The sequence below is a fragment of the Balearica regulorum genome, chromosome Z (genome assembly GCF_011004875.1).
Source record: "Balearica regulorum gibbericeps isolate bBalReg1 chromosome Z, bBalReg1.pri, whole genome shotgun sequence".
In the NCBI taxonomy this organism is placed as follows: Eukaryota; Metazoa; Chordata; class Aves; order Gruiformes; family Gruidae; genus Balearica; species Balearica regulorum.
Window position 1 is genome coordinate 2243847 of NC_046220.1, and position 72089 is coordinate 2315935.

Sequence of the window (72089 nt, forward strand, 5' to 3'; positions counted from 1 at the left end):
CTTTACAAGGTCGAGGGTTTTACCCAAAGCACATTTCTGGCAGTAGTTACTTGACCCAGCAGCTCATGCTGGAGCTGCCTGATTCTCAAAATCTGCTATCCGACATTGAAGGATACAGCAGAAGGAGCTGCAGCATACGGAGTAGTGCAGAGACAGTGTACTGGTAACTGACCAAGCTGTGGACTGGCCAAAAATTATCCTACAGGACAGATTCCAAAGAAAATGCGGATTTGGCAGAAAAGTGTTTCAGAGGAATATATCAATTTCATCAGCTCTTTAAACAGGCGAGCATCAAAATGCTTTGCTAGAGCAGTCCTGAAATATTATCCATCACTTCATATTAATAAGAGAAGCAAGACAAAGATGAAAGCGGCTGTTTTAAAACAGAATCTTTCAGTCAGGTTAAAACAAGGTTTTTTTTGACTGCGTTTATTAGTGGTTGCTGACAAATTGTGAGGGTCTTGGACTTTGCTCTTAGCTGCTGCAGCACGGAAATCCTGCAGTTCTGGAAGATGCAAATATTGGCTTTGGTCAGCCCAAATTGACAGGTATAGGGAAAAACAAAGCCTTGGGGAAGAGAAACAAAGCAGTCTCCTCTGACGGGCACAACGGGGATTTGTATCTTGCTAAGCCTGGATCCATCTCTTTATATATTTTGTATAAGACCAAAACTAGGCCCTGAGCCCAACTTCTGGATAGTATTAAAGGGGAGATCCTGACTGAAAAGGTAAACATTCAGTCAGACCTCTGACACAATTTATTTTTAGTGTGTTCAGCAGCAGGGAGTAGCTTTTTTTTTTGTTACTGAGGGCCACGCATTCATAGCTGTATGTGTGGGTAGGCAGAGAGCTGGTGGATACGTGAACGCTGGAGGCAAGGGGCTGGGGGGGCATCAGTCCTGGTGCTCTCAGCTCACCTCTAAGTCATTTAGCTCAAATAGCCAGATGAGAAGTTAGAAAAAAATTTTTATGCCAAGATACCCAAAACCTGGGCACCACCATCTCTCCGGAAATGTCTTCTCCTGGCAAATATTTTGATTTTTCCATCGAGGCAGACAAGGATAAACAACAGCTGGCATGTTGCGGGTGTCTTGAAAGTCCACTGAGGGTTTAATTGCAACTTTCCCAGAAATGTATTTGTTTTTAATTCACCTAGAAATCTGAGGTTGCTTAACGTATGAAATGGCATTAAAGTGGTTAACACTCATGCACTTCTGCACAGTATTTGGAAAGGAAGTACGGTCTCTTGCCCACCCATTAACCTCTGCTATTATGAGGCTTTTATACCAGCAGCAGTAAAATTCACCTCCCTGCTGTATGTGTTGCTGTATCGAAGATCAAAGTTCTGTAGTTCTGCAAAAACATGGAAAGTATAGCATAATTAAATCTATTTGTTTAGTTAGAACTCAGTGTTTAATGAATAACAAATTTCTACTTGTCCACAAATGGCATGAATGAAAACACCAAATGAATGAGCAGGGATTTCTTGCATCAGATTTTACAGCCATCGTTATATTGATACTTCATTTTTTTCAAGTGATCAAAAAGTTAAAAGTACGTGGCTTACCACGCTAGTGCCTCATTACTATGATCACAGGCAGGGTATTAAAAATGGTGGGATCCTGCATAGTTCCAGTGCTCTACATAGCTATGAAAATTAGCTGCACCAGTAACTTCTTTCAATTTACACTATGTTAAACAGCATTAAAGAAATGCAGTTCTGGCTCTAAGCAGCTTTTCAGCTTTTCTATATTCCAGCATAACAACACGACCATCACTAGTAAACCATACATGCGTGTTGGTGGAGATCATGGTGGAAGGGAAGTATGGCAGTTTCATCCCCAAATCCACTGATTTTTAACACAACCATAAGACATCTGTGTGAACTCATGACTGGAAAATGTTCCCTGTTGGACATCCTTTTCTAGAGAGCTCAAGAGGAATTTTGTCCCAAGTGCTGTGGGCCCCCTTCAGCCAGAGACACGGACAGGGACTTTAGTTGGGAAAAGTACCGGACATACACCGGGTCAATACAGCATACTGGACTAATGCTACATTTTGACCTGCTGTATTTTATTTTCTGTGCCTTCTAAGCCATTTCTTTGAAGTGACATTTGCAGGTAGAAATAGCATTAAAATTAACTGTGATACTTCTCCATTAAAGCTGTGTTTTATCTTCTGAGTAATGTTTTTGGGATTTTCACTAGCATTTGAATAGTAAAGACAAAAGTATTTCAGTATTTTTTTATACTTTTTGTCATTTTTCTCAGCTTCGTTAACACAGACAAAGTTGCATTGTTGGTTTGGCCATCTGAGTTTTCAAATTTCCTTTCTCATTCACTGACATGATGGCACCCTGCCTGGGCTACGAGTGTTTCCACAGATTTAAGTTCAGATTGCCATCTTTTTACTAGAAATAAAACAATGTCCCAAGACACGAGTTTTGCAACGGGTTACATTTCAGTTGTAGTTTACATTCAATTTGATATTGTCCCTTTGAAATGACAGCAGCTTTGGAGAAGGTGTAAAATGCGGGCAGTGGTCCCTTGTGATCATTATAAAATAGCACGAGAACACCTGGAACAGTAGGAGAAGTGTCCTGGCTATATTCTAGTTTGTTTTTCTAAATTCAGGTTTATTCATGAGCTTGATCCAAAGCCTCCTAAAAAACCTGTTTTCCCATTGCCACTTTCTGGTCCAGGACTGGTTGTGCTTCATTGGTAGGTGAAGCTGTGTCCATGTCCTGTGTACTTTTTTGATGAAGAAATAACCTTCGGTTTTACCTGGAAAGTCTAAAGCTCACATCTGGATGGCAAAGAAAGGGCCAGTAAAAACCTTAAAATCCTTCTGGCTAAAATATCCCCAAAATATAAAATAAGTTTAATTTTATCACTTAACACTTCCTTCTTTGTCATACATGCCCCCTACCATGTAAAAAATAAATAAAATACACCAGTATAAGTGTAAATGAGAACGAGAGGCAGAAAATCTGTCGCTGGACCTGCTCTCTAGGTAGAGGGAAGTGCCAAGAATAAAGTAGCTCACAGTGTGGGTGTGTTGATCATTTAAAAAATCACAACATTGTCTGATTCAGTTGTTAGGATATTGAAAATGTATGTTTAGGAAGATGTGAGATAACAATAAACAGTATAGCAAACAATGAGTTAAAATTTAAATGTAAGAGAAATAGGCAATTGCGAGACTTTCTGTGTAACGGTAACCGTGTGGTTCAAAAGTTTCGTTTTGCAGCAAAAGTCTGAAAAAGGAACTAAATATTAAAAATCTGAACTTTTGAATATAATTAACACATATTCAGCTACAACTTCTGCACAATTTCATATTTAGGGTGGCTGTTTCTTGTTTCCTGCTCTGTCTAGAGCTATCTATCTGCTTCTGCCAGATTACTGGTAAAAAATACAGAGCTGGAGGTCTCATCTTATTAGATAATCATACAGTGTAAAGATGCTTCTCAGCTACAGAGAGAGGGTAAAGCAGTTGCTCTTTAACAGATGCCACGCTATATGAATTATGTCATTTCCATAGTTATAAAACAACTTGAGAAAATGTACTGTAACAATATGATGTATCCTAGGATTGATTACCCCAAAAATCCTTTCAAGAGGAAAAATGGAGGGGAAGGGGCGGGGGGGGGGGGGGGGGGGGGGGAAGGGAAAGACTGTATCCAAGCTTCACATCCTAAAAGTTTAGGTTCTGTGGAGAAAACCTCACATTCAGGTGTTACATGCGGTGGTCACTCCATTTATGTGTTCATTATGCACATTAAACAGTCAAATATATTCCTTCCAGTAAATATGAGTAGTTTAATTTGTTCTGCTGAAAGAGAGACAACTATCAGAAATAGCAATAAAAGTCACATAATGAAATAAGAATACTAGAAAATCCGAGGATTTTAGTATGGTCCATTATTCATTCAATTCCTGGCAGCCTTTATGATTACAAATCACTTGATTGACTAACTAGACATTCTCAAAGTGAATTATGAATCAGGTTCATTTTTCCTGGTTGAGAGTTGGTACATGTTGTAACTCTTCCACTTTGTGATATATCAAGTTCTTGTAACAGTAATAAGAGATATAATCAACTCTTTATTTCAGGACAAATAAATTGCCTTTTCAAAAATGAAATGTGGTTGCTAACATTTTAACAGTGTGCAATGTAATTCCTTCCTGCTATTCTCAGGGTGCAATCTGCTGTGATGACATAGCTGTTGAGTATTCGACTTTGCTGGAATTATTTTAAAAGCCTCTGTCCGTGCAAGCTGACCTCGGTGAAAATTTGGTGCTGGGGCTAAGAGCACCGAGAGGTCCTTTTCCTTGCTGAAAACAAGCCTCAGACACCTAAACCCTGGGCCACAATTTGCCCTTTTGTGCCTGGCTCTGATCTCAGCTTGGGAATGCTGAACAGTTTTAAAGCTGTTTAAGTTTACTTTGAGAAAAAAAAAAAAAAAGTAAAATGAATCTCTTCTAAAGTGTGCTTGACCCTCAAGTCCTCTTGCATCAAAAACTCCCTCAGGCTTTTGTGGAAATTATGCAGGGGGAATGACTGGCAGACTGGGGTGGGAGTTATTTGTAGAACAAATGCACAATCAGATCCCAAATCCCTCTAGAATAGGTTTAGTGCGAGGTGCATTTCACCTTTGAATGGCTACAGGGAAACAAAATTAAAAAAAAAAAAAAGGAAAAAAAAAAAAGAAAAAGAAAGGGACCAGACTGAGGCTGCTTGAAATCTGTGCGAGTGTCCAAGGTAAAAACACTATAGACGGCACTCATGCCTGGCATCGGCACGTCACACGTAGCCGGGACTGCTGGTTTGGCTTTCTTGAGCGTGGTGGTCTCCGGACGCTTGTGTCCCAGCCAGCTCCCGCGTGGGGTGGCACGGTCTGGGGGGCTGGGGGTACCTGATGTCCCATCGGTCTGAGGAACAGGGTACACGACGTCGTCTGACAGAGGTGCTGAAGTAGGGCATCTTCCCACATGGGGTTCTGTATGGCTCCCAATTTTGCAGGGAGGAGAGGATTTTTCTTCTGGTCAGAGAGGCGATCCTGGTGTTTGGGTGCTTATTTTGGCTACGGAGAAGGGACAGGCTGATACTCAGTGGGTTCACAGTATTTATAGAACAATTTCAAAGACTTTAATCCCCACCCCCCCTTCCTCTCCCAAACACAAAAGCATGTTTCTAAAGCAGGATCTTGTGGGAGAAAAGATGTATTACAACTTGAGTTTTTGGAAGACCTTAATGTGGTCATTCATTTTAGAAACAATGGTTACAGGCTTCAGATTTATTCCTTATTCATCTTTCGATCTCATTTCTAATCTTCTAATAACCTTAATGAAATGCTGAGTAGTTTAGAATATTATTAAATAGCTTTCATAGGATTTTTTTAAAAAATTTCTGATTACATCATGAGTAGAGATTATTGAATATTCCATTCATTTTAAAATTGTGATTAAGAGGATAATCCCAAAAAAGATGTTTGTAACAATTTTAACTAAGCTGTGTTAATTGAGTTAGGGGATAAGAAATGAGATTTAAAGGGTGAGCAAGGGGTAAAATCAAAGCCCGCGTAGTTTTAAAATCAAGTGGATTAAGAGATTGGTCAGAATGGAGGAGGTGGTGGATCAAAAACTAAACGAATGGTTCGAATAGAAAATTCACTTGCCGTTAGGCCACGTGCCTGACTTTCACGGAAGTGACGTGCAATGGCACACGATGTAACATGGTCAGACACGAAAGGTAAAAAGTGCTTGTTACGGATCAACAGACTGCACGTCGCTTGTTGTCAGGAAAAGGTGTGCAAAGGGAAGGGCATGGAAAAGCCTGCTCGGGGGTTACTGCATCGGACAGCGTTGTGTCCCCTGACGTGCCCAAGCACACCAGATCAGCCTCCAGCGTGCCCGCGTCCCTCGGGTTGGCGTCATTGTCCAAAGCCATGCACTGAGCGGCACTGAGGCAGCAACAGTTTTGATGCAATTGGTTTAGGATGTTGAGTGTGGGCCTTTCCAGTACCGTCCCCCTGTCCTTACATTTGTTTGTAGCTCACTAGTTGTCAGCATAGCGTGAATTTTGCTAGGTTATTTTCCCTTTTTGCTCTGAAATGTTTGTTGGGAGTTGACTCATTGCAGCTTTTGTGGTGGACACTTTCTTTTTGGTGGCCATCTCCCTCTTCCTCGCCATGCAGAGGGCTTTACACGTGATGATCCCAGCTCACCTCTTGTAACAGGAGCATAACTCTAACATATCTGGAAACCAGGCAAGATATTTTTACTTGTGTTTCTTAAAATCTGCATGAGTAACCGTAGACACTTGCATATTGGAGGAATTTCTGGAGTCATCGGTACTTATGGAAATTACAGCACCCTTTACAGTTCCCTGCTGGGGACGTGAGGGGAAACCAGTGCCTGTGAAACTGAGAATGGGGAGAAGAAAGGCAGGAAAGCCGATGAAAAGCAGGGTGCAGAACTTAAGCTACCAGGAAGGGATGATGGAGGCTGGGTGCCTTTGTTTAAAAGATGGACAAAGGCAGCCTGGTAAAGACAGGCTAACCCACACGACTGACATCAGAGAGGTTATCGTGCATATCACTTGCACACAAATTCCTTACAGTTATACAAGTGTCATTTGCAAATTACAGCAATCTGCATGGCAGCCTTAGGAAGAGCAGGATAAATCAGCCCACGAACCATGGACACCGGGAGGACGGTACATGCTGCCTCGTTCTCTGGAACGTTTGCTGGTTTCACAAGATTTGTACTGATTCAGGGCACAACGGGGGATCTAAAACACCACACTTCCCCGTGAAGCTGGGGAGAGGCCGACTGCAAAAAAGCAGCGCTTAAACCTCAGAAAGAAAAGCATAAAATGAATTTGAATTTAACCAAAAAGAGTGAAATACTGTAATGACTGATGGAAGCATTAGTTTTGTAGGCTCAGTTACGTAGGTTGGGATTTAATCTGTTTAGATCTTTTTCTTCCAAGCTTAACAGCTTTAATTATTTTTACAAAGAAAAAAAATCAATACATCCTTACACACTATTAATAAAAAAATCAAGTATCATTGATATTTGAAAACAGAAATCATAAAGAACATATTGCATTCACACCAACTATATACCAAGCAGAATGTTAATAACATTAACCTTTACTCTATCAGATATTTTCAAGAAATACCACTATATTTTTTGCAACGGCTCATATCTGTCATTTAACTGACATGTGATCTTTGCTAAGTTTGCCAAATCACTGAGGCCTGAATACCATTCAGCAATGTTAATTTTGTTTTCCTATTCCAGCCTTTACACAATTATTCTCATGGCAATCATTCTAGCCTTGAGTATAAATAATACTTCAAGTGGTTTGTTGATATCCAGAAAATGATGTGTATCTACATTAAGAGATTCTGGAATCTAATGGGAGAACCATGCATATTATTAAGCTGAAATGCCTATTTCTTTCCTCCCAGATGGGAAGTAGTACAGGGTAGTGCCATGGCATATGCATTAATTTTATTCCTTCCGCAAATTTTAGCACATATTATTTTTGCAGATTTTGAGTCTTTGCCTCCTACCAAATATCCAGGAGATTTAAATAGGATTTTGCTGCAGAAAAGATCTCAATCTTAACACTTAGGACCCTGGAAAATTCTCAGGTGAGCTGAGGAAGAAGAGCATGGGAGCAGTTCTGCTCTGGAGAAGAATAAGAAAAGAAATGAGAGTTTGGTAGGAGGAATCCTTGAGGATTAACAGAGGCAAAAAGAGAGACAGAGAGTAATTTTCCTGGCTCCCATATTTCAGTCCTACAGATTGGGTATGCTTGCTCTGAAGGTTCTAGCAATAAATAAAGAGCACATTTAAAATGAGGGGGATTACAACCAAAGAGTAACAAAACCCATAAATCCCAATATCTGTCCATCAGCATTGTTATGCCATTAATACACACAAAGACTCTTCTATTTAAAAATTAGTCTGTAACAGATTTCTTCCTAAGCCTGTGGATTTCTTGCACATTATCTTCCACAATTTTTATTTCATATTACTTGCTTTTTCCAGTTCCAGGCCTCTGCTTCCTTTTTCTTTCGTTTTGGTCCAGTGGGACATTTAATTTCCTCAGGACCTGAAAAAGAGGAAGGAGCATACTGCATTGCACACTGAATGTTTGTGTGGGAGTGAGCTGTGTGGGAGCACTTCCTCCAGCACTTTGTAGATACTTGAAAGGCCAAGTTTAAAATCAGGATTCTTGATGCTTGCAGATGTGCAAGCAAAGGGACCTCAGCTGGACAAGCTGATGGTCTAAGGAGATGCAAGGCAGTACAAGATGAGGGTTGGATGTATGTGATCCCTGTTTCTCTTTTTCCTGCTTTACTTTCTGGGTTCCTGTAACTTGGTCTTTGTATATGTTTGAACTTCACTACCTGTACCCATTACTTATAAGGAGTTTTAAGTCAACATCAGCTGAGGGCTGTGGCTCTGAAGACCAGAATCTAGAGTTGGTGTTGAGTCTTGAGGAGAGCCCTGAGGGGGAACTGGCTCAGGAGAGTGGTGCAGGTTCCAAATCTGATTGTCCTTCCACCCTGGCCCAGCCAAAGGCTGCAATAAAACATCTCTGGTAATTAGTTGAAGGATAAGTTACTCTTCCAGCTACAGAAAGGAAAAAAGGATACCCACAGGTGAAGATGTGGATGAAGACAAAGCATGCGATGCTCTCCGCAATCCACCACCCAAAGCAGCTCCCGGGACAAGCCCTGCATGGTGCCACTCGGGCTGGCCGGCCGTGCCTCTCCGCTCTGGAAGGCAAGAGCTCTGCAGGACGTCAGTGGGGACCATGGTCCTCCCCACTGTCTGAAGGCTGTCTGAAGGGAGAAACACATCTGTCTCCAGACAAAAAAAAAAGAGTATTATGGTGTATGGGCAGACAGTGCTTGATTTGAGCAGCACCTTCCCCAGCCAGGTCAGCTCCAGCTACGTAACATATTTTAGAAGCACAGATCTGATGCCCACACACAACAGTGCATACCCAGCTGCAAATCTACATATAAAGTGATCTTTTCAGTATCTGCACAATCCATCTTGGTTTTAATTCAACCCACCTACCATTAATAAATATCTCAGGATCTTCTCTCTCCCTACAGAGTAGCTATGGTCAAAACACACCTCTTTCAGACATCTCAAACACCCCAAGTTCAGACATCTCAGTTAAGTGCTACCACTAGGTGGGCTGAAGCCAGAAGGCAGCCTTTATTTCAGCAGTTATTTTTCTGTCTTTTTCTTCTTCTTCCCCCCCCCCACCTTCCCATCAGCATAGATGTAATTTTTGTCAGGATAACTTCTGTTGTGTCTGAATTCCTCTTTGTGCTCTTCCCAGCGTTTCAGGCAGTGCTGCACTGCAGCATCACACCCCTCTCTGGAATGCTATTCCCTCAAGACTCCCATGGCACAGAGAGATGGGTAATGTTTTCTGAGCCTCTTCCACTATTACCACATTTTTCTATAGAGGATCAAAATGGATTATTTTCATCTTGACATGCAAATGCCTAGGCTGTGCCCTTGGCTGAGATCTCAGCATTGACTACAGAAGTAAAAGATACGGGGGTAGTAGCTTTTTAATATCACATATGGAAGTGGCAGTCTTATTTCTTAAGGAAAAAAAAAAAAAGAAAAACCTACTGTAGTCCATTGTGACTCGCAAAAAAAAGCCTAATAAAAATATTTCCTCATGCACTTACTGATTACTATATTCACATGCAGCCGTCGGTCTGCACAGGGGCAGACGTTCGAACGTTGTGTGCAACTCAAGATCTTACTGTTGTACTCTGATCTGCCCATTTGCTGTGCCAAAGTATTGATGGGAAGAAAAGACACACGAGTAAGTTTATCAAGTCAGATTACAAGCCTGAATACAAACATTTAATAAGCAAAGGAATTAGAATAGAAGTAGGGAGGATTTCTAAGGCTCCTTGTGAAATGCTTATAGAGCTAAAAAGGTCAAATTCTTCACCAATTTTCACTCGGCACAACAGCAGTTAAGTAAATGAAATAACATGACCTGCAAATCGGTGCGGGATACAACCCGCAGAATATGTCGATACACCGTTAAAGTCGTCGTGTGGTTTCATGTTAACATGAAAGAAATGATATCTGACCACGAGAGCACCCGCACTGACTCACTGGTTCTAATTATTATTATATTCTTTTTCTGAAACAACAGCAGCGACAAAACAACATCAAGCAATTGCCTCCTGGCTAGCGTTCTCGGCAAACCCTCATGACTATTGACTCAAATGAGCAGCCCAGCAAGTAAGTTGTTAGCTTAAATGAAAATTATAGCAGAGACAAAAATGTCAGCCTGGGAACAGAACTAATAAGGGAAAGAATGTGCACGAAGCTGCCGGCACAGTTTTAAACCTCGGGAAGAATAAAGGAAAGCACAGCTACCGAAATTAACTTGTGAGGCTGAGGTAAACAGGAAAAATCCACATCCATCGTTACATTGTGCAAAGCTGATGAGTGCAAGGCTCTTAGCAGCTATGGCTTAAGTACGCCTTTACATGCTAAAACTCAAGATAGGGTTTATGGTAGGCGGTGAATTAAGTGGGGGCTGACAGTTTAGCAACCCAGTGCCACTGCCAGCCGGTCTAACGTTCCTGCTTTTTTGGCTTGCGCACAGGAAAAGTGACAAGATGGGGTTAGGCAACCTGGATGCATCCTTCGAAGCATCTCCTGAGGAATTAACAGGCTGTTGGGAAGAGCGGGGAAGCGTTCTGGTGCAAGGTCCCGAGCCGGCCGAGTGGGGCGAGTGGTCGGAGGGGAAAGGTGATAAGCCACGTTGGGCTTGTTCTGCAGAGCCTCTGGCTGCCGTTCAGGCTGAGGTCTTGGACACAGTCCACTGACAGGCCTCCTGCCAGGGGATTTGTTACTGAGAGAGCTTGGCTTAGGCAGGATTTTATTATAAAAATTGTCTCGATTCTTCTTCTGTCTTATTAAAATCTATCCCACCCTTCCCTTCCACCCCAGGAGGAGGAATATTTTGTATATATCTGGGTGAAACACACAAACAAATTCATTTCCCACGGATAATATATTCAGAGTGATTTGCTTTTCAGAGTCAGGAGCTCAAAATGATGAATTTATTATGCAAAGTAATAATTGCAAATTATATTGGCAAACTCCATTCCAGAAAAAAATGGGGTATTAATATAACTAAAAGGATTAAAAAATACTGGCTGTTAACTTGGGGCTACTGCAGATATTTTAGGAGGTTATATATCTCTGTTCCACCTAAACCACCAGAGGCAGTAGCTTTCATTTTAAAGGTCTAGTGAGATACCGTAATTAATGGGCCCACCTAACAGCATATGTCGCACTTGTATTGAGTAGTAGGACATGGTGCATATTATGAAAGAAAGTGAAGGAAATTTGCATCTCTTTCTAGTTCATTTTGTAGTGCAAAGAAATGAAATAAATCATGGTCGGAACATGAAAGAATTTGACTCCAGTTTTTGGGTCAAGCTAGCCTGTGCCTTTAGTGGGGTGACTGGCGTATTTTGAGTTTATGGGTTCTTACAGGATCTGAAATGCCTCATTACCAATCCCTTGGAGATATATAGCACTTCCCAAGGATGTCTGGAGCAGCCCAGGGGCAGGCAGCTATTCCTCCTCCAAGTTGCCCACAGGTTCCCCCCCGACTGGGTATCCCCCCTTTATGGTCATCAGCAGAAAGGGGCCCTAAAAGTTGCCAGAGTTGAGATGTCTAAAGCAGTACTTGTCGGCTACACGAGAATTATCTGCTCTGCTGGATCTGTAAGTTATGGCAGGGGTATTCGAAAGATTAATTTGCAATCGTGGTCTTCTTCACAGAAGAGCACAGCTTTCTGACGCTATAGCAGCATTTTCCTCTGTGGCACACATGTCCCATTAGAAAGTACTCTGCAGTAGATTATGTTCTCCAGGATAGTTGAGATTTGTGGGTAATTATGAGAAAAATAAAGACAATGTGCTTGTAAACCTTGCAAATAATAGTTACAGTACTACTGCTGTAACTCACAGACATGGTGCCATTGGAAAGTGATGGACCTTGTTAAATTAAAACACTAGTGACATTTTTAACATACTATTCACAAAACCGTTATGATCTGAGTGCACGGATGGGATTGAAGTGCTCCACAAGTCGCACTCCTGGCTCTGGCACACATGCTGCCTGTGCTCCTGAGGTGGCTTGTAGCACTTCACTCCGCATGAGGGAGATGCTTGAGAATCACCTGCTGCTACCAATCCTGAGGAAGCTTCTCCAGAGCTTATTCCGTGAGACCCTTCGTGTAGCTGGGCTTCCAGGCCATGCCATCAGGCATTTTAAACCGTGTCTGCTTGTGGATAGGGCTGTAAGTGATGTGCCTTCGTGAGGTGGGGATAAGGGTGATAGTTATTTAGCATTTGCAAGGGACTTTGAAGACATAGGAGCTGGTGGGAGTCTACACACCACTGCAAGCCGAGAACAAACTCTCTAACACTTATTTCCTCACATCTTTTCTTGTAATGTGCCCTATTGACAGTCATTGCTATGAAAGGTGTTCCATCTTGTGGAAAAAAGTAACTGGAAAAAAAAGAGGGACAATAGAGATGTTTAGTATATAAACATTGAACTTATGATCAACAACTTCTTCACTGAACAACAAACCTCTGTTTTGCTTTTCAAGCAGAGCAACCGAGACCATGATTCACAGATTTTTACACAGATCCCAAGACCAGCATGCCTTAGGACTGACAAAGAGGAGCAGTCTGCAGCCTCCAGCATTGCCCACCTGCCCAGCCTGCAGTATCAATAGCAGACACAAAGGTAAATCTAACTCCCCGGGTGTCAGAATGCAGTTCTTCCAACTGAACGTCAAACTGTGTTTAGGTCTTGGTATTCCCAGCTAGGTGAGGATACAGATCAGTTAAGTCCTTTGAACACACACTAAGTCCAACTAAAAACATAAATAAAATCAGAAAAGGGAATTGGAATTCAGAAAAACTCAACAATGCTGAATAAATACTCAGCTAAAGCCAATTCTCTTGGAATTTGTAGAGTTATGCTTGTGAGGGAGATGTTTTGGAAACAACTTTGGGTCATCCAAAACACTGGTTGATAGCCACTGCCAGAGACGTGTTACCTTGCTTGATGTGCCAGTGTTTTGATGTGGTTTGAGAAGTTCCTGTCACTTTTGGTGTATGTTCTCAGTGAAATTGCTGTCGTGGCCAATGACATCGGCAGCAAAGAACAAGGTAATAGGACTTGTATCTCTGAGAAACCGTCGCACCAACAGAACATACGCCATAATGTTCAGCAATAAGCATTGAAGTATTACAGGTAGTTACAGTGGAACTCTACATGCCAAATATGAAACAAGTATGTCTTATTTCCTGATAAAGTGCAATATATTCAGGCAAAACTAACTGCAGAGGCTCCAGTGTGAGCAGAAAATGCTCAGATTAAAAACCATGTTGGTGGCACCCAAATTGCATCAAAACAAAAATATAAAAATGGAAAACCAGGTCTATATTTCCCTGCTAGAGTCTCATATCTGATTTTGAAGCTTTGGTTGTCTCTACTGCCTTGAAACCTCCTGAATTGTGGGATTTTACCTAATTTCATCCTTTTAAATTTTTGGCAGTCTAGACTGCTTCTACCCCTGGTGAAGAGGGCAGGAATGTCCAAGAGCCAGGTCAGGTCAGCCCATCAGGTGTGTAAGACAGGCAAGCATGGGGGTCACTGAAGACACCAAGGTGATCCTGGAGTGAAGTGCCTCCAAGGTTGATGTTGCTGCAGATGGCTTCTGGTGTGCAATCCAAAAATGCTGAATTAGCAGCCTTTGTTTCAGACCCAGCGCCTCAAAATAGTTCAAAACAGCTGACAGAAGCATCTATTCACTTGGTAGCAAACCAACCTTATGAATGTACGTTGTATATTCTTTTTTTTCCTTTGTTTCCCAATGAGCTGAGAAGGCAATCACTGTTTTCTGTTAAAATACTTTGGGAAGAGGAGATAGAAAGTGATAGTGCCTGCCCCCTCGTCTTGTAATGCAATAGCCTTATTGTCAGAGCAGTCACAGAGGAAGAGGGACACGTGGGTCCCATTTCCCCTTCTGCCTCAGGCAGCTCAAACCCATATTTCCCACCCTTTAGGGGAACGGTTGTGGTCAAGGGGAGGATTCAGGATTCTCCAGGCTAGCAAGCGAAGATGAAAGGGAGCATGGCTCCAGGGCTCAGGGCCTCCTTTTGGTTCCAGTCTCTGCTCCCAGGATTGTTTCTGTCTTTAATATTTAAAGACTGTTTCATGTGAACACAAAGTCCTGGTACTGGGATGGCACAGTGGTATGGTTTCACCGCCTTTTGTTGACCTGCATGACATGGACCATGCCTTGTAAAAAGGTATAAAATGGACGTATTTTCATATGAATTGAAATTGAAGAGATTGGAACTATTCAATTGACAAAAAAGAGTGAGAAGATATTATTTGAGATAATCAATCATACTGAGAAGGTAAAACAGGTTCTGTTTATCCAGTCAAGAAACAAAGTTTAATGAAGCAGAAAGGGGGAAAAATGTAATCAAAAGAAGCCTTCCCCCCCCCCTTTCTTTCTTTTTTAAACAAAAGCTGTAATTAACCTGTGTAACTTATCGCTACTAGGTATAACTTAGGCCAAGAGATTAGTAGGATTCAAAAAGGATTAGACATCTATATGCATAATGAAAATATCCATAAGCTACAGTGGGTAGAATATGATCTCAAACCCTTTTATAGAATCGCTTGCCTCTTAATACCAAGCAGATCCTGTGTACGAACTTCTGTCCAGTCAAAGACCTTTTGAAGCACCTTTCTTTTTATCCAGGATCTATGTGCCTCATGCCTACAGAAAAATTAATTAAAAATTTGCACTCTTCTACATTACTGCTGTTCCAGGGAAGCAGCTGTTATATTGCTTAGATGGAATAGTAATTTTACGAACTTATATGATACTTGTATACTTCTTAAATTGGCATTTTTACACTGCAAGTAGAATTCAGCCCTGGTAAATAAAAAGAAGGAGAAACACAATTTGACCACCCTAGGAACGAAATGTTGGAGCCGTTTCCATAAGAGGCAGTCCACAACAGGGTCTGATTTCCCACTGTAAGTGTACTCTTACTTGCAATAGGGGCGAGCTGACACAAATGGTCTTCACAGAATAGTCGTGTACGGATAACGCAGTGAGAGAAAAGGATGGCTACCAAATTCTCTATGTGTGGATTTTGTGCAGGGTGAGGTTAAACCTATCTTTTTCCCCCCAGTGAGTTATAGGTGCACACTGACGCTTGGAAAATCCGAGAGCATTTCTGAAAATCAGGGCTGGGTCCTTCTTACTTTCCTTGGACTCAGTTATTAAGAAATAAATAAGGACAAGTAGATTTTAAAATAACTGTCAAGGTTTTATAATTGGTTTTAGTCTCTGGGAGGCCACAGAAGTTAAGGGAAGACTAACTGTTAGATCACATAAGTCAATAGTTATTTACTGTCTGTGGTAATGGGTCTCAAATGCAGAATCAGAATTGCATTTGAATTTACATAGTCTTTTCTCCTCTGATCTCTTTTTGCTGATCCCTCTGGCCACCTATTCCTTCCCATTCCTGAGGAAGAATGTGGCCCTAGGAGTGAGAAGACCACCTGGTTTTCTGGTTTGTGCTGAACACATTGTTTTGCTGCTGTGAAAGTGCAGAAGGGTCTCGCCTTGCTCCCAGGGCTACTATCTCACCTTCTCAAATTCAGAGAAACAATCCCACCATCTTTATATCCACCAGAATGAGTTAAGCATCAACTGGGCTTCTGAGTGTCCTTGTGCCCTCAGGTATCGCCAAAGTTTTTGCAGTCCAAAGATGTTCAATGTCTTAAGTGATCGGGACTAGAGAAAGTATTTCCTGGGTAAAGCTTTTTCTACCAATACACACTTACCAGCTAAATTTAGTTATGAGTGATATTTAATAATTCCAGAGTCCCTTTGCTCTTGGTTTACAATTTGTCAGCATTACTTTATTACTGTTTGCAAAAGTAACAAAAGGTGTTGCAATGGGGATTCATTTGGGCAAATTAAACCTGCAGTGGGATTTCAAATGCAGGCATTTATCCTCTGGGATTAGACATCAGCAGCCTGTGGAATTATTTCTGACATTTCATCCATCATACACTCAGAATAACTAAACAAATCGGTGCTGCTCTCTCCCTGCTCAAAGAACAACTTTCACAGAGCCTTCCCATGGAAATATCCCAACCTATTAGTGTCAGGAAGTTGTGCTTGGAAAGTTAAGAGAAAAAAGAAAAATCTTCCACAAGTGAAAGGCAGAGATGTTATCGCACATCAATAGTGTCCATTGGGAGGTCTGCTTGTAAACAGCTCTTTGGCTGGTGTAAATCGGAATGACATAACTGGTGTAGGTAAATTGATTTTATTCAGTCCAGGAATTTTCACCATAGGAGTGACTAGATCTGTAACTGCAAGAATCTGGATTTACTCTTCCTAAAGTAAGCTGCCAAACCAGTATTAGGTGAAATGGGAGGAGGTCTGGACTCTGCAGAGACTGCTTCTTTTCCTCTTCTATTTTGAAAAAGTAAATTTTAGAGCACACAAGTTTTCAACATAGCCTCTTGCACCCTGCATTTTTCAGCCTTTTCTTGAAATGCCAAGCACATACTTCAGTGGCCAAAGTGTTTGTTTCAACCAGCTCGTTCCTGGCTAAAATGACCAAACAACATTAGCTGTAGTATTTAAATACCATAGCATAGGTGAACAAAAACTCTGGAATAGCTAATTATTAGAGGATAATACCCTTTTAATCTATATTAAAAAAAAAAAAGTTGTCTAATAGACCTGAAATTGGTTTGCCATTCTGGAGAGACTGCCAAGGATATTTAGCCATTACAGGAGGTTTCCCCCCACCTTTTAATAACTAATATAATGTGCTTTGAAGTAATGTGGTCTCACACTGAAATCTACAATCAGACACCTAAACTAACAGAAAAGGTAAAACCACCACAAGGGAGAATTTAGAAACGGAAGTGCATAATCAGATAAACGAGAAGAAAGTTTTGAAAAGGATTGCAGAAGAGTAACAGGAGATACTGCTGGTGTGTTTCTTACTTCATTGTTGTTTTCCTTCAGTAAAAGTTCTATCAGCTGGGGAGAGTTGCTCACTTCTTTGAAGCTGGCTCTTGTTTCTCTGAAATCAGATTCCTTATTCCCAGGGCTCCACTCCATGATGCCAGCACAAACATACATCAGCAGCTGCACAGCACTTTAAAGAGTTAGCAAGGAGCTATCAAGCAATTACGTATTCCATTTTAGATCTCTGTCCATTATTTTCACTGAGCAAGTTTGAAGTTGGGGGAATAAAAATCAGAGAAAGCAAATAAACATTTTGGAGGTCTCAGCATCTCACCTAAGGAGTGAAGCTCACCTACCGTTAGCTAAAGAGACGAGACCCATAGGTGAGAAGTGCTGACAGGAAGAGTAATCCCTTTCCTATGAATAAAGCCTTAATATGTGTTTAGGTCTTCACTCTGTTGAATACCGTGAGTTTTGGTGTGCGGAGCTGGTGTCAGCCTTACTTCTGTTGGGGGCAGGTGCAGTTCTGATTGCTTCTGCTCTTGGACAGCACAGTGTGCGGGCGGCTTTACCTATGGCACAGTCCCCTTACGGTTAGTAGGGACATGCTGTGGATGAGTTGGGTAGAATGAAGTGAATGAAGAAACTAAGCTTAAAGTTCTCGGATTACTCCCAAAATTAACTTTTTGGTTGTTATTACCAAATCTAGATTTGTGCTACTTTCTGATGTGCGTGCATGTGTCTCTGTATATGTGAAATACAAGCATTGGAGACAGAGATGGAGTTTTCAAGTACATGATGAATAAAATCATTAACAAGCTTCTCATAAAATCAGCAATAGTGGAACCACGAACCGCCTTTGCTTAAGAAGCATCTGTGTGACCGGGGGTTGTTAATAACGCTTGCAGTGTCCCTTGCTTGAGGCTAACAAAGCCAAATGCCATCCCAACAAAAAGGCACCAACCTCTCAAATGGTCCCATGCAAACTTATGAGAAAAGATGAGTTTTGCAGTTTGCCCTCAAGTTGTCTACTGGCCTGCATGGCATTTATTAACTTTGTCAGTGGAAGTGCTACACTGAATAATCTGAGGAAAAGATAAAAACCACACAGATATCATTGACCATGATGAGGAAGTCAGAAAGTTTCAGGCCGTAACTTCCTGATGCTTCACAGTTTTCTAAATTTTTAGTTGCCAACAATCCATCCTTCCCTGCATTTTCCTAGGCCAAAGGAAAAAAAAAAAATCCATTTTTTGCCTGGACAGAGTGAGGGAGAGATTCTCATACATACAGTTAGATATTCCTGGTTGCTGTGGATGTAGGATTCAGATGTTTTGACAGGGCACTTTTGACAGTTTTCCACAGTTGTCCCCCAAAGCAAAACTGTAGGAGAAAGGACCTTTCCCCTCTGCTTCCCTCCTTTCACCCCAAAGCAGTGAAATTTACTTCTGGATGAGCACCCAGGGCAAATCTCCCTGCTTGCATCCCAGCAGCAGGGGTGGCCAATATTCCTGTGAGAAATATCACTTAAAATCTGGCATTGATTTACAGCCTGGCTCTTCATCTATCCTCCTTTATTAACCTATGTGTAAGTGCATGCAACTGATTAAATGTCTCCAGTACTAGAATTTCCCTCACCCACTAGAGTAATTTGGTAGTTTTGCTGTGGGACTAAGAGGTGCAAGCTGGTCCATGAAGAGTTCTGGTAGCCAACTCTGTGGTCACCTTTCTGGGTGGCTTTTCCATCTTTGTCCCAGACTGGTTTAGTTTCTCTGAGAGCACATTTTTTATGAGCTGGGACAGAAAGTGAGGGGGAACGAGGCAGGGCGGGATGGCTTGGGAATACAGCCAGTCTTTGCATAAACCAGTAGTTCAGTCATTCACCCAAAACGTCAGAGGATCAGTCCTAATCCCCGAGTCAGTTATAAAACATCGTCAACATGGCAGACAGTGCTGTGCGTTTTTGGAGACATGGGGTTGGATGTCAGCTTCAGGGAGACACGTACAGATCTGAGTTGCAGCAGAGCAGAGACAGGCATCAACTCAGGGCTGAGGATTTCCCCAGACGCTGTAAAATTAGGTTGCTTTATATATTTTTTATCCCCCTAGACTTTTTCAAAAATCTGGTTCTTCTTCTAAAACATTCCCAAGTAAAGAAAGATATTGTGGAGGGTATCTGTAAGTCAGTAATTTGTAGCAGATAGCTTTTTTAAATGAATGATGGAATTTTTTTTTTTCTGTCCAGAAAGAGTGAAATTATTTTTTTCAACCTTGATATTGGGAGTGGAGAAAATAATTTATGTGTGGCCCTTATGTGCTGGCAACAGCTTTGTTGGTTTGTGCAAACAGACATGAATGGTTTGGGATAAACAGGTCTTGAACAACAGACTAGATGAAACTTTGTCACTTGGGTTTCCAAAGTGGTCGTGAAGATGCTGAGACAACAAAGCAAAGATTGTCCTTAGTCCACTCTCCCATACTGATCAAATAGTTAGGATGTGAACCCATATGCCACATTTAATTCTCTTTCTTGCACAAGGGTGGAAATCCAAAGATGATCTGTGCTCCATAATGACCCTCGTTCCCTCCACCCCCTTCATGAAGCAAAACAGAATGAGGAAAGTTAAATCATCCCTTGTCTTATATTCCCCAAACTGCCCTCTATTTCTAAGCTTTCTACAAATGAAATCTGTGAAAAAAACCACACCAATTCAAAATGGCAATGAGAAAAGGCAAGGCACCTACAATACCTTGTGATAGTCCTGCCCAGCTGGAGAAATCTCTTTCAAACAAAGAGGTGTTGGTTGGGTACCCAACCTGAAATCAAGACACCAACTCTACTGTTCTGCTCTTTGTTTCCTGCCCTTTTATATCCGTGGAGGGAAATAAATACTTCTAGATGAGAGGAACTAAATTTTAGACAGTTAAAGGTGGGTGAGTTGAGTCCCACACATTTTTTACAGTTAGATATTTCTATGAGCAGTATAAAACAAAGTCCTTGTCAAATAAAGATAAGTTTTATAACATTTTATGGTAGTACCTACGCATCTCCCAAAAGACATGAAAAAGTTTCAAAAGGTTGTGATATCATTTCATGTATGACAGTAGCTGAGAGACACAGCACAAGGCCCTAGGCTGCAGGGAACAGCTTGATCCTGTATTCCTGAAAATCCTTAGAAATTCTGCCAAAGGAGTGGACTAGGTGTACTCAGAATGCTAAGGAGAGATACTAGGTGGGGGTTGGTATACGAAGATTAGGCTAAGGAGAGATGCTAGACTTGCTGGGATCCTTTCTAGCTTCCTTTGGGTTCCTGGCTTGTGATCAAAGGTTAATAAATGTATTGCAGTAATGGTCAAACTGTGTTTTGCCATATGTACCTGTGTTACGGGGAGAAAACCTGACTTTAACTGTTTCTACACATCAAGGTTATACAACACTGGAAAAGTCAGTAATGGCAAATCCAGGTGAAATTATGGCCCTGTTGGTGCCAAATGCCAACTTTGCTTTGACACGAGTGGGTGAAGCTTTCCAAGTAAAATTTGCAAATTTCTTCCTTTGGACATGGTGCCCTTTGTCTCAAGCACCTAAGGTCACAAATGCCTCACATCAATATGGCCACAAAAGGCATATAAAGAGGTAAGTGCTCAACCATTGTGGCTAAAACTGTGATTTCCTTATGAGAAAATTTAGCCTTGACTAGAAAGTCTGTTGTGTGACAAGATCACAAAGACCAATCTATCACTCCAATAGCCAACACCACACAGGTAATTTAGAGTAAAATGCTCATCTCTGATCTGTCCTGGGGATCACCTGGTCGTCTGCAGTCAGTCTTGGCATCTGTTGACATCAACAAGGCTGACAGGAAAGTATGTGTCAAGGTGACCCTAACTTCTGCTTTGATTAATTGACTTCATAATTTGTGACTTTGGAGGGGGAAAAAAGGGAATATATCATTAACCTCTTTTGAAAGAACTGTACCTCAATCAAGTATAATTATTTTTCTAGATTAAACCATTACGACCTCTTCCTATACTAACAAATATTATCTTAGCTCAAATCTGGTATCAGTAAAAAGGTACTTAATGTTTTGACCTAAAATAAATTGTGCTAGGGCTTGTTTGTGTGCGGTGCATTCTGGAAAGGGCTGTGCCTCCTCCATTGGAATAACTTACAACAAAAGCCACACATTACAAAGGACTGAGTTCCTGAGGATCAGGGCTTTGTAAGGCTGGATTTACTGTAAATTACCACTAATAAGTCACTGAATATTTAGAAAGAGTCCTGAACAATGCACAAATATCCAGCTATTTTTTAAATTTAGCTTTTTTTTTAAAAAAAACCCCAACCCAGCAAACAAAAACACAACAGCAAAATTTTAAGATGTATAACCCTAAGCTATATGAAGTGTCAAAAACCATTTAAATACATGCCAAGAACTGAGTGGTCTTGCTTTATTCTTATCTGGGGATCATTTTATCCAATCAGAACTTTAATGTTCCTTTCTTATTCTGGGTGTAAGACCACGCTATTCACACTGGTTTCCAAGTATGACAGATTCCAGCCCAATCTGATACTGCAGTGACTGTTCATTTCCCACTGGTGATCACCCCCTCATCTTATGGCTGCAAAGAGAAACACAGAGAAGGATCACAAGACTCTCTATAATAATAATGTACACTTCACATGCATCCATATTCTAGCTCTGAAGCTAAAATATTATGCTCTGCTTCCTTACTTTGCCATTTTGTTTTGTGCAAATCTTAAATTTAATTGGAGATCAGTATTATTTATTCAGCTTGTTTCCTTTATTTTCTTTTGTATCTTGCCAAGATAATTTGTGCAGATCACCCCATGCTAAATAGCAGGTACATAAAATAAATAGAGATAGATATTTGTAGACAACGCGTTGGCAAAGGATTGAAAATGTTACTCTTCAAAAACCCGGAGTACTTTCTTCATCATGTACAATTTGGATTGTACTAATGCAATTGCTCGTGCGTGTACTTTGCATATAGGTTCTTAGGACATTTTCATTTGCTAGGCTATAGCTCTGCCGTACAACTCTGTCTGCCGCTTTTTCACTACTCTTTAAAAGATTTTGGCTCTAGCCCTGGTTGCAATGCATGAGTTTAATTAAATTCTGCAGATGTTTTCCATAGACTATATAGAGTGGGACTTACGTTCCGTCAATGAATGTACATTGGCTCTTGCTTGAATATATGCACGTACACTTCAAATACTTGGGCAATAAATAGATCCTTTCTCAAGAAACAAGAACAAAACACACAAGCACATACCCTGTATGGCGGTGAGAAACAAGACTTCGACAAGAGGGCTATCCCAGATCTGGGAGCTGTCACTTGTGCGGTATATGCAGAGATAAGGAGGAAGCTATAATATAAACACAGAGAAAAGATGTGGTTTTCATTCCAGTTTAATTTGCCAGAGCATGATCTTTTTGCCCATGTGCTGAAAACAGGGATGTGTCCTCTCTCACCCTGCAATCCAGCTCTGAAGGATTGGCAGCTGCCCGCAGAGCAGGCACACCTTGTGCTCAGTCCCCGGCAGGTGATGGTTTAATCACGGCCGTGGTGATGAAAGGGCTGGGAGGGCTCACCTTTCACGTACCAACCTAAACAAACACAACATAACATCTCTGCTGCAACCCAAGATGCTTCCTGCTTCGGCATTCCTGACACACACTCGGCTTGCTGCACTCTCTCAAACATAACTCGTCTACATGCTCCTGTGTCGTTTTACATCGCTGAGCTTGGCCTTTTAGAAACCGCAGGATAATGCTTCCCTGTCATCCCAGCAAACTGCAATTTCGTGTTTACCGAAAAAACAGGAAAAGGAATGAAATGAATTTCAAAAACACTCTTAATTATTGATACGTATAAAAATTGTCCTCTTGTGTTCTGAAAACTGGTGTAAAATGTCACAGCTAGAGAGTTTCTTTCCAGTAAGTTATTCTCAGCAAATTTGGTCTGCTCGTTGCACGCATACACATATAGATATCTCAGATCTGTCTTTATATACGCTTTCTCTTCATGAAAAGCATTCTGACTACTTAACAGGCATGTGGGATCCTGCATAAATTATGCTGATTCTATATGATTCAAACTATAAAATATAAAATTACATTGCATTTTCAATACGCGTATACACAAACCATGTGGAACGTGAAAGGTCAGACTGGAACTTCCTCATTCTCATTTGTGAATATTTCTTTTTCATTCAACAGCCCCATCGATTTCAACCTGGCTGAGTAAGAGGTCTCACGTAAGACCATCAGCTGGCCTTGTTTTAAGACCACTTTAAGGCTCCAGTCTTGCAATCTAATCTGTGTATAGACAGACACATACCTAACTGATGTCAGTGGGCTGCTTTTTTGGCTTGGGAAGGCATGGATCAAAGCCATCATAGTTAACTCAACTACCCAAACAAGAACATGACGAAGCTCCACTGCAACATTTAATCTCATGTTTTTGAGATTACATTAACTTTTACCTTCATAGATATGTGGTATTTCTCCACCAAAAAAGTATAATATTCTTCCAGTATTCCCATGGCTTTAAGAAGACAGGCAAAACATAACAAAAGGTTAGAGAACAAGCAGTATTTAGGATGTCTGAGGAAGACTACACCAGCAGAATGGCAATGGCCACAAAAAAGGTGATCCTTTCAGGACACCCATTCCTCCCTTTGAATTCTTGCATGCTTGTTTTCCTTTGTCTTTGCTGTCTTACACTGAGGTTTCCAAACTTGCCTGCGTATGTGCTGTCACAGGAGTTAGTTAGTTATTTCAGAAATAATGAATTTCTATGAATGCTGCTCACTTCACACAAAGATGGATGTGATCTCAAAATACAGCTATACTTTGGTGCTGGAGATAAAATTTCTAGCTTTAGATTTGGAGATATTGGTACTTAGAGGCCGTCGCAGATTGCTCTTGTATTGCACAGATATGCTCTCGCAGTCCGGTGGGTGCTGAGCCAACACCCTTTGAAGTCCGTGGAAACTCTCCCACCGACTTCCAAACCAGACTGAGTTGTGCTTGAAACACAAGCCTATTTTTTCTGTCTCATCACCAGCATGGTTTCCCTCCTGGCTATCATGGGTGTAGAAGCTAAATCAGCCACCCAAAAAATTTAACACACAATTAGACAGAGGTGCAGTTTCTGTGACAGCGGAACAAAGGTACCTACACATTGTAGAGAGCTTTACAGTGCCAGTCTGCTTTCACTGCTATCCATTTTAACGTTACCTGTGATCAGAAGTATGAGTACTCTCTACAGGGTACTTTTCATATACTTTTACTGGACTCTGCCTGGCATGTTCACTGATCTCTGCAGCACTTCAGCATGGTCTCTTTTTACAGATGTATCAGACATCTCGCTCCTTTAATATATGGCATACAGGTAGATGGATGCACCTATATGAACCGCGTTGCATCAGTGTGCATGGGTATGGCAGTCAGGCATGCAGTACAAGTGGAAAGACTGGGACTTGACATGAATAAAAGTGTCCTGTCATATTTTATGTGAGATGATCTTTAGTGACTTTATCTGACCATTATTTTCTACAGTGTGAACATCAGTGGTAAGCTTTGTTGGTTACTAACTGTTAAGCACACTATCATGAAGTCCTGTACATACCTACAGCTTCAGTTTTTAAATATAGCTTCCCTGAGTGTAAGCAAAAATGGTGGAGGACCTAGAAGAAAAACTGCTTTGGGGCTTCAGAGCCTCTTAGCTCATAAACTAACACTGGTGTGTTGCGTCTACAACAGGTTGTCTGGGTTAGAGCAGGACTGGAAGGTCTCAGAATCAATCCATGCAGAATTGAATGCTTTCTGCATCTTCTTGGCTCATGAAAAGTCACATCGCTGCCCACAATGGTGCAAAAGTTTGAATAAACCATCATTTCAGGTGGCATGAATCCAATCCATGGGCTGATTTTGTTACCCACCAGGAGCTGCAGAACATTTCAAAGGGCATCCCAGTGGGATTGATCCTTGCTGGATTTACCAGGAGCTCTTCTGATCCTTCGAACACACCGGGGAGGGTAATCAAGACGGGTAAGGACTCCCCTACCTGTTACCACTTCTGTTCATTTTCCATTCAGCAGCTGTGACACCCGTGCATGCCTTCAGCAGTCTTCCCTGCCTCTGAACTCAATGTGACCTGAATACAGCCATCAAAATCTGGATCAAGGCACAATTTGAATTAGATTTCTCTGTCATAGGGGAAGGAAAGATTCTTTGAAAGTTGCTGCATGCTACATTTCAACTATCTACAGCTAGTTGTTTTGGATGAAACTTTTTGCTGTAGTTAGAAAAAAAAATATAGCTTCCTACTTAACTTCTTGCTTTCACTTAAAAAAGACACTTTGGAGCAAAGGTGAAGGCCACAAAGCTTAGCCCAAAATATAAAGGCTTGAAAGTAAAGATTAGAAAAATATGAATACTTGAATATAGGACCTTAAAATGGAAACTGGTACACCTCCTTCACCATGGTTATTTTCTGCACTAATCTATCTGTCTGTACGAAACAGGGGGAGACAGACACTGAGAAGTCGTTTTCGCTGTCAATGAAGGAGATGACTTTAACAAAATAATTGTATGCATGATATTAATAATAATGCCAGAAAAATTAATGCCACCAAGTACAAAAGAATGTGTGAAACAAATAGAGGTCAGGGTCAGCAACACTGAAATGTGAATATTCAATTAACAATAATAGAAAAGATGTGGGGCATGGTATGTAAATGAAGGCTGCCTGGGGCCAAATGTTCTCAATAGCGAAGCCAACAAGATATTAAAAACACCCCACATGACTTTGTTTTTCAGCTCATGAGCAAATCCATGTTGAAAATATGTTTATCTCTTCTAACAGCAAAAACAAACACATTCCAAAATGTATGTATCAAGAGGACGTACAACTTGCACAGCATTCATGGCTAGGAAAATGTGACTACGTACGTAAGTGTTGTGAAAGGGGAGGGGGGAAGAGGGAAGAATGATAAGAAGGACAGATGCTTTAGGAGAAAAACTTTCTAACCTGAGGTTTTTACATGGACCACAACATCCCATGTCCCACATGCTGATTTCTTGAGCAGACCTGTTGCCAAGATAAATTTTTTCTTGGACTCTAGAATTTATAGGATGTGCTTGGCTTGCTTCAAGAACACAGCAGTTCCTTCCCCACGCAAACAGCTCTAGCTAGCTAGGTTGGATATAAACAGAAAGACTGCTTCACTAATTATTTATACAAAGACAAAGATAGCGGCATTCTGGAAGGTTCATAGGAATTGGATTTTTTTTTTCTTTTTATTTGGTGTGTTTTATTGTGTTTTTGACTTTCAGGGCTGTCAGACTCCACTGAAAAGCATCTAGACCTTCACCCACAGCAAGGTAATTCATGAGTTTACTACTCTGATTCATGCAGTGATTTTTTTTTTCTTTTTCTCTCGAGAGTGTTGATACTGCTTATATAATAGTAAAGTACTCCTATAAAGCAGGATCCTTACATGGACAAGGAGTTTCTGTTCCTGCCTGTGTGAGCAAGGAGTACTCCAGAGCTACCAGCACTGACCTCACTGTAAAAGTTTGCATTATGAGAAAAAGATTCTCACACGTCCTGGAAAGGTACTACACTGACATGCCCCAGCAAACAGTGGCTTTTTCAAATCAATATGACTACTTTTACGAGTCAAGTGAAACTCATTCATAAGTGTTTTCAGTTTCAAGCCACCTGGTTTTTAAATTATGCTCCATCTTTTCCACTTTCTCACCACTTTTTGACCAAGGAGTTGAAATACTGAGACATGCTTAGCAAGGGGAGTAAGAGGAAAATAATCTTCTGAGTGCTTCACATACCATTATCCTTGTCCTCTCACTTGTGCATGAAATGCAGCTGAAATATGGAATATATGAAGTAAGTTCCTAGCAGTTTACAGCAAAGCCATGGTGAAAGGAGGTGAGAGTAGAAAGAATAATGCAGCCAGTGGAAAAACAAGCAGCATTTCAGATGGATAGAATAGTGTTGAGCTGCAGTCACCCAGGTCTGTAAGCTGAACCTTTCAAGTAGTTTTACTCTATTTTAAGCACATTTTAAGGGCCTGTGGGATTGGGTCTCAGTTTAGGCTTCAGGATTAGCATTCCTCTTGTGCAAAGTACCATGGAATTTTAATGAATACAAGTAGTCAGAATTTCTGCTGTCTCCCAGAGATTTGTTTATTTACTAATTTAGAGACATGTTTAACATCTTACTTCAGTGGTGCATCTGTACCAGCACCATACTGAGGCAATGGTTAAAAATATGATGCTGAGAAAAGAGTAGCATCTGTGAAGTCATGTATGCTCCTAGGCACACATATAAATGATCTTTGAAAATCCTGTCCCCAGCTTAGATAAAGAGATATTAAAAGATTGCAATGGCTACAAAGATACGACATCAAAGAGTCCAGTCCAGTTTGCTGTGGGAACTTTCTGCATTTAAAATAAAAGAAAAAATTAAGGTACAGTTTGAGTTTCTGTCATAAATGTATGACTATTTTTCCTTTGGACAAGGATGTCTCCTGGACCTGATAAGCTTAGCACATGGTTTGGTCAAATAGAGTTTTTATATTGAAATAATGCATCAGACCCTTTATCCCTAGTCCTCAAAAGGAGTTGGCTCTTTAACTCCATCTGGCAGAACCAAACAGCCACTTTTCAAGGTTCGTATCTCAGCTACTCCTTTTCTTTATTTCAGGTTTTCTCAAATCTTTTCCCCTTTAAAATCTTCTTTTAAATCACAGGGACCCACCTTGCATGAGTGAGGGGTAAGAAACTTTCTGAAGCCCTTGGTCTCATAAAGACTAGCCAAAAACCTTCATCCACACCGAGAATCAAGATGCTCAGCCCATGTATCTTGCCAGGTCCAAAACTTTGTGTAAGTGGTCTATGTGGTTTTAAGAGGGGTGATCAAGAAATTTGTTTTTATCTTTAAGATGAGGCATTTTAAGCTGCGTAGCAGGTGCTTTGGGACAAATTTTTAAACCTTTTGTTGAGATTTGCTTTTGCAAAAATTAAGTAGCTGTCTATATGAAATCTGGTCACACAGTCCTGAAAATCTGGCTGTGTTCTTTCCGTTAAACAGAACCAGACAATGATACACAACATGGCCATTTTTATTTCAATAGTATGAAATATTTTGGATATTCATAGCTTCTTAAAATTAATATAAATTTGAACAAATACCAGGAAAGCCAACAAGCTCAAACAAAAGTAAAAAATAACACCTCATCACAACTCCCAAATCGTCCTAGAGGATATTATATGGTTTCTGAAGCTCAGCTGCACTCTCAACAACCCTCTGGTTCAGTTTCCGGAGCTACAAAACTCTATTCTCTGTCACTTAATTTGTCTCATAATGCCACAGGTAAATGATTATTTGCTGAATTTTCATCTTCTTGAAAAAAAATACATGTTTTGTTATGATTTAAAAGAGTCACCTGAAAAAAAAAAAAATATAGACTGCTGGAGCCAAGCCAATCTTTGGTAAAATCTGGCTAGATAATATATTCTCTTTATGATAAATTCAGCAGACTGGATATTCACAGCTGAAGTAGCATTCCCTGAAATAAAAAATTTATAATAGAAGTAAGATTGTGTTCTTAACAGCCTGTGTGAGGCAGTTTTTTTAAAAGCAACTATCTAATTACCTTTTAAGTCAACTATTCCACTTGTTCCTCCACTGAGTCTACTCTCCCCAAAACGTATCAGCTGAGTTTTTCATTATTATTTGCAAAACAAGAAAATAAAAAATATGAAAAATTAACAGCAAAGTTCACATGAGTAGTTGCTAATCTGCTGCACAGTTCACCATACATTCAAGATAGTGATCTCATTGGCATGGGACCTGATATTTTTAATGGAGCTTTTTTAGTTAGTAAAGTCAGTAGCAGTAGAGCCTTGGAATTGGTAGCAAAAAGTCAACTGCACATTTGAATACTTAATTTTGCGGCTATAAACAGCCACGTCACATTTCCAGCAACAACAATGGGATGGTTTTCAGCACTGCTCTACCAAGCAGGGATGTTTTCTATTTTCTTCTTGTATATACAATTAAAAGCATTCCCGCCAGAGAACTCTGCCCTGCATTCAGTTCTGAAACAGAGCATGAGAGATGTCTCTCAAAAGTCAAAATCCTGCCTTTCCCTTGGCCAGATAATGAAAGAACAGCCGAACAGTGCACTGTTGCTTCTAAGGCTTCTATTAAAAGTTTGAATTCACTTACTTGTCAATAATTGTCAATAGTTGCCCCAGCGTGCAATTAATAAGGACATCTCTGGCCATGAGAAAAGTCTTTTTTTCTTCTGTGTGGAAAGGTGAGCTTACCTTTTATCAGGCAAGAGATAAGGAATTGCACGCATGGAGTACAGGCAGGTTCTTGTCTTGCACTAGGGGACATCCACCAGTGCCTGCATTCTTGTTGAGTAATAATGAGATACCATAACCAAACAGTAGAAGATGCATGTCAGATGGTTCTCCAATAACATTAGAAAAAAAGCAGCTGATGTATGGGATATTGAAGGCAGATTAAGTTGTTAATGTATATTAGTATATTCTTAATTTCCTTTTAATTGAAAAAGACATATTGACTTTAATTAGAACCATTTCACAGGAACTGTCAATTAGCACATGTCAAACTAGTTAATTCAGAACAGAATTCTTTTAATTAGGGTCTGCTTTCCTTTAACTGTGGGGCCAATGAAATCAGCCTTTCCTTATCAAGATTTTAAATGTCTCTAAGACATACAATACAAATGTAGTCTCTTATCTATTATTAGAAGCCCATATGGATAACATTAAAATGATGATGCTGGCATTGTTCATGCAGCACAAATCAGAGTTTCCTTTATGACTGTTTGAAAAAAAAAAAAAGAAAAAGATGGCTTTGAAGAAAGACTATTTTAAATACACAGATTTATCCTACTTTAAAGAGACTACAAAATTTATGACATGCATGTTCACATTTAAAGTATTATTTAATACATCTGCTCAAATAAATGGGCCTATTCAAACGTTTTGTGTGTTCTATCAGCCAAAGACACATAAAACATTTTCAAAGCATTCAGTAACGTTCTTCCCTTAAATGAACTGTAATCAAAAGGAGAAAACAGACTCGATGATTTTTTTTTGGGACAATATAAACCCAGCATTGTTAACTTTCATTGCATGTGAAGATTTAACACTGATTGCTAATCCAGTGGCTGCGAACACTAGAGAGCTAATGCCATCTCAGTTATCAAACAGCATATAATCCCAGCCTTGACTTTCACATACATTTTCTGAATACGTGTGAGTTTGCTGATGGTTCTTGACTCATGGCTGACATAGTGTTGTCTAGCCTTTCCCTGTGGTTTCTGGGAGCTGGGATGTCCAACACCTGTAACGCTGGTCACATCTGTTCAGGAGCAGGAACAGCTGAGAAAAAAAATATAACAAAAAATATAAAAGGAATGTTTGCAAAATCTAGACTTAGTTTTATCATATGTGGTATAGCCACTGTTTTACTGACCTATATCAACAGAGGATTACAGAGATTAGTAAAAGGAATACTTAATAACTGAACTGTGGATTCCAAAGAGGATTATCTGGTAAGATATTTGATGTATCCTGATGGTTTGTTGAACATATTAAGGACCTGATTATGGGCCTGTGTAACTCAACAACAAAAGAAGCATCCTTTCCCCAAATGGAGTACCACTGGGATGCCCTAAAATTTAATGTGTCCTAGAAGTAGGCTTCGCCTAGGATCCTAACCACACCATTTTTTTCCCCCCCAGGGCAACTCTTTGGTATGTGTTGGGTAGTAGAGTCGTAAGAGTGCTGTGTGCTAAAAAGTGTGTTAAGGTTTCCATAAAACTTTGAAAAGTGGATGAACTTTAACTAGATGATCTGCAAAATTGAAAAATTGTGTCCTGGGAGTTCTTCAGCTCAAGCAAGAGGCTCTATAGACACATCACTTCACTGCCTACTGTCCAGTATGAAGTGTACCCCAACTATAACTAACAGCTGTAGTGCCACTTTTAAATGTGATTGTAAATAAGTAACATAAGACCCTGATATTTATTCATTAATCCTATTGTGGCTCATATTAAATCTCTTCTTATCAGTTTAAATGCTTACCATAATTTAGAACTCTTTAAGCAGATCTAAGTCACTTTGGCACTGAATTGCATAATCCAACTTCTTTTATAACACAGCAGAAACAATGCTTTGGATTTTGATCATATTGCTCAACTGGCAATATATTGTTTGTTTCAAAATGGCAATTAGCAATAACTCTTCTTTTAAAATCATCCCCATATCGGCTGTACATAGGAAGCATGGGTAGATTCGCCACCAGGGTTATAAAACTTCAGGTGACTGCCTTTATGCTCACATCTTATGCATATGCTGAACTTCAAACTATAGGAATATTTGAACACTTTAAACTACGGAAGATTTTCAGATTACAGTGAAATTTTCAGTCCTTGCAACATCCCAGTCAGGTGGGTAACAATTTATCTAATCTGTACCTTACGGCTGGGACAACTGAAAAACAGTGGTATGGAGGGAAAGCAACTTACCCAAGCCCCAAAGTGAGTCAGTTAGAAATTGAATTAAAAGCGGAAGATCCCGATGCCCAGAAGTTGCATGATCCTCCCTGCAAATACACTAATGCACCTCTCAGTGCAGCCCACTGTGTGCCGGGCCCTTGAAGCAGTGCAAAGCATTTTTTTTTTCCTAATTAATACTAAGGCGATTCATTGCTTAGCAGCAGCACTAATATTTACACACTTATGGATCTCATGATTAAGTAGCAAGCTTTGACTTCAATTAAACCTGACAGTTTCTGATAGCAGAAAGTCATTACAGAACTTCAAAAGCACTTGAACTGCAGCAAGATCTTTACAATTATCTATATAATATCTTTCAGCCTCTATTGGCTCCTTGATCTTCTGCAGCAGGCCCAACTTCTCTGTCGACTTTGGTCTATGAGAAGTTGAACCTTAACGCATGCTATTTAAAAAAAAAGAAAAAAAGAAAATGCTGCAATATACAATGGATTTCACCCGGTCTGACATTCTTTTTGGGATAAGAGCTTAATAAAAATTGCCCATGTGAATCATGTACTGTTCATGTATTGTTCATGAATCAAACCAACAGCCATTTAAAAATGACTAGCATTAGGGAAACGTAATAGCTTTTTAACAGATTATTTAAATGACTGTAGCTCTGATTTCCAGTCATTTTATCCAAACAGCTATGGCAGAACTATCGCTGAAAAGGGAGTAACTTTCTGATTAAACTCTTTTGTTGTTGGATTTAAGAAATATTTTAGAAGAGAGAATTTCTCAATTATGCATTCATCTTTCAGAGCCCGGGCATGGAGGGTGTAACAATTTGATCAAACCAAGCTGAAAGCACTAATGGTTTGGAGGATTCATTCTGTTCTTACAATCACGGTGAAGAAAGCCTTTAAATACATTCTGAACAGAACAGGCAGTTTGTTCAGACTGACCAGTGCGTAAATCACTTCCTCGGTAGTTTCTGCTCTCTGCAGCTTGGCTTGCCTGGTACTTTTGTAGCGTGATGTGACAGCGACCGAACAGTGCATTTGTGCATTTTTGTGGCCAGATTATCAACCCATCAGATTCCTTGATTTTTGCTTTGTTGGCCGTGTGCATCCCAATGTAATTGAAACCAGAAGATACCCTCATCTGCTTGTGTGCTGTGGGCTCCTTGGCCTGATGTTGCCAGTGGCTGAACTCTCCATCCCTTCCTCCCTTTCCAAGGAGGGTTTTTAATCATCACAGTTGTGCTCATGTTAAACCATTACAGCAAGCAGTTTACAGCACCCAAAGATGGAGCCCCCTCCCATTAAACTGGGAGAGTTCCTCACTTGAGTCATCCAGACTGATGCCTTTCATTTATTGTTGTTTTGAAGCATAGCCCAGATTTTCTCAAAAACCATGGTCTTTTGGACAACTCTTTGTTCCCCCGGCTATTATCGATAAAAACTGTGCATCTTCATGTTAATGATGAAAACTACTTAGCGGAAAAATAATGCCTAGGCATCTAATACATGCCTAATTACTTGCAATGTGGTTTAGTAGCTGCAAACAAGGACAGTCAGCCGGCTGCCCTGTTGTCTCGAAAAAGGGACCTACGGACCATCAGCAATTCACTGATCATAGATGAGGAGCTGCTGCTTTTGCTCCCGCACAGTCTGCAGACTTATTCCTCCAGGTCACATCGCCTCGCGCTACAGCAGTGTTAACTACTCCGTTATTAAACAATTCTCCAAGCATAACTAAAGCATTTGGGTTGTTAACATACATAATAAGTTATATTTAAGAAGGTTTCAAATCAGCACATTGTATTTTGCAGCAAAGTCATAAAAATATGCTAACATGATAACATCTAATGAGGGAAATGTTGCATGCAGATGTCTGTTTGCCTATTATCCCATAAAATGACTGTATATTTTTATTTATATGAGTAACGTTAGACACAAACATGTTACCAAAAAAGCATTCATTTAGGAAATGTATAAACACAATGAGTCTAATATAAGAAACTGTTTTAAAACACGTTTTTTTTAGTGTTTATAAAATGAAGAGAAATTAAAGAAAAATATTGTTCTGAAGTACATTTTTTTTTCTCCCTCATGATGAGAAAGAAATATAGGTTCTCAGCTGGCATATTATTTGTGATGTGGCAGCGAAGTGAAATTTGTGCCTCGCGTCATGTATCCTTTACATGATGCAAAAGAGTATAATTTTATTTTTGTTTTATTTGAAGGCTCTGTCTGGGCACATTGGCCACCAATTTCATTTTTATTGCAGTGCATGGATAGCAAAGTCACATATCCTTACGTTAATGCAAAGGGCATAAGAAAGGAAAGGGAAAGTATAATTTTTGTTGTTGCTGTTGTCATTTGAAATTTCCATAGTGTCTGTGCACATTGGGTACCATTTCATTTTTATTGCGCTGCACTGATAGCAATGTCACATATCATTAAGTTAACACCAAGTTAGGAAAAAAAAGGAAAACAGATATTTTTCCCCCTGTTATTACCATTTTTTGAAATTTTTTGTATTGTGTGACTATAATTTCTGTGGGATGGTGGAAGTACTGAAATATCCAATATCCAATGTAAAAAAGGTACACCAGTTTATGTTTTTGTATTCCTCCATGTGAGAGTGGACAGAAAATGTAATGATACTTACATTTGTTATTGGTGGGATAAAGGTTTGTTCAATATCTAGAAACAGTTAATGTGGAAATATCTGTCTTTGAGGAAAATTGGGATAATACCAGAGTTTAATTTCCCCAAATCATGCATCCTAAAATATCTTCTGTGTCCACCTCATTGTCTTTTAACCCCTAAGTAGAGAACGTGACCCTCACTTTGGGGTGCGGAGGGTTAGTTGGAGTTGTGGTGGACCCAGCCCTCACCACTGACATGTAAATAACCACCACCAGGATGGGCATGGTGCTCATCCGCATGGGGAACACCAGGCAGCTGTGTGGCTGCTCTGTTTTACGTGACGGGTCATTGTACAGGTCAGCACTAATAGCCGGCGGGAGTACAGTCCTTGGGCTCCTATGGTGAATCTGTTGCCAACAATTGCCTCAGTTTTGGAGAGCAAGAGAGGCCAATTTGTTGTATTTTATTTAATCTATTATTAACTCTTCGCATATCACACCCGGCACTGTCTCTTTATTCTTGACCTTTGAAGCAACCCTGTTGTGGTCCTGTAAGGACCTGTAAGCTCCTTTAAGGAGCCACTCTTGGACAGACATATAGGGATGTCAACAAGAGATGGCAAGCTCCAATATGGTCCTTCCTGGTCTACAGTTGTGATAAGTCTACTAGTTTGAGATAGACCCCATGCATTGCTGCTTGGACCCTGCTCTCCAGGCAGAATATCCCAAGATGGATATCCCAACAAAGCTAGTGAAAGAGCCGGAAGGCATGTCCTATGAGGAGCACCTGAGCACACTGAGTTTGTCTAGTTTGGAGACAAGGAGGCTGAGGTGCAACCCCATTGCTCTCTGCAGCTTCCTGAGGAGGGGAAGTGGGGAGGAAGGTGCTGAGCTCTTCTGCCTGGGATCCAGCAAGAGGACATGTGGGAATGGTTCAGAGCTGTACCAGTGGAGGTTGACCTTAGGAAGCATTTCTTTACTGAGAGGGTGGCCAAACACTGGAACTAGAGAGGTGGTCAGTATTTAAGAGGCATTTGGACTGTGCCCTTAATAATATGCTTTAGCTTCTGGTCAGGGCGTTGGATTAGATGGTCATTGTAGGTCCCTTTCAACTGAAATTCTCTTCTCTTCTCTTCTCTTCTCTTCTCTTCTCTTCTCTTCTCTTCTCTTCTCTTCTCTTCTCTTCTCTTCTCTTCTCATCTCATCTCATCTCATCTCATCTCATCTCATCTCATCTTCTCTCCTGTCCTACTCTACTCTACTCTACTCTACTCCTCTATCTAAACTGGCTGCTGAATTCATACTTGAATTAATCGATCAAGATAAGGAGGCTTCATCTAAGGGGCACCCCAGACCCTTTGCATTGCTCTTGCAGTGTTCCCACCTGGTGCTCACAGCAAAGGTCAGTCCATGGAGGATGGTCTCAGACAGCATATTCAGAATCTGTAACATCCCTTTCCTTTCTGCCACACAATGTTTTGAATGTGAACCGTTTTGGAGCACTTGGTTTGGCTCTTGTGTGGACAAACATGGAGCTGTGGCAATTCCAAGCTTGTCCATGGGTCTTTGGAGACCCCATTGCTTGAAGTGGGACAAAAAACAGCTTCCAGGCTCTTCCACTCTTGACAAGTAGAAGGACAAGGAAGGATCTGGGCTAAGATTTGTGGTCCTCATGAACTAATCTGAATCTGGAAGGACAGGAGAACCTCATAAACATGTATTTAATGAAAGCTGTATGACATTAAACAACCACAGATGTATGTAATAGATTTTGTGATGTCACAATAGGCTACATCCCAATAAGCCACCTGAACACACAAATATATGACAGCTAGTATGGTTTACATTTTTAATGCATTTCCTTTGTGTGAGGCTTGGAAAAGCCTCCTTTTCACCCATTGCCAGAGGCTACGCTTGTGCAACAGCAGCAGCACTCCATCTTCAAAACATCACGTATCATGAGAGAGAAAATCGTAAATGAAAGGCTGGCCAGTGGAATCCCACGAGTCCATCCATTTACACCGAATCTGAGGTGTCAGCACCTGTACTGCTGCTGCTGTTCCTTGGATGGTGTCCATGAAACAAACACCCTTCTGCAAGTAACGCAAGGGCCATGGGGACTGTTTGCTTTGGAAGTGTCAGTTGCAGTGTTGGGCACAACCTTTGATGATGCCGGTGTCCTTTTCCCCCTGTACCTCAAGCGAGACAGAATAAGTGTGAAATATTTTGTAGCAGGTGTTAAAGAAAGCGGGATAACGTGGCAGTTTTGGACGAAGTGCTGGAATGGGAATATGCTGCTGAGCTCTCCATCTGGAGAGGAAACCCAGAACCACCCTTTCCTAGCTAGCTGCAGGAAGAACAGGGGAGACTGTGTTTGGGGGTTTGTCGAAGACAAGTTCTAGCTTGTTTCTAAAAGTCTCCATATGTTTTTATTTTGTTGTATACTTTTCTTTTGGCTGTACTGGAGCTCTTTTGTTTTATACCGGCACGTTCCAGAACATATTTAAGTTATAAAAACCTTACTTATCTCAGGGTTTCACAAATGAACTATGATTTTTTTCCCCTTTTATTAAGCTCGGTGGGACTAATTCTCTAGTGCTCCGCACCTTGTGTAGGCGGTTATACCGATGCCAAATGGGTGTAAAATGCTGGCTGAACCTACACATCATGTCTCTAACTGATTGAGCTTGAGGTCTGGGATCACACACCAGAAATTTGTGTCCAAACCTTACATCTCCAGTGTGTGTTGAGCCTCTCCAGATGGTGGGTGATATTCCAGGTGTTAATAAGTCACTTTCCTACTTCTGTCTCCATAGCAAAATGCTGACAAGCCTTTCATATAGTCCTTTAAATTAGCAGAGATCATACAGAGACATACACACATATATATGTATATATATTCGATTTCTTACTTTTTAAATCAGAGAGATTATATATGTATATGACCTCTTCTACATATATACATATATACGAGGTACTTTAAAATGACAGACTTTTAGAAAAAGAAAAATTAATCCGAAGTACTCTTATAGAATGTGAACTTAGTTTTTGTGAAAAATGTGCTAAGAGCAGTTTAGCTTGCTGCCTGTGCCAGCTGTGAGCCAGGGAATGAAGGGGCAGGGGAAACGCTGCACTTGAGCAGTTTGGTGCTCCGCCTGTGCCAGGACCTCGGGTACCAGGGGATGGCTGTTTGCCAACAGTTTAACTCTTTGTCCAGAAGGAATGGCAATACACCATCTCCCAGCAACGGCAATTTACTTGCTTTAGCTGGACACGAGTCCTGGCAATTTTTGACAGCCAGGAGATACCATGCAGAGTACAAGGGCTGGGATCTTGAGGACTGGCCAATGCTCCCAGAGGGCCAGAGCTCAAACATCAGTTTCACATTTTAAGGGTCCAAGAGGCATCTGGGTGGGGCTGCAAGCAGTTTGGGGTTAGAGCGTGGGATAAGCTGCCCATGTTGACATAGCCATTACTCATTATAACCATGTTGACATAGAAATTACCAAAGTTCAGCTTTGGTAATTTCAAACCCACATTGCAGCAGCTGTATAATGGGATGAACAATAGAGAACTGGACTCGGTATACAACGTGTTTTAATAAAATTCTTCATATAGTTTGATTTCTAAAGGATCTCTCATCAGTGTAGTCCCTTCATTTTTGTGACAGTCACCACAAACATTGGCATGAGACTAAGAATGGAAAATATTAGCAGGAAAAATGTTTTGTGGGTTTTTTTTTTTTTTTTTATCAATATGTTGAATACACTGCCAAAATCCCTTTGCAATCCACCTGCGGTCAAAAAACTTACTTGTTAGAGTAACTGGAATGAAATAACCAAGTGTAGACTTTGTCTACTCCTCATATGCTCAAGAAAAAGAAAACCCCACCAAACACCCCCCCAAAAAAAAGGCAAGAAACCAATATTCAGATCATAATCAAACTCATATTCATAATACAAATTACTAATGACTTTCTGTGATAAAATTCCTCCATGTAAAGGCCTGGGATAACTGTAATGGATGGTGACAGACATTGGTCCTCAAATAAATGTAGGGTTTCTGTTAGAAGACTTGTCCTTGGGGCCTTTTGATAAGCAAGAGTTTGACCTGGTATACCACATCTGTCATTACAGAGACTCTTCAATGGAAGGTGTCTGCTCTTGTGCACTTCTTCAATAATAATTTATCGCATAAACTTCAGAGTAAAAAATTTCCTACGTCTCCTAATCTGATCATTTATGTATCTGGTAGCTGAGATACAAACTGCCTGGTGCCACAACCTTTGGATTTTTTTTTTTTTATTCAAAAGAAGCTAACTTATAGTAACGAAGAATTATTTTTGCCCCTTTCTTTATGAATAGGATGAATTGGGTACCCACAGCTTATAAACATTAGCATGCTTTGGCAAAAACAATATAGTATGAAGCCTGATGTTGAATAGTAACTGTATTGATAGTAACACCAGGAAAAGACATAATTTTTCTGGGTGCTATATTTACCACAGGCAAATCCCTATTCATCCCTCAGTAAGGCAAGACTACAGTGAACAGGAATTTTCTCTGAATTGGAGAAATAGAGATTTGGCCATATGTAGAAAGTTAATTTCCCCCCTTCATGAACTCAAGCTCTGACTAAAAAAAAAAGTAACTATAATTTTTCAGCAAATTAACTCTAAGTTTATTAAAACCATTCAGTCTGATAACCTATATTGTCGTTATGTTTAATACTTATTATGAGATTAAACCACTAAAATATGTCTAGTTTGAGGAAATTTCTTCAAACTTCAATCATAAAAGAACTATATTAAAGCAAACATTCAGATTAATTGATGATGGGACGATTTAGTGTTTAACAGCAAAGAAGAAGCCTCAGACTTAATCTATTAGCACTGGGTGAAATCTTGAGGTCATCACCTACTCTTTGCAATCACTCCCCTGAATGTTTATACATGAAAGTACTGACTAAAAATGGGTTAATAATGTCAATTATGTAATTGTGTAATGTCAATTATGTAATTAACATGTAATACATGTTAATAATGTAATCTGATGTTATTAAAGTTTTTCCTGACTGTTTACTGTATCTGACTAGCTTATGTAAATACTTTAAACTGTTGCATCGTCCATAATTACCGTGCAATAGATGAGGTTACAGTCTAGTTAAAAGCATGTGTCTTGATTATAAAAGAAAAGGAATCATTCTAACTTAATTTCAAAATTTCTGTAAAAATAAATTATCAAAATATAATAAAGCATCTGAATTTTGATAGACAAATGCTAAAATCCTGTTAAAATCCTAAATATGTAATAATTAACAAGTAATTTTGAAATAGATAATTTTCCTCTACATTTTAATAGATTTAATAAACAAGAATTGCAGTGACAACCCAAAAGGTTATTAGCATGTCCTACAGAAGACTTGCTAATGTTTAGTGAAGTAAAATACAGAGAAAACATGCTGGTACTTCTTTGGAAGCAACTTTTAATGTGAAAAAGTTTTGGCACATTTCACCTGTCACAAAGGGTAGCAGAATATAATTTGATTCAAATACATAGAAAAAGTTATTGGAATGGGCCAGAAATTAAACAGAAAAGACTTTGTGCATACCTTGATAAAGATTATCTTTCCAGACATCTAGTGCAAGACATACAATTATTGGTAACATTCACATTTCCTTTCATTGATGAATATCAAATGGTGTTTGGTAGTCTGCTGAGGGTCTGTCATTTTCCTGGCATACCAAAGGAGTGGAAAGAAAGTTATTTGTGAAGAAAATGATTGCTTTTCTGCCTTATGTTGATGATTACATTCATTATAGAAACTGATGTTGTGTTGTGCCATCAGGTGACTTTGTGTATTACCCAACAGCTCTTCTACATGGCTCAAAGATGTGCTCCAGAGATTGGCCCAGAAGGAGAAAAATGTTCGCTGAATCAAATACTTCTCTCTTTCTCTCAAAACATGAGCGTCAGAGCATTTATCATAGGACACCGCACCCTCATGAGGACTCATTGCAGCAGAATGTGAGGATAACAGACCTGCAGACTTCCAGGTGATCATCTCCTCTATGTGGAAACACGGCTCACGCATGGTGCTGCGACTTGTGGTCTGCAGGTGGGAGTTTCTTCACCTTAATAACTGTCCTAGTCTGTTTTAGTGTCAGATAACCCTGCTTAGTTTAAAGAATCACTGCCAGGATCTTAAGAGCCATTGGTTTTGGTGAGCACCAAACGGGCTAAGTCTTTTTTTTTTTAGACACACTTGAAAAACAACTACTGCCGTAATCACAAGGGAACAGTGATCCCTCTCCATAAATTCAATTTGTTCATAACCTTTTGACACAGACCATAAATAACCTTCATATATTTCACACACGCGGATACACGGATTAAATTACATGAACAATGTATATAAATATTTACTTTGCAGAATACAAACTAAATATAAAGTGCCATAAGTACAACCCATCAAATGGTTAATTCCCTGTGCCAATCGATAACTGGATTACATGTCTACCTGCTCCATTTGCTATGCCATTCTACTGGTTGCAGGCAAAAAATGGTAGCAAAGAAAATATTAATCAATTGGCAGTAGGGCTTTTTAAGCAAAGGTTACACCAGAGACAAAGGAAAGGGGAGGCTGAGGTTCTGGCTCTGGGAAAGGCTTGTATGATTTTTCTGGAGCAAACTACAAAGTCTGGAAAAGGGGAAAAAATAAGAAGCCATTTTTATTTCTTAAGACTGTTGTTTGGTGAGTTTATTCAATATGTTTTATTTGCACACATGATTAGTATGATGATAATAGTAAAATATCTAAAAGAATGTGCCAGAATTCCAAAGTGCTAAATCAGAAAATGTTTATGGGAGAGAATAATTTTTACTCCCTCAGCTTTATACCTAGAATACAGTTATCCCACAGGAATTAAAAACATACCACCTTGGATTTCTGATTTTTTTTCCGAAGTCCTCTTTGTGCTTTAAAACCTGCAAAAGATATCCTGTTTCATGTATTGGATGCTTTAATTTTTAAAATACAAAATAAAAACCACTGATAATATTCAGGGTAGAAAAATAACTAAATGTGGTGTATGTAAGACAAATACTGAAATTTGTTACTTGTTTCAATGTTAGCATAACTTCTTGCTGAAGATTCAAGGAAAGAAAAAAAATAAATTCATAGTCTATTTAATTTTGATTAAAAAAGACGTAATTAAATTTCTACCTTTCAAATATAATGATGGTGATTTGCATTTTTGAAGAAAAAAAATTGTTAAGCAGTGGAAATCAGAGAACTGTTCCCACTGCTGGTCATGTCCATAGTACATTTTTTCGCCTTTGTTGAGCGTGCATCTTCTATGAGAGACTGACAGTTTGTCCTATAACCATGAGATAACACAGGACTGGACAACCACTAAATTGAACGGTCACACAAAAACAAGGTGGGAGCCACAGAAACTCTCTGTTTCTTGCATACCTTTAGGGGACCAAGATTGTGACCCTAGAAAGTGCAAGAGCAAAATGAGCAGAGAGCCTTCAACCTCCCCCTTCCCAGGCACGAGGTAAGGAAATCTGATGGATAAAAGGATGTTGCAAACTCAAACACATCCTTCTGAAACAACGACCAAACTCATCCATCCATTTTAAGGAAAAGAGACCAAACTTCCTGGTCACACATGTAGCACCATTTGTTACTTGTTATGACCTGCAGTGAGCCAACTGCCACCGTGGGGTCATGGAAACCTGAGGAGCAATTAACCCTTTCGAAACACCAACTAGTTAACATTATGTCCTGACAAGTAGAGGAAATGATGGTAGCACAAGATTCCCTTAACTAAATAATAAAACATAGAATTATAGAATCTTAGAATCATAGAGTCACAGCATCATAGAATCATGGAATCATAAGATCATAGTGTCTTGGAATTGTAGAATCTTGGAATCATAGGATGGTTTGGGTTAGAAGGGACCTTTAAAGGTCATCTAGACCAACCCCCCTGCAATGAACAGGGACATCTTCAACCAGATCAGCTTGCTCAGAGCCCTGTCCAACCTGACCTTGAATGTTTCCAAGGATGGGACATCTACCACCTCTCTGGGCAACCTGTTCCAGTGCCTCACCACCCTCATAAAAATAATTTCTTCCTAATATCTAATCTCAATCTCCCCTCCTTCAGTTTAAGACCATTACCCCTTGTTCTGTCACTCCATGCCTTTGTAAACAGTCTCTCTCCAGAATTCTTGAAGGCTCCTTTAGGTAATGGAAGGTATTCTGAGGTCTCCCCGCAGCCTTCTCTTCTCCAGGCTGAACCACCCCAACTCTCTCAGCCTGAGGTCTCCACAGCAGAGGTGCTCCAGCCCTCGCAGCATCTCCATGGCCTCCTCTGGCCTCGCTCCAACAGCTCCGTGTCCTTCTTGTGCTGGGGACCCCCAAGCTGGATGCAGCACTGCAGGGGGGTCTCACCAGAGCAGAGTAGAGAGGCAGAATCCTCAACCTGCTGGTCACGCTGCTCGACATGCAGCCCAGGACACGGTTGGCTTTCTGGGCTGTGAGTGCACATTGCTGGCTCGTGTCCTGTTCAGCTTTTCATCCTCCAACACCCACAGGTTCTTCTCCACAGGCTGATCTCAATCTCTCCATCTCCCAGCCTGTAGTGATACTGGGGATTGCCCAGGGCCATGTGCAGGACCTTGCACTTGGCCTTGTTGAACCTCATGAGGTTCACATGGGTGCACTTCTCCAGCCTGGCCAGGTCCCTCTGGATGGCATCCCGTCCCTCAGAAGTGTCAACTGCACCACTCAGCTTGGTGTCATCAAAATGTAAGGTATATGAGTGCAAATAATGAGATAGGAAATTAATTTGCAATCAATACACATGAAACTATTACATGGCTCTACCACAGATTTAACTGTGATTACTTAATCTCATTTGGGTCAACCTTTCCATGCAACTTTCAGTTTTTAAACCAAATGAGGGCTCTTCATGTGGAGTAAGCTGGTCATAATTCCTATGCCTTCATGTTTCTCTCAAAGCAGTTGGAAACAATCCTGCTTCAGCTTTATTTGTTTTAATTTAAGTTTAGGAAAGTATAAAGTTAAGGCAGGACCTCAAGAACTCAAAGAAATTTCAGAGTTGAAACTCTGCCAGGTAACATAAATAGATTAGCACATACACTGACAGGCCAGGAGCAGTTAAGAATAAAATATCAAAGAAGCTATGAGAAATAAAAACAGCCAGAGATCTCTAGAGCAGATATTATATTATTAAATTAATTACCAGTGCAAGTGGTACATATGTAGACAGTACCACATGCTAAAGCGAGGGTACAGGCAGGTTGGATGTTGAATTTCTCTGCTCCTTCATTTCTTCCTTTCTCCACTTCATTAATCCTCATGTCAAAGGAGAGCTGTTTCTGACCATACATGTCACTGGAGGTTTATCTGGTTAATGGGGATTCTGTAAATTAAGCTGGGATGTTGCAGCATAATTCAGTGGATTATGCCTTCAAATAACATTTCCAGACACCACCCTCTATTTTCTTTTTCATATTTCCACCCCATTGTCTCAGATGACTGTCTTACAATGGTTGTGATTAAAGATTTAAAGTTAACACTGGTTACCACAGTGCAGTGTCTGAAATACTGAGCCTGTTTCTCCAATAAGATAGATACATCAGGATAAATATTTTAATGACAAAGTCAGTATTTTTTTTTCTCAGTGATTACTGTTAAAAGCCTTCAAATATTTATAGATTTTTATACACCTCCTCATTGTCAACACTTACCAGAACCTAACCTTTTTCTAGTGAATCAGTTCCCCCACTCTGTTAATGTATTTTTGTTTCTAAATTCTATTCCAAGGTCACTTTTCACAGGAAATAAAAATGTGGCCTTAACTGGCTGATGTATGGCATGAAAACGGTGGAGCAATTTGAGGGATTCAGTAATAGCAAATTACCAGGACTGAATGATCTCCCTCCAGAATTCTGAAGCCAGAAAATTATTAAGTACAGTATGTATAGATGGGAATATACATTGTCATTTTAAGATAGTAATAATAATATATAACACCTCCCATCCCCCTTCTTAGTGATTGAAAGGCCCTAATACTGTTGACTTCAGGGTTTTGAGTTTCTTTTTAAAAAATGGTATAAAATTTGAGACTCATTTTGCTGCTGGAAAAACTGTTAAGTTCTTCTAAAGGAGATGATAATGCAGGACTTGGAGGAGAACAACCTGAAAGGACCAAAACATTGCTTCTGTAAGCAGGAGATGAATTAGGGCAAAACAGGTAAAAGTAAGCAAGGAATAAAACCCCCTGGATTTTCCAAAATCTTATGATAAGGATGATCTAAAGAGAGTGTTTAAGGAAATAAATTGCTGTGTAGGAAGGAATAGACTCCTACCTTGGACTAACCTGGGTATTATTTTATTATTTGTAGTGCATTGATCCTCTCCCCTCAGCGTGAAGGTGAGTTAAAACTACTAGCAAATGGTGAGGATGGATAATCGCCTCTGCTGTGTTACTCTGGACGTGTCCATACAGCTGACTGGGAAGGAGAAGGTAAGAGCTAGCTATCGTCAATAAGTTGTTTTGAGGGACTGTAAAGCCAATTTGGCCAGTGGAAGGTTCTTGGGGCAACCGAGATGGCTATTGAACCCTGACTGCTCTGCCAAATCCTTGCAGGGTCCCACACTACACAACCTGTCTCTCTGTCCATGCCCAAGCAGACAAATCTCCTGACTTGCCCTGTGTGAGCAGACTACAGAGCCCACAAGGATGTCGATAGTGCCAGTGGGGACCCAACTATGATCTGCTTGTGAGGAGCTGTGAGCTAGCTTGTGTTCAGGGAATCCCATATTTAAAACCATAGCAATAACGCAACCAGCAATTAAAGAAGTTTGGTGGGTTTTTTTCTTTTTTTCTTTATGTGTGTGCGCCACACCTGTAAATAATACAGGCATCAATGTCATATTGTTATACTAACCACGTCTTGTTGGGTGTAGGAGCACATCCATGTTCATTCACCTCACTTTGGGAATGACACCTTTGTCACTGGGGTGACACACCTTGGACATAGGTTTTATTTAGTGTGTTGAATTGCAAAGCAAGTGGTTAGACCTCAGTCTGAGACTGACTCACCTTGGATGCACCCAAAGACTGTAAAAGAGAAGACTAGTTGAGTGGAAGTAGGCGAATGACAAAGGGCATCTCCTCTGCTCTACACAGACCCACAGACCAAAACCAGGAGGGCACATGGATGGAGAGAAATTAAGATTAATTCCTCTGTCATCTGGGTTGAAATCAAATGGGAATTCAGTGCCATTCTGTCAACTATTTTGACTGGATTTTGTAAAAGGGTTGGATTAGTTCATTGTTATTGTTCACTGTAGCTACTCATATAAACAGATAAATATGTGACTATTTAATCCGAATGCTCTTTTCCAGCTTCAAAATTATACAACTGAGAGCAAAGTTTGGCTAACTGAAAGTAATCAAACCTAATACTTCATTCTGTACAGTAACCTTTTTGCCTGAAGAGGTCAGGAAGGAAATATTTCCCGTGCTAATGGGTAACCTCAGTTTTATTTTTCAGCAGTTGACATGTACTTGCTTGTTAACGCTGGAGACACAACGCGCCACTGCCTAATTCTTTGTGGCAGAGGTGTTACTACTCTAGGTAGGAGAAAACATTTAACACCCCAGAAAGAGGTAATAGTTGTTCCCTTTGCTTCTCAAGGTACGGGTCAATCATCCCTCTGCGGTCCTCCAACTTTCAGTCTACTTCCTTGCACTTTCAATCAATCAGATGCAAGTTTTAAGGTATCCTGTAATTCTCTATGCCCTATTAACCACAAGCAAGCACAAAAGTGATGCAGGGCATTGGGTAACGGCGGCTCTTGCGCATGCGTAGGTACAAAACTCGTCGAGTACACCTCTGCCTAATGAGAAAGCACAGGTGTTCTGACAAGCAAGAAAAACAAATAAGAAAAAAAAGGCTCTATCCTGTCAAATACTGTGTGCATATCAAGGATCCGGATTACAAAGCAGACTTAACAGCAATCACATTTTGAGTAGAATTCGCTTGAATGTAACACCTTCTCCCTCTAAGGTTTTGAGTGTGGTATCTTAAAGAAGATCACACAAATTACTCATTCTGGGAACAAAGGCTCTTTTTTGAAAGCTGTCAGCTTGCTGACAGTTATGATGAGCATTTACTTCAGGCTTGTAAAACATATTAATCAAACTTGTTCCTATAGCTTCAGTCCAAGGAGGGTTACTGTTTCTTTTAGAGAAATGTTTTACATAAGTGAAGAGCTCTGACTACGTATACACCTTGAATGCCAACCACCATCTATGCCATTCATTTATTCGTAATGAATAAATACTAGCCTACACCTAGCTTAAGGAAGATTGAATCAGTATATGGAATTCTGTTTATTACAAGACTATTTGCCAAAGACCTATGCACCATTCACTGAACCTTGAAAAACATTTGAAAATATGGGTTGCATTTGCAAACTTCGATGTATGACATGGAGAGCTGGCAAGCTGCCTGGTTTCTACTTAAAGGATTGTCATTCTGGGAAAAATAAATTTCTCTAACTAGACAAAAGTCAATGTTTTCATGTTTTACTGCAATCAAACTGATATGGCTGACAATTTAATGTCTCAACACTTAAAATATCTGTGGATAATCAGTTACCTCAATCAATCATAACTACAAGATTTCTCTGTTTTCAAAGCCTGTATACATATGACTGAGATATTTAACAGTTTAGAGAAACCTCCCCATCCTTAATCCTTCATGATTTCTCTTGAGCCGTGCAGTTCTTTTTTTTTTTTTTCCCAAAATGTATGATTTCATAATTGCTGAAAAGAAAATAAAAATCCAACCCTGCACTGTAATCAGATTTTGAAACCTTTGTGTTAATGTCCTGTTTTATTTAATTTTATGTATATTTTATAGTCTGCTTGCCTGTCAAAAAGATGTGGAAATGTGCTGGCATTCCAGCTGAAGACATCATTATGAGTGAGAAAATGCTCAAGGCTTTTTCAAAGTGGGTGCTGAAACATACGTTTCTCTTCTTTGACTCCAGGGGATGCTAACAGCTGCCCCAGCAGACAGGTATTGCAAGGTCAAAGGCTAGCAGAGCTGTGTACCTACAGGATTTGACTGCCAGCAAAGTAGATGGGTAGTTTCTCAAAACTAATAATAAAAATAGCAACAATGATGAGAAGAAGAAGGAGCTGACAACAAAAATGAAAAGGAACCTGCAAGAAGTGAATTCTGGGTAGCGCAACACTTGGCAGAACTGATTTTAATATCTGACAGGTTGAGTTCACTAATCTTTGCTATTCATATTGACGTGAAACTTCATACAGTTTTAGAGATTTGTATCTATTAAGACATGCAGCAGTGTTCCTACAACATGGGAACAAGTTTGCTAGCGCCTGCCGTTCTTCCTCCGTGATAAAAATTGATATGAACTGTTTTAAACGCCTAATAGATAATTACTCTCAACACTCAATAAGGAAAGCTACATCTTTAAAGCCTCCTTCATCTTTAGAAAATAATAAAAAAAAACAAGGCCAAAAACCACCAACAAGACAAAACAACATTCTTCCCCCCCCATTCCCCCCCCATCCCTTTTGTTTCTTTGATTACTTGGAGCCTTGTAATCAAACTAAGCTTAGTTTCGGGACCCTTGGGGCAGTATCTCTTAGTTCCCTGTCAGGCTGCGTTGCAAAACAATCAATCTTGCTCTTGCGCTGGCTTGGTGGAAGTGCCACGACATGAGGAGTGCAATACTTTGCTCTTGCTGTGAAGCTTCGATGACAAAAGTTTTTATCAGAAGCTGACTGTATTTAGGGTTATGAATATGCAATGACTCTCATTAGTATTGAAGCACAGGAGCACGGGCTGACATCCCCCACCACTTTTAGCTGCTGCAGAGTCGTCTAATGAATCGTCTTGCTCTTTCACTCACACAGGCTTTGCTGTTACAGCTCCCCGTTCCAAGGGGAGTTGCCCAGTTTGAGAATACTATTGATGGCAGAAATTAATTGCCAAGAACCGCTCTTGATTTTGTTAAACAGCGTTGAGACAGTGTTTAAATTGTCAAAACAGAAAACCATTAAACTCTACAGGAGACGAAATCATTGCGAGTGAGAGGACTCACATGTCCATGTGCATAGTCATGCACAAGCACGCAGGTGTGACACGGGTACGCGTACGGTCTTGCAATCGTACCTGTGCATACAAGCATATGCCCGTGCACCAGTGACGGGTCTCAGAAACCTCATGCCCTGCTGATTTATCTGTTATTTTTCCAACCAGAACAAACAGGGATAATGGAAAGTTCTCCAAATGAGCAGGAATCCAATACATTGCTATTTGATCAACCCTTTAATACTCTTTCTTTTCCCCTTGGGACCCTGCCAAACATTTTTCAGCTCACACATCTGCAATCTTTGTGAATAAGTTACTGATAAGGAAGTTTCCAGCAAATGATTAAGATATCTGGCTTGATTTGTCGTATTTGAGGAGATGTGTAAGCTTTCAGAAAGAAGTGGAAATGACCCTTTTTTTCCCAATTGGTTAAATTAAGTATTTTTTTCCCCTATTCATCTGAAATATCTTCTGACATAAAAGGAGCTTTTGTGGCTCTCTGCAGATTGTGAAGGATAGAGTGAATTGAAACAGATAATATATTCCAGGAAGCATAAGTAGCATTCTGAAAGGTGTGCGCATACTGCAAATAATAAAGGATATGAGGTTCTCCCAAGAAGATGTCAGCCCCATGCAGCTCTTTATCCATTTAATCAGTAATGGAAATGGTCCCAGCGCAAGCAAGGAGGATCTGTTTAATTTTTACTGCGATTTTTGGCACCGTTGCTCTAACACGAGCTTGGCTTACCTCTTGACCCAACCCCAGGAGTGCCTGTTCTCATCAGCTGGAGAAAAAATAAACATAAAGAACATCTACATGTTGGGAGTATCAAATACAAGAGCAGTTTAAAATAAATGCGGTTCTGACAAAAGTGGCTCAAGTATCATACATCAAACACTTGTTACCTCTCTTGGCCTTAGTGATTGCACGTGACTAAGAAGGAGTGAGTGATAAAATCTGAAGAAAGATGAAACCAATCTGGCCCTTTTTAAAGATCATCAATCATTCTGCGCAGCCATGTTATTATTAGTTCCAGTAAGCCTTGTTCTCCCATTTTATGGACATCATAAACCCCCCACCCCTAGACCAATGCTACCATGGGAAATCATTTTTATGGGCAGCATCTTAGTGTGGGCCAATCAGATCTAATCACATAACAAGCTACTGAATTATTCAACGTTCTCCCTAATTTTGCATTCTTCCTGCACTTTGCTGTCACTGCAGGGTTTTAAAAGTATGTGTTTTTACAATATTTATTAAGAAGATAACCATACGCAGGAATTTTGCTTTCTGTGTGTCTTTCAATAATCATTTGTCCTCTTAGATTGTTGCAGTGTATACATTACTATATAGAGAGTATTTTTTTCTAAAAGGAATAGCAATCCACTATGTGGCACTTGGCTTTAAACTCTTTCAGCTTTTAAAATACCAAATGTAAGGACAACAATAGTGAAACAATTGTGTTCAAACATAAAATATTCAGATTTACTGAGCAAACTGTAACCAGCATGTCTCTTAGCTGTTGCTATGAATACAGGGCTCACATTGTATATGAAAATATTTCAGTTTTAATTGCAAATCTGTGCAGAGATGATTTGGGGTCTGTAATTAGCACATAAATTCCAGACTTTGTGACTGCTGTGAAAACACACATTATTTATGGAACGATTATCTAAATATAATTCAGTGTTTTTTGCTTTCAACAACTACTGTAAAAGTCTGATTTAATAAAATGTGAAAAATTTCCCGTCTCTTGCACTTGTGTTTACGTTATGAAGCATTCATTCCTCTGCACTGCCATTTCCCACTCGACCTGCAGTGGACTTTGCTTTCAGTGGCTCCATACTTCACTCACACCTCGGGGAGGTTTCTTCACAACCATAAAGTGCCAGGCACTTAATTTGTTTAAAATGAAAGCTTGGATTATGCAAATAGCTCTGAACTGCATGAACAGAGTGAGTTTATGTGACCTCCATCCTTGTGCTTTTCATCCAGGATAGAAGAGGGAATAGATAGGAGCCCTGTCTGAGCTGGTTTTAAGCTACCGTATGCAGATTTCCAGTTATCCGGACAGGGTTACTGGAAGGACAAAGTGGTCTCTCGTTCCCACCCTCTTATTGTCACCTGCAGGCTCAGCCACTTCTAGCCACCATCAGTGTAGGGTACAACCGGCACAAAATTTGTCTTCTTCCTTACCAGCAATCCCATGCATTTTTGAAGCTGGTTACTTGCACAACCTGTTTTACCGCGATAATTTTTGAACTGAGCATTTAGCTTGCCAGTTTCATGCTTGTCTCTAGGTTAAAGGCTGGAGTTTCTGGTGAAGGGGGTGGGCACCAGGTATGCGCACCTACCGCAATGGCAGGCTAAATAATAAAACAGGACCTGCATTCACAACAGCAGCAAAAATTCATAATATGGACTCAATTCACATCAGAACGTGGCACAGCTGAAACTTTCTCCCTTCTTTTTTCCACATGCTCTTGGGTTGCTCTGTATACAGTTTTCCTGTCTTTGAAAGAAAATCCTTCCCCACTCTCCCTCTGCTTCCCAAATGCGAGACACCTATCGCCGCCTTGCCTCTGGCTGCTCCGTCAGCTCTCTGCAATGGCAACCTCAACAGCCGCCACAATAATAATCACAATAATCACTAGCAGAGTTGCCTTGCCTCTCCCAGAGCTGCCCCCCGTTGCACCAAAAGCTGTGGCTGCAGGAGCACCCCATAGCCCACCCCATGGAAAGAGAGCAGGTGGGCTGGACATTGTCTCAGTGCTAGAAATGTACAATTTTTTTTTTTTTTTTTTTGTGTGAGGCTACCAGTATTTGCCCAGATCTGGAAGCAACATCTCCCCGTACATCCACCTGGTTGCTGGCGATGGAGCCAGGCAGGATCCGTGCACGGCGTACCTCGCAGCCCGGCCCCTGGGTGTGAGTTGTGATGTGAACAGCGATATCAATGTCACGGCGCACACGCTCCGCGAAGGGAGTTACGAAGAGTAATTGAGAGATTCAGCGTGAAGCCACTGAAAGCTGTAATTTAAAGTTCCAGTACTACTATTACCATTAAAATTTAAAGTGACAGAGGCCCAATTATGAACGGTTATTTTCTTAAATAAAATAGCTTTTTTTTATCCTTTGTGAAACACTCATTTCTGCCTAGCTGTCGCTGTCGCCAGGACCTGTCTTTGTGGCTTCTGGTGTCAGCGAGATGCTGAGCCTCCCGCCCCTGACGAGGAACGGATCAGCAGGGAAGCGAGTCTGGGAGGTTTGCAGGGGGTGGCAGAGCAGACTGCTTTGCAAGGAGATCTGCAAGGCGTCCAGCCTGCTCTCCTGGCAAAATTAGGCACAATTTTAGTATCTGAAGGAGACCCCAACCTTGTCCTTGTAAACTGGAAGTGGCATCCAGGGACAGTGGAGACACCAAGTCTGTCATCAGTAAAGAAAAAAAGGATGGATGAGACTGGAGATCTCTGACAGACAAGTGGGTTAGCATTTGCTATCACTGCTTCCTTCATAATTTTAACGTAAAAATTTGCTGATTGTTTACATGACAAACCTGAGCGTGCAGTACAGCTTATTAGGCTGTCTACTCAAATAATAATAATAAAAAAATCCCTGGACATTTATTCGGCTGGCGCTGCACCTAGATTCACTTCAGGTGAATAGGTTATACCGTCTTTAAAACATCAGTGGGACAGATGGCAAGAAAGCTACAGGACCCCAGTGCTTGCAGTGGTCTCACAATATTGGTATATCTGTCTTAATGCCTGGAATGGTGGGATGCCATGAGGACCTGAAATTTCATATGAGAAGGAAGGTACTGCTTTCTGGGAACACATAAAGTTTTAATGCAGAATCTCTTCGAAAAGATGGCAGAGTTCTGCTGCCTTTCACACAAGGACTTCCAAAAATGAAAGCAGCATTTGGCTCATAGGTAGCAGAAATTAGTCCAGGAATTTAGGGAAGTAGAGGTGTCCTGAGAATATCAGCCAGGCCATCTGATGTACACATGTACAAAATTCAGACCAATCAAATTGATTTTTTTCCATGTTATTATCAATATAAGTGCATTTTAGTTGCAAATTCAGAACAATGAATCCAGTGTTTTCAGGTGAGATCAGTGACACACAAAAAACCTGGGGAGTTACTAATAAATATCCAGGTAGAAAGGAAAGCAGCACACTTTTTGAAAACCTGACAGAATCAATTATTTCTCCTTACAAGTGATATCAGCATATTAGGTTATTTTCCTAGCCATGTCAAGCAGCTGCACACAAGACCATGACATACCATTCTTACCTTCATCGATGCTGCTAAACAGAATAATATGAGTTGTTTTCCATATATTGGTCATCATCTGCCTGAGCAGTTTTCTTTTTTAATCCCCACATTAAACCAAAATGTGAGTGATCAGAAGAAAACACCTGAGAAATCCCTCAGACCACACTAGAGAGCATTCACCAGGAGGGGTGTACATGCAGAAACACGCAGAAGTATGTTTGAAGGCACCTCTGGGGAGGCAGAAAATGATTGCAAGAGCAGAAGACAGGAATACACCCACCAACTCACGGAATAAACTCTGTTTGGTAGGAGTACTGTTGTTACAAAAGAAAGCTACAGAACAGAGCAGGGACACAATTTGGTGATGTGGTGGATCTTTTCCCTGGCTACTCCCCACAGCAGAAATTAAGGCCACCAGGTTTTTAATTATGGGCTGTAGACCATTGTCGGTGGTTAGCTTTCTGCAATACTGGCAAAGTCAGTGATGGGGTTCATCTGCTACTTTAAATATTTGAAATGCGGCACCATGTAGCAGCCAGAGGCCAGCATCCGCCTGTGCTAGGTGCTGTATAAACACAGGACCAAAGTGTCTGTCCTCCACGTCCAAGAGCCTACAACACAGGGAGACACTTAACCGTCCTGTTAAGTCCATGCTGGCAGTGATGCTGAATCCTAGAAGTAAAAATTTGTCCCTCATGTCACTCCAGTGACACCCGTGCACTTGTATCATCACATATTTGCTGCTGAGTTTGACCTGGCAAGAGCTGGTCCCACATTTGAAGTAAAGCACCGTCGTGTAGCATCCGCAGAGCAGCTCCTGCAGGCACCATCCGCACAGCTGGCTGAATACCAGGGCCAAGAGACCTCCGTGATTCAGCCAGGGTTTTCCTGCAAAGACCGGTAAAGACCGGTCCCATAGAATGCTAATTAGTGTTGGCCTAGCAAATGCTGGTGAAATCATTCAAGGAGGGACACATGCTCTGTGCAGATGGACAAAGCTGTGATCTGCTGCCAGATTGAGAAAAAAAAATAAAAATTAATGTTTTGCACTGTAGACACTCCTTACCTGTTTTAATTTTTAATAGAAATGTTCCTTTTTAAGTACCAGGAGCAATATGAGTTTAATGTGAGCTCAGAGGACTCTGCAACACAAGCATAATTGACTCTCTGCCATCACTTGCTAGATATTTTTTCCTTTCCCTTTCCGAAGTCTTAATGTTTCCTAAGTTCTTAATGGAAACAGAACATGCTAGAGAGCCAGCATTTGACACAGAGCTTACAATGTAGTAGTCAATATTGAAATTGGATTTGAATTATTGTGTAAGTAATTGCTGATAAGAAAAATGGAGTAAAAGGGCCATGGAAAGACATAAAGCACCTGCAGGCAATAGGCAAAGGAAACCAGAAATAAAAATGTTTACAGAGGTCAAAGGTTTAAATTTTTAATTGTTATTGTATCAGGGAAGGGAGGCCACTTTTTATGTGTGTGGCTTTCCTCTGTAAAATCAGAGTTTGTCTTACATGGGAGTTTGGTATCTTTCCACTAACCAGTGTCACAACTGAAAAGCCAAAGAGATGAACAATATTTACACTGAACCTTTGAACTGCTGGCCTGATACTATCACTCTTTTTAATCACAAAGTAGCTCAGTGTTTAACTAACCTTACTTTCATCTTCTCTGTCTCTGCTTGTGCTACATTACCCCATCTGCAATAAACAAGGAAGAGAGCTGTAACATCCTGAGTAGTGACTATAACCTGTCCTCCCCTTAATGACAGGTTTATGCAGTTCGTCAAAACCCATCATCTGAACAGATAAGATTGAATTCAGTGACTGCTGAATTGGACAGACTCTGAGCAGAAATAAAAGCAGTGAGGTGTCTGTGCTTATTAGGGGCTTCCTAATAAGAGAAGTCTTGGTGTCTTACTGAAAGGCAGCTTTACTGTCATCTATGGTGTTTTCTGGAAGCTGAAACTGGGAAAAAAAAAAAAAAAAAAGAGTGAGAAACTGTATTTGCTCTATTCACCAGACAAAACCTCATAATACTTCTTTAACTGGGAAAAGAACATTGCTACTTGAAAAAAATCTGGAGCCAGTCCTCATTTTAGGGGGCGGATTAGGGAAGATGAAGTCATCACATCCTTACCCAGGACTACTAACAAAGTTGTGTATTGCACATAAAGCTCCCAACCAGACTAACGTTTCTGCTAAAATGTTCAGTAGTGATCGTGTCAGTTGGGGTGCAACCTGAAGTTCCTGGTTAGGTTTCAAGGTAAACAACATGCTGGGCAGAACCAGAGTTCCTCCAGTCTCTAAAAACTTTTTGTTTCTCTTTCTTATCAAAGTTTTTAGCAAAAACCAAGCCAGAACAAAAATTAACGATTTTTATATGTTTTTGCAGAGAAGGATGGCTTCACGGCTTTTTCCTGCTCCTGTAAACAGATCTAACTATATGCATATGAGCAGCAGAACTCAGTGAGCTTTGGGTATTACTCCTTACCCATAACAGCATGAAATAGAGAAGGAGGGGATCTATTTAGTTGCAGTCTGGACCTGTGGTTCTATTTCCAGCTTTAGCAACAACTTTTCTGGTATTCTTGATAATGACATTTATTTTTTCTACATTTCAGTGTATTCACCAGTGTATTATATATTGAGGCTAGGGTCTTGATTTATTCAGGCAGAGTATTTTGAGATCCTTTAGGAAAGGAGGTATAGAAAAGGAAAGCTGTAACTGGAGATTAGCTGGCAAGTAACAACAGCTTATGGTGCCAGCACCTTGGGGTGACACCATCACCTCACAGTGTACCTCTTTCCTCTCCTCCGTTAACAGACCTGAGCCCAAACATTACAAAGATATTATTTGTGCAGACGCAGAGGTGAGCATTGCCCTCAGAACTGTCTCTGAGACAAAGGAAAATGTTTTCTTGTGGAGAAAGCTCATTAACAGTCTAAGCAATGATGGGATCAGCACTTGGGGTAACTCCAACACCACCTACTCAAACTGGCGAGGAAGAGAGTTAGAGACAGATCCTGGTGGCAGGATTAATATTTCCCCTGGCTTGGCTGTTGTGATTTATGTTCACAACTATTGAAAGCAAAAGAAAGAAAGATTTCAAAGCTGTGTTTGTATTCCCCAGCAGAGCTGTTTCTGATTTCCATTTTGTAGGAGATTTTCATTTCTCTTTTATCCATTACCAGGCAGACAAACCCCAAAGACTTCTACTAATTCTTATTCCCTTTCGTTGACATCACCACCAGATATAAATTTGGGAAAGCTACTCGCAGCATTTGGTTCAATTAATATGCTGGTGTTGTCGCTGGACTGGAGAATGCGTTACTACGTATGTTTGCGGCTCACCATCCCTTCAGCAGAGGAACTGGAGAGAAGAAGGGAAGGAAAGGAAATTTTTTAACCAGTTCATCTGCTTTCGTCTATCTGTGCAGTGTCTTTTCTGCCAGATAAATAGGAAACTAGGATGCGTGCCAGTTAACACCTTCGTGAACAATAAAATGCCTGTATACATGAGATAAGCCAAGTGGACACTGCTCTGATGCTTTCAGTCTATGCTTTGTTTATGTTTCTTCTTGGTCCTATTCCTTCTTTCATTCTTTAATTTGTATAAGCACATGACACACAGAGGGTGTTCATGCAGCTAGCCTCCCAGTGCTAGTGTGGAAGAGAATGAATGAACTATCATTAAAACACCTTTTACTTAACTGCCTCTGCATTAGGAGTACCTTAGTTGGTACACTAATGACAACACTGTCTGGAGCAAAAGGAGCTTACAAAAATCGACTCCATTTTGGTCCTAATTCCTGAGAATTAAGCATGTATTTGAGACTATCTTTGCTTAGGAAAGTCGTCCCTTAAAAGTATTTGAGAAAGGATGCAAGACACCCTTTAAATATAAGCATATCTTGATCCCAATAAACAGGCTTTGCATTTTGTAAATTTAATTTGCATCAACAGTGAAAAAGAAGTGCACATTGCTGTATGACTTTCATTTTAGCCTCCCCCTCCACTTCCCCAGGTATAAAGGGTAGAGTACTTTTGTAAACATATGGTTGGGCAGTATCTGCATTGATATTTTGCTTAACAATGAGGATGCTCTAATGAGCCTGAATTACATGAGCTACAGTTCCTGGCTACTGGGGCCACTGGGGCACTGGTCCCTGTGCGTGGCTCTGACTAGAGACAGCAAGAAGCATCCCAGGGCCTCTGAACAGAGGACTGGGAGTGGGACCACCCTCACACAACACGGTTAAGCAGTCTGGAGTAGCCTGACCTGAACTCTCAGCACAGATCTAGCCATAATGCTTTGTAGGATCAGATCCTTGACTTAAAGCAGTAGTGGAAAACTTGGGGTAGGTTAAATTGTCAGATACAGTGAAACGATGACAGATACGTCCATGGATGTCCAGCTGAAGGCGTGGCTCTTCCTCAGTAACACTGAGGACCCTAATCATACAACACAAGATGGGCACATAGCGGGGGAAAGACAAGAAAACCTCTTCTTCATCCCTCACCCTCTCAACCCACCACCCTGCATAACCTCTTGTAGCTTGAAGCAAGACAAGAAAGTCAGCATTTCGCACCCTCCAACAGCTTTGACATGACAGGTATGGTATTTTCTTACCCACAGAATTGCCAAGGAAATCCGCCCTAGCAAAAGTGCAAAAGTTTTCAGCGTAAGGAGGTGGGGTGCAAAAACTGGCTTGTAGGCAAAGGTTGAAATGACTCAATCTGAAACAAAATGTAAAGCAATTACTGCTAGGAAAAAAAAGATCATGCTGACATTTAAAGGCTGCAGTGATAGTATCTGTCCCTTCCCAGGCTGACATAAGCAGCCTTGATTTGATCCCCAAATGTTGTGGGTTTTTCTTCTTTTTTCTGTTCTTTTTTTTTTTTTTTTCCCCCCACCCCTGATATTTAGGATATCCTTTATTTGGAGGTGGGGGGCATCAGGATGGATTGCCTTAACTTCTGTTGTTGATGCAGAGAAATAATTGCCACCCCAGAAAGGTAATTACATATGCCATTGTTTATACACATAATAGGCCAGGAAAAGCATGTTCCGCAGATAGAAAAAAAAGAAAATCCTGCTTTCACATCAGGGCGGAACACTATGTAAAGTGACAGATTGCCACAAATAGCATTCAAACCCTTGCACATTAGTGGTTGATTTTTCTTCTGGGGAAGAGGGGGAAGGGATGAAGACTATGGAATAAGGTGGAAAGAAAAAAAGAAGACAATTTTGTTCAACAGCCATAGTAACATATCCAGTGTTTTTTATTCTCCTGATTGCTGCTAAATGAACCTGATCTTTAAGAAGTTGTTTTTAAAGTCGCTGCCTCAAAGGGACATTTTCTGTTGTTGCCATCTTGTGCAAATACCACTTCTCCTAAAGTGGCCTTAATTTGAATTGCTTTGAAAGCAGACCAAATAATCTGGTGGAATATGGTATGGCACGATGTATCTCCTCTTTGTGCCTTTAGTACCACGTAGAAAGTGAATTTAGGTCACAAAAGGACAGATAAAGTCTCTTTTTTTCCCTCCCACCATAATATATCTAACAACAAAAGAATAAAACAAACAGTGTGCTGTCAAACCTATTTCTTTTTTTTTTTTTAAATGCAAAATATGTATTTCTTCAAATTATTGCAAGTATCAGGGCTGAACAAAGGAAAAAAATACATATGTATTTCGATATTGAACCGAGCATTGTTAGATGCTGAAGCAATTCATAGCAGGGCTATTCTCTGCTGCAGTGTCCAGCAAATTGCATGACCTGCTTGTTAGGCTTGACAACAGTGTTTTACCTAACAAAGGCCTCAACAGCTCAGAGCAGCAGAGGAATGTCAAAATGAGCACATTTCACACACAGATGTGTGACCATAATAGTCTATAAGAAGATGCATGGGGTGGAGGGAAGGGGCTGGGGGCTGGGAAGGCTAACAGTTAGCAGTAGGGACATGGCCCTACTGACCACATTTAATCAACCCTTCTGTAAACAATTCAACATTTTCATTGTTCTCTAAAAACTAATAAAGAGAAACAAGCACTTTTCATTCATCTTGAAGTAATTTTCTGTCAGGTTTGAGCCCCTTGTGGCCTACAGCTTGTGCATTGCTAGCTGTGTGATACAACAACTATTTCAATTTATTTTACAAACTCTGGCCATTCACATGTCAGTTAGTGTTCACCAAGCCGGCATCTGAAATTGTGCAGTTAACGAGTTTTACAACATTTCTATCAAGAGAAACTGTTTAGCATAACTGACTCTTAAGGAGTTATTATACCTCTAAAAATCCATTTTAAGGGGCATTATTTAAATAAAATAGAAAAACGGTTCACTGCCTTTTAAAGGGGCTACAAAAAAAGTCCATCAGATCCAGTGCAGTAATCCTCAGCTTAAAGCACTCTTGAGAGCACTTCTGGGAATTATCAGCATAATGAAATGTTTTGTGAAATGTCCAGATAGATTCCTCTACTCAACAATTTTACTGCACCATATTTATTTTCCTCCTAGTTTTTAAAGAAGTGAATTACTTTTTTGAGGGGATGACTCTACATTGTGCAGATTAACTGAACACATTATTGCCAAGGCTGTAGTATAAGTGAGGGGTTCAGTCTGCGTGCAGTCTATATACATTTGCAGGGGGGAAAAAGAAGTCAAGCCCTTTATGCTATACTCATCTCTAAAAGGGTTAAATCACAATGAGGCTTATGCAGATTTGCATTTCTCTTGTACTGCATTTTTCCCATACTCTTAAACAACTTTGTTATACAATGGCACCTGTAAAATGCTTTATTGAAAACAATTCTTAAGTTAATTAAACAAACAAAAAAGCTTATAAAACTGAAATTTGGTTTAAAGTGCTCTGAAAAGGAGAAGTTTCTGAATTTTAACTTAAAGAATAGATATCTGTCTTTTAACTGTGGTGACCAATGATCCAAAACTGCTAATACCAAGATTCCATAATGGTAGAAAAACCGCAGCATATGAGTGAGTCAATCTCAGCATATTAAACCACCTAATGGAGTAAAACCCACATCTGCCATGTAAATTAGCGAGTGTTTCCACCTAAAAAGAACACTGGTAAGAGAAAAATTATGTTACATTACAATAACAGGTATAGTAGGTACAATATCCAGATGTACATATACAACATGCACAGATACAGTGGCAACACATATACAATGGCCTACCTGGCATTATTTGTTCAATATAATTTCTATCTAGTTCAACTAAAAGCCTCAGGACTACAACCAGGAAAAAAAAAAAAAAATGTCTTGGGACTTGAGAGTTTTTTGCAACAATTCTAAGACGGAGCATCTAACATTGCCAGTCCTGGAGACTGATGGATAGACATTCAGTGACTTTGAACCATGAGAGAACTGGACAATAATTCGTGGTCTTGGCATCTTCTCAGAGCAAAGGTACAACCTTTCCCAAAGATATAACCTTTCCACAATCACTGTAGGCAGTACTGCAGCAGCAGTGCAGAGGAGCTGTCTCCCAAGGTCTACCACAACAGAAATGCATGCAGGATGGCTTCCAGACTGCAAATCTCTGATTGATCAACAATATTAAATGAGATAGTGGACACTTCCCTAACAACTGGGCTACAACCCAGTTTTGCAAGATGCTAAGCACATTGGCACTGACTCTGTACGCAGTAAGTTTTAAACACACAGTCACTGGCAGAGCTGGTTACACCATGGTTAAAACAGGGGGTTGTTTACAACTGAAAGCTTCGCTGGAGTGGTGTCATGCTCCTTAGCACTCTGCTTCAAACCTTGGCACAGAAAAACACATAAAACAGGAGGAAAGGAAGAGGGTTTTAAAAATACATTTCTCAAATTTATGTTAGAACGAATGGAAAAACTTGACTACACTTAAATAATGTATGGGTGGTTGAATGACTGAAAGGTAGGGAAGGGTGAAGGCTCTCAGATTTCTGGATACTAAAGATTTTGGAGGGTGGAATTTAAAGCACCCACTGTACAGAGACAAAGTGTCCAACTCCAGAGAGAATACCAAGGAGGGAGAAGACCAGAAGTGAATGCTCATTTTGTACGAAACTGATAACACAGGCAAAACATTTGAAGCAACAAGGGAGAGAACTGAACTTAATCCTAATGGCACTTTCCAGTCTTATGCGTTCAGGCTTGGTTGATCCTAGCTCACTGCACAGTCAACTAGTAGATGCTTCGGCAGGAGCAGGAAAGGTCTTCTGGGAGGAGGTAGGAATGGATCAATAACATATCCTATATGCCTCCTGTGTTTAGAGCACATGTCTCCTCCTCTTTACAAACCCCTCTTCTTTCTGCTTCTTGCCCTGAAGAGGGTTTTGATGGGAAACTCAGAGCTGTGTCTACAACCAAGGGCAGTGGCAGGAGCTATGAAATGAAAATGAGTGGGTAATCACAAATTAGAAGACCTCAGATTGGCCTGCTTTGCTGTGTGCTGGAGAGATGCAAAAGGTGCAAACACCTAAGAGGAAGGTAAGGGTAGGAAGCAGCTTGACTGCAGTCATGGATTTCAGCACAGCTAATTACAGTCATGTATTTTCCATGAGTACAACTATTATGGCAGCAGGATTTCTTTGTCCCCTCATTATTTATACATAAGTATTTGGCCAAAATGGAGGTAAATATTTTTCAAGCATGCAAAGAGGTGTCACTGATTTTCTGTTCTGCAGTGGAAGGTCTTTTCCTTTTGGAGAAACATCTATGTAAAACAGAAACAGAAAAAAGAGGGTGAGTTTTAGGTGTGACAGATTTATTTGTGACAAATGAAAACTCAATAACTGATTTTCCCTGTTACCAAAGCCTTGATGCTTGCTTCAGTGCTTTTTTTTATTTGTTCAACACAGGTTCAACTGTTTGCACGGCAGTTGTTTTGTTTCATTTTTCTCTTTTCTGAAAGGATTGGTTTCTTCCCCTACAAGTAACATGTACACCTAATTTACAGCAGACTGGAGAAGGGCTTGGAGGTACACAAGCTTGAAAGGGTCTAGCTGGGATGTAGACAAGCTCTAACTATGTCCTTCTGCAGGGAAAAGTCCCTGCCAACGAGCTGTGGGTGGGAAGCACCTTGGCTGAGTGTGTTTGTCCTTAGCTCAGCGTGGCTGTTGCTGGTTCATTAGTTATTCCACTAAAAACTACCTCGGCTATCCTTCATCCCACACAAAGTCTACAGTCTGGACAACTCAAAGCTCTAAAATATGAGAGAATGTTGTTATTCTAACCCTGTGCCTCTATGCAGAGCCAGTCTTTTGGTTCATATTCCTCTACACTGCCGGGCGAGCTGTTTTCCATCCTTATTCCCTGAAAAACACTTCGCTGATAAGTAGGCAGGGAGCGTGGTCAGTGGAAAGCTGCGTAAGTGCACTCTACCTCTCTGGGGAATTTGTCATCCATGTTAAACCTTTTCCCCTTTGAGAAAGCCTGTGAATACTCTGCAACACTAGGACTGAAGTAAAAGAGGAATGTTAATTGCATTTGAAACAACTAAGACACCATAACTTAAGTTTAGCTAGAGACGTCTGTCTTCAAATTATCATTTAAAAACATTCAGAGTCATATAGAAATCAAACAAAATCCGAACAGCCACAACACCAAAGCTAACACTGCGTGGTGAAGAAGATATTTCTGTTCACAACCTCTGTCCCTAGGCTGGTGACAATCTAAATGCCAATTTCCCTTGCATTCAGCAGAGCTATGTATCAGGATAATGAGATGCAAGTCCATGCCAGTTTGGTACTACTAGTAATAATATCAAATAGCTTTGTTCTGAGATACTTGTGACCTTTGATAGTCAGGAAGAAGCAAAACATAAAGAAAAAAAGAGGAGAAAATACATTAAAAGAAAAAAAAATTCAAAACTTTTATTGTAGCTCGTCTTTTATATATTGTCAGGTGACTTAGGGCGACTTTTCTTGGCCTTTCAGGATGTGACAGCTATTTGCCACAAGGCTGAAACTCCAGTCACAGACTTCTATAACAAAGTTTCTTTTGCCTGTAAAGTTGAGGCTGGTTGGCATGATCACCTCTGTGAGAGCTGGAGATGCAGCCTGCCCCTATCCCTGCCACAGCTGCCTATAAAAATAAAGGCATAACAGTAAGAATATGCTTTTTGTTGTTTTTTTCTATCCTCATTTTCATGAAATGGAGCTTTTTTTGGTCATGGAGAGCCTCTGTACATGTCCTAATAAATTTTGAACTCATCAGGTAATTGCAGCTGAATTGCTAAGGATATGGAAGAGATTGTGATCCCAGAAGCAGAGAGAGAAAATGTTTGCACTTGTACTTCACCATGGTCAGGTACATCCAAATGATGCATGTGGCAGGTTCTTTCTCATCCCATAATTGACTTATTAATACCCAAGTCAGCTGCCAGATGTTTTTCCATTTATTTCTGGATCACTTCTGGATCACTGGTTTTGCCCGTGGTCCCTTCACCTTCTCTTCCTCTTTCAGCCAAGCCAAGCCAAGCACACTCACAACAAATGGACTAGTTTCAGCCTCAAGCTACCAGTGGCCCTAAAAATGCAAAATTAGGCTTCAATTCACTCACAAGCACATTGTTTGATACTTCATTGGCATGGAGTTCTGCTTATTTTTAAAAGATGGTATGAAAGAATATGTAAAAAACCATCCGTAACCAACTGCACCAGCCACTGGCAGTAGATATATTGTGTAAATGATTGCCACTAACTACAAAAGAGTCCATAAACACAACCTATCCCAACAGGTTGTAGAAACCTCTCTGTAAAAGTAGCAATAGAAAGCGCAGTGCATCCTGTCTTACAGAAGGAAGAGGTGAGCAAGCAGAAGAAAGGAAAGGAAGCGTCGATATCCACCTTGCAAACCTGGAAGGTGACTGGGTACACTGGAAAGGTGTCTGGGAAAAGACCGACATCTCCGTTGACACAAAATGTGCAGATACATCCTTTGCAAGAAATGTTAGGGAAATTTTTCTGAGAAGCAATGTCACCTAGGGCTAATGCTCCTCTGTCATCGGCTGCTTGTGGGTAATTTGTCTGTGGGCAGGATGTCCAAGGAGCACCCTTGGAGTGGGCCAGAACCACAAGCACAGTCAGAAACCGAGTTGGGAAGAGGAGCAAAATGGGGGCTTACAACTCGTGTGATTAAATAGATTTCTGTCATCAAAGTGGCCTGGGACCTGTCCTGGTGTATGAGAAGCTTTTGACAACAAGCTGGCAAGGAGACTGAGCCACGCATCCCTGGGGTAGAGTGAAGCCTTGTCCTTCCTTTGTCATCTTGGCTGGCACCAGGACTGCTGAGATATGTTTCCTCAGGGAGGAGAACACCCTGTTTGTTTGGGCACTGCCATTTTCTTCAACTAAAGCACTATTTCTGCTTTCACTGAGTGCAGGATTCACATGCTTTCATCTATCTGTGGGGAATTTTCTTCATATGAATAACAATGGCATCATTGATACGGTGATTTTCTTGGGAAGGTCTTGCAGTAGGTTTGCAAGTCAGACGGAAGCTCTAGCTAGTAATCACTTGAGCAACAAATAATATCTTTAATGTCCTGGAATGCCAGTGCTTGATATTTCAGGAGTAGCTTTTTTTAATCATTCTGTATGTCACCTACCCACCTCAGATGATAGCGTTAGCTGTTCTTTCCGCATGAAAGACAAAAATAAAAGTCTCACAGTGTTTTAGAGGCACTTCAAACAGATATTTTTGCATTGTGAAATCTGCACCACCTTTAAAGTAAAAACCTTCTGAAACAGAAGAGAGAGTGGACACTTGACATTTGGCAACATCTTGTAGTCAGTCAAAGCCTATAATCATAGCCACATCGTGCCATGGCTCATGTGACAAGCTCCATTTTGTGGGACCTAACCTAACGCTTGCAAGGCGGCCGTCCCCATGCTCCTACGGACAGCACAATCCTGAACAGCATAAAAGAGAAGTGCAAGGGGATCTATCGGTCACTGCCTGTTCCCAGTTACCACAGCTCACACTACGATATTTGGACAAACTGAGGTAGATGTCTTGAGTGGTCTGATCACACTGAGGCCAGCGGAGAGTCACTTCGGTGAATTTGGACCAGATTCCTTCTTCTTTGTCAGTGGAAACGTGACACTGGGTAATTTCCCAATCTCCTAATGATCTAGGATCTTTAGTGTGTCAAGGAAGGGGAAAGAAAGGAAGAATGGAAAGATTCTCCCTAAAATGCTTCTAGGAGTATTTTTTTCACTCTAACAAGATCTTACGCTATTTCATGTGCTTTTGCAATAGTTCAGCCAAGGGTGGAACACATATTTGCAAGATTCACCTATAGCCTATGAACATGGGAAATGGGTTCAAATGATAGACCTTGAGCAACAGGTCAAAATCAAATTTCAGAATTTCATAGACATGAGCTAACCACAACACAAAAAAGTCAGGAACAGTCTAGCAACCAGGAGAAATGAAATAATGATTTGTTCTGTCAAAATAAGTAAGAAAAATGCAACCCGTAGTATTTTTTGTTGCGTAGTTCCATTTGAAAGGCCGTAGGAAAAAAATTGCCCATTCAAATATTAGTATGTAGATCTTTGACACAGGGCTCTCTAAAACGATTTGCCCAATTCCCTTGAGTATATTTTCCAACTGCACACCAGACTACTCACAGTCCAAGCTACTCTACAAATTTATCACATCACATGGTTCTGCGATACTGTGAGTAAAGTGCTTGCTAATGTAAGTTGTTCTAAATGAAGTCTAAAAGAGATGAGTGACTTTCTTAAACATCCTGATGCTTTCCTCAAATAGCAAGGTGCTGTCTCTGTATAAAATGTGCATCCATTTACCTAAATTATTTTACATTTATTTTATTAAAATGATGCAAAAGCTTTATCTGGAGTTTTAAGTAAATTTATCATAGGTTCATACTAATTTATGAACTTGATTTATTACTGGGCTTTGCTAGTTTTTTTATCTAAACAAATGGGTTCTTAATAAGCTTATTAAACTGATAAATTAAATTTAAAATGGCAGTTGCACCAGTGCACCTTTTATTTAATGTAAGAAAATGTCTAAGTTAGGATACATCTGGAAAGTCAAGTGGTAGCAACCAAATGCATATCTATTACCAAATGATGCCTTTTTTTTTTTTTTTTAATCACAACTGACTGCCTAACTGTCTCAGTGTCAGATGTTGTTATATTGTTTACCACAGAATAGCTCCATTCAGAGTGTAAAAGGTAGATGCATAGCTTTCTCAAATTCCTGTGCAATCATTCCTATGTAAACTCTGAAAATGTAACTGATAATATGTCAATGATTACTATACAAAGAGGTTAAATATTACAGCTAATTTCCTCACTGAAATCCAATCCAGGGATTAGCAACAATGGGGAATCTGTTTTATTTGCATTTAATTTGTACCTTCACACTATTATCTCCCATGTTTTAGTTTCAGGAAATGTGGTCTCAGGCTATTATAACCACATTTCATGCTGCAGTTGCACTGTTATTTGAGCTCTACGCTTGGAAACGACTTACTGAAAAAAATAAAGCCTGCATACTTAATTATACTAGAGCTGTGTCTAAATACAAAAAAATACTACAGTATATATTTAATATGGAGCACAGATTAACAGTTTTATGAGACATAAAATCTATCTATATCATTTTCTATTTACAAATCAGTTATATATCTTTCAACAAAACAAATGCCTATAGTGTAAAAATGAATAAGGAGACTGTCAAACGAGCAATCACGTAAGCAGTAAATAATGTCTTAATTGGCCTGGAATGCCGGAGTTTGATTTTTTGGGGACTAGTTTTTATTTATTGATCTATATGGCATATTTATCTTTCCAGTGATTTGTACAAGTCTATTCCCTTTCCTCAATATCAGATCCATGTATGGTTTTATATTGCAAATCCCATCTGGGGAGATAGCCACGTAAGAGAAGCACTGTTGCTTCTGGGAAAGCCATCCATTTAAAAGCTTTCACTGAGGCAAGGATAACTTTGCAGTTTTTACACTTTGTCTTCTGATAAAAAAAGCAGGGGACAGAGGGAGAGGGAAGAAATGCTGCTATTATGCAGTTGCCACCCAACGCATGCTTCAGCAGTCCTTTACTCGTCACCGGTTTGGCAGCAGCGAGAAAACAAGAAAGGATCCCGTGTACACTGGGAAATGTCTTTTAAATGCTCCTGCCTGTGTTCCGTCTACCAGCGGGGTCAGTAGACAGGAATGAATAAGGTGGGCTTTATACATCATCTGCAAGCTCCAGATTTGGTTCTTCTCAGGAGCATCTGTGCGGATGGGTTCTTAGTGCTCCCGTTGTATTTCAGGCCAAGCAGCGCTTCGCCCCGCGCATCACGCTCTGCCGTGCAGCTGAGAACTGGCAAACTCCATCACCGTCAGGCGAGGTGGCTGGCAGGGCATTCTCCTCTCTGCCAAAACACAGGTGTCTGTGCTGAAGTCAGCACTGGAGGAAGAAGGAAATCTATCAATGACTCCCTTGTTCCTTATAAAAATTTTGCTGGAAATGTCACCCTGGAGACGTTGCTCAGGGCTGTTAAAGGCTGGCCCTTAAAAGCACTTCTGCTGTTGACAGTGAAGGAAAAAGTTTACAAACAGCAGTGTTGCACTTGCCTGACTTCAGCTTTTGTGAAAGTGATTTTATAAACACGGAAAAGCTCGTGCTCCGGTAGCTGTCACTGCTCTGGTATAACCTTAGCTGTCTGTAAATGAGCTAATGAAATTTTTTGGTGTGTCTTTTAGAGAATACATTTGCATTTGACATAATTAGTGGTAGGCAGATCCAGCTACATCCAGGGGGAATCTCAAGACAACTGCTTTGCCGACTATTAGTGCCTAATTTCTGAATGTCAAACCCTGCACATCTTAATTTCTAGAGAATAAGCTCAATTGAACTTGCTCCCCAGTTATGCAAAAACTGCTCAGATAAAACCAAGTGGACACCAATGTAATGAATGTGGTTATTAAATTGTTTCAATTGAAAGAACCCTATTCTTACACCATCATAATGGGAACAATTTATCCCCACTGATCGGCCTGTCTCTTTTTTCTGAGCTCTCTTTGATCTTGAAGCATATTGCAGTGGTGTGTCCTATTGAAAAGCAAAACTGGGGCAATTTTAATGCTTTTGTACCTTACCAGTGCTCTATTTTTTCGCTGTTTAAAAATAGCTGTTAATTATAAGTGCAGTTTAAATGTCTCAAGTGACCCAGAAATGCAGGTTGGAATGAGACAGATTGTGTGTCTCATATAAAACAGATGTACTTTCACAGAGCAGTCTGAATTCAGCCCTCAATATGTATCTTTCTCTGAGGTTATTTCAGTCAGGTATTGAGCTTGTCTAGCACTAAGCTATAAAATCCCACACATTTTGAACAATGAAGAGAAAACTGGATCTATATTTACCTCAAGAATAAAAAGCCTCTTTTTCTGTGTGGGTGTATTTTGCTGTTAGTGGTTGATGGGATGAGGGCATTTCCCTTCGACTTTGGAGACCCAGGAGACCAGATGCCTCATTTAATCTCCACCTCTTCTGCCTCTTGACGTAATAAGCCCATGCTTTTAAAGAACATTTAGTGGTAATAAACTTTCAGGAGCTACTCTTATTTCAACTGGATTAAGCACTCCATGAGTACCAGCCATACCTTGCAGAAAGAAAATTTCAAGATTTTCCCTGTGTTTTGAATGGCTTGAAGAAGTCTTTTTTTTTTTTTTTTTCCTCTTCTGCCAACGATCCCTTTTAATTCGCGTCTGTGATGAGGTTCATCAAGAGAAGTCTGAAAAGTAGCATGCAAATTAAATTAAGGCATGTTAGTGATTTACTGGAGGGTCTGAACAAATCAGTTATTTATATGTCTATTTATTTGTATGTTGTTAGACAGCAACTTACAGACATTTCAATTCAGCCGCAAGACTCCGTTTCAACTTTCCGATTAGAATAGGCTGTCGAGTGCAATGAGTTTGATGAGGTCTCCCCTGTCCCCGAAGATCAGTGGTACACATTTCAAAGCCACCACCACTTCATGAAACTGAATGGTTTAATGGCGAAGGAAGCCAAGGGTCAACCGAGCTTGGATTGTACATTCAGATCTCACTCATTAAGAGAGACTGACACCCGGTTAAGGGCTGGATGCTGCAGGAAGGACCAGTCTGAGTGTGGAAGAACCTACCTGTTCTGCAGCTGAGCAGGAAACCTGAGCCGAAAGAACCAAGCTTTTTCCTCTTTGTTTGGTTATTAAGCATCACACACCTTTTCTTCTTCCTGCCACCCAAGTATAAGAAGAAGAAGAAGAAAAAAGACACCCTCCCTCTCACCCCCCCTCCCCTCCCCCCCCCAGCATATTTGATTCATTAGCTCACTAAAACTTCTTAACAAGCAGAATTCTGAGGTTCCTACGCAGACACTTATGTACCCACATAGTCAGATATTCATGTGATGAATAGAGAAATATGCTTATTTGGTAGTGGGACTAAGGGCACTACTTTGTTTTTCACACTGCTGGAAATAATTTTCAATGAGAGAGATATTAGGAATGAATTTTTACTTTCTTAACATTTTCAATGCTTAGAAAACTCCTCAGTCTCAGAGGATGTTAAAAGGATAAATTGGCTATGATATAACGCAATACTCTGAGTCCAACTGCAAGAGAAACCACAGACCTCACTAGTTTTGAACATCAGTCCCCAAAAGACCACGGTTATTATATCTGCCCTTGGGAACTCTCTAATTGTGGAAACAAAAGCGGTCCTTTTAACTCACATTAACACTTAATGCTATCACGATGTAAAACACAGATTTGATAGTAGTTGAAATGATAGCACATCTATATTTGAAATAAGAAAACTGGCATTTGGAAAAAATGTTCACCAGCTATCGCTATCTTTCCACCTCTTTGGGACTATATTTTGGTGCATAAAGGATTTCTCAAGAGAATGATGTCAGAGAAAGTTTTCTACTACATCTCCACAGGCTTTATTTTAGCCTGTAAAATTTCCCATTGCTATTCAGTGAATCACCAGGGCTGAACCTCAGTTTAAACATGTACATGGGTTAACCACCTTTTTGACAAAGCAGTGCAAACTCAAGCTCAGACATACACTTATAATTGAGTGTTATTAGACATGGGAAGGACACACACCTAAAAGATCGGCAGCACTGAGACCATTTAGGGCCTTGTACTTAGGTGAAAATATTGGTGGCTTGGGCTCATGTTAATTTTTGTGCTTTAATTTTCCTACTCTACTGGGTGACAGTGCGTATGTTATACTAAAATCAAAGCTTTTTGATACACAAAATGATTTTTCTTTTTTTAAACAAGGAATGGGCAATGAACTTAAAAAAGGTTTTCCCGTTTTCCTTTTCATCAAAATAGGCAAACCAGAAATTTTTTGTCTCTGAAATGAAGGAATAACCTTATGAAAGCAGACTGGGTCACAACATGTGAGGAGAAAATATGGAGAAAACAGTTCTATAAGGAGGTAGAAGTCACAAAGACTTTTCTGAAATCTTCAGGAAAGACTGTACAGATCATGTAAATAATAAATAGGTAGCAAAGAAGACCAGTCTGCAAGGTTAACAGCCGGCAGTGATAGAGAACTCTGTTGCTTGAGGTCTACCTTCATGGCAACACTTCTCTGTGTAGGGTCCTAAACTGGCCTCTGTTGAACAGCTAAACTGGTTTCATGGACTAGTAGTTCTATTCAGGCTTGGCAAAGTTCATGAATACATGATGACTTTTTATGTTGGTAACATCAATTAGACTGATTTTTTTTTTAAAGTCTGATCTTTAAGTAAATTCCTATTTGTCAGGGAAAAAACCCCAATGTGTCAGGGAACACATTACACTTGCTGGGAGTAGTTCTGTTGTGATTTCTCCCCTTATTTCAGACATAAAACAGAACAGCTGTATGTTGCATATCAGACAGAACATACACATGCATATAAATGCTTTCTATCTTCAGCTTTTGAATTTGCTGTCAGGAATTGTAATGAGTGAACCTCAAATATTTGGAGATTCAGGTTCAGAGTGGGACCCAATGATTTAAATATCTAGGATCCCCTCGATGAAGTCATCTTTCTACTCAGCATTAATGAAGTTGCTGCTGTCATCATTTATCTCATTTCAGACACTACATGACCGAGGGCCTTTGGAGAAAGTCCAGAGGAGAGGAGCAAGAGGACCAAGGTCAGGGAAACATGATCCATGGAGAAACCCTGGATGGAAGCTCTTCAGCCTATAGAAATGAAGACTGCCAAGGGACATTGTCACAGTCTTCCCCTACTGAAAAGCCTGGTGCAAAAGAGCAAAGAGATTTGTCCTCCCTGAAGACAGAGGGTAGAACAATTAGTTATCAACTTCAGCTGCAGAAGGGTGGGATCAGGCTGGATACTGGGAAAAAGCCAGATTTTTGGGGGTGGTTATGGGAAGATACTACAACTGTGACATGGTGATGTGGGTCAGACAGAAGTAAAATAGTCATAGTTTGTGCTACTTGGGGGATGCATTTGAAGTGTTTACAAACCCTTTTGACTTTATTCTCTCCTCTTTCCATCTCCCTTCCCAGTAATCTGTAATCCATTGCATTGCTTCCTACTGTAAGACTTCCAAATAAACTTTTCTTGTCTTTCATAAAAATGCATTTATCAACATGCTGCTCCTTCTCTCTCCTTCCCCTTCCCTTTTGCAGTTTTCATCTCTCCATTGCAGCTATCCGTGAAGATCTAATCGACAAACCAAAATAAATTGAAAAAATACAATGTGAGGAGGTGAATGGGATTTTTGGTGGCCTGCCAGCATCTCTCTGTATTTGTGCTTACAATTCTCTCATAATCAGCAAATTTACAATTTATGTTTTGTGCTTAAATCCAAACTGATGGTCCTAAAACTGATGCCAATGTTTCAGCTGTAGCGAGATGCATCTGAGTTTTGTAATTGTAACTGTTTTTTGTTATATTTTTATAACGAGACTAATGTTTTGCTTTCATTTTTGCCCACAAATTCCTTGGCTTTTACAGTGATGAGGAGCTTGGGCCCAATTTCATGCTTATGTTATGGTATTCCCAAAACTGTGTCATGTAAACTAAATAAGCTGTCCTTACAGGAGGGACAGAACCAGGATCCTTTCCACACCATGTCCTAACGGGCGAGTATCTTTCGTCTGTTTCTAATTTCTCCTCTTTGCTTTTTTTGTCACATTTTGCCTCTTACTCTCTGCTTCAACAAGAAGAGAGGAA

The 72089-nt window shown here is 40.3% G+C and overlaps 1 long non-coding RNA gene across 2 annotated transcripts; it reads left to right on the plus strand.

The window, feature by feature from the left end:
* Nucleotides 1-12711: 12711 nt before the first annotated feature.
* Nucleotides 12712-50246, plus strand: LOC142599415 (uncharacterized). Of its 2 annotated transcripts, XR_012832968.1 has the most exons (5): nucleotides 12712-12845; nucleotides 26493-26540; nucleotides 40245-40490; nucleotides 44816-44937; nucleotides 45061-50246. It is a non-coding gene; the product is annotated as an uncharacterized LOC142599415 (long non-coding RNA). The 2 variants fall into 2 exon arrangements; XR_012832967.1 differs by having other exon boundaries at nucleotides 44816-50246.
* Nucleotides 50247-72089: the final 21843 nt, after the last annotated feature.